Source organism: Saccopteryx leptura, chromosome 3 (assembly GCF_036850995.1).
Source record: "Saccopteryx leptura isolate mSacLep1 chromosome 3, mSacLep1_pri_phased_curated, whole genome shotgun sequence".
Lineage (NCBI taxonomy): Eukaryota > Metazoa > Chordata > Mammalia > Chiroptera > Emballonuridae > Saccopteryx > Saccopteryx leptura.
Window position 1 is genome coordinate 284380130 of NC_089505.1, and position 72089 is coordinate 284452218.

A 72089-nucleotide genomic window follows, 5' to 3' on the forward strand; every position below is an offset into this window, starting at 1 on the left:
AGGGTGGCAAATGGAAGAGAAAGAAGCGCGTCTGGGTATTCAGCGCACAGCGGCATCTCCAATGGCACCACCATGTGGAACCCGACTCACTGGCTGCAGGAGTTGGGAGAGGGCGTCTCGCAGGTGAAGCCCTAGACGTTAGACTGAACCTGCCTAGCTCCAGGGGTCCCGGGGAGGAGAGACTCGGGCGCACCGACACGCGCACTACTCCCGGTCTCAACCCATGCTTCCAAACCCACGCTCAGCGATGCGACTCTTTCTCAAAGGCAGGAAGTCCAGGGGCGCGCCCAGGGGATCTGGAGAAAAACCTTGGAGGAATTAGGATTGGGGAAACTGGTACACACTAGGGGCATGGTGGTGCAGAGGGGGCACTGATGCTGACAGGGGTGAAGGCGCACAGCGCCCCAACTCAGAGGATGTGACAGACGCGGGAAGTACCTAGATAAGGGGCCAAGTGTGGAAGGAACGAGGTAGGGTTGGGTGGGAGCCAGGGGGAGTGAAGGAGCGCAGGGAACCAGAGGGTCAGGAGATCCTGGCGAGGGCTGGTTCCAGGGTAGGGGCAGCGTGGCTACCGGCGGAGAGTGTGTGCGGGCGCGGGAGACCGTTCCCAGTGAAATCTTTCCTGTGGTTTTCTCTCATTTCCTAGTCCCAGAAGTTGCAGCCTCAGAGGTTGATGGTGAGGAACAAGCTTTCCCAGGGCAGGCGAAGAAGAGTGGCTGTGTGGGCGGAGGTGCGGATCTGGGATAGGCAAAGGCTCGGGGGCCGCAAAACAACTTTTTAGCCCCATGAAAGCCTTCGTCTTTCTTCCCAGCCTGGCTGCCTCGCGAAGCGCCAGCCTCCCGAAAGGGGCATTTCTGATGGGCAGAGACAGGGCTGGCCGCGCCCAGGTGGGAGGCAGGATGGAGGGCGGGAGCCAACGCTGAAGGGGCGGACACGAAGTGGTGTCTCACGCTCCATAAAGGGGCAGCGGGGGCCGCGCTCTCCTCCGCACCGGCAGTGGCCACTGGAGGGGAGCACGGCGCGATGCCTGTTCACTGCCAGCAGAACCCCGTGCTAGCGGGTAGCGCCGCTTTGGCCATCCTGGGAGCACTGTTACTCTACTTCGGAGAGCCCTCCGGCTATGGGAAGCATGCAGGGAGCCTGACCACGGTTACCCACCTGTCCGCCCGCACCGCCTGGTTCCTGCAGGAGCTGCCCTCCTTCGCGGTACCAGTGGTGATGCTCCTCTGGCAGCCTGGTGCTCTCTTTGGCCCCCCTGCGACGGTGCTTCTGGGTCTCTTTTGCGCACATTACTTCCACAGGTAGAGTTTTCCCACTGCGGGCGCGGCGTGCGGTATACTGCCAGCCTCCCGGCGTCTAGGAGCGCTGCGCGCAGGGCGCACGGAGGAGCGCGGAGGGGCGGCGCAGGCGGTTGCCAGGAGCGCAGAGCCGGGCTCCCGGGATGCACCTGTATGGGTCCGGGCTGCGAGCCCGTCCTCTGGCTGCTCCGGGGGAAGAAGTTGAGCGGGGCGGTAGGGGAGCCGGAAAACAGGCTGGGCCGAGCTGCTGACCGGGATGTTTCCTCTCCAACTCCACGAAGTTCAGCGCCCCCAGGGACATCTAATCCCTTACCCCTTCTGTTTCTTTTTTACCTTTCCTTTTTAGGGTAGGGGCGGGCTGGTTCTTGCGAGAATCTAAGTGTTGACACTTCCCTAAGAAAACAGCTCAGAGGGTCTGAGGAGGGAGGTGGGAAGAGCCCCATTCGGACTTTAGTTGTGGGAAAGAGAATTGATGGGAACCCATTGGCCTGAATGAGAGCCCCACTTCTCAGGCTCTACCCAAAAGGGACTGCCCTCACCAACTAATCTACCTTTCCAGTTCCCCTGGGACATAAGTATGAAGGGGTGGAAATTAACTTGGAGCTCAAATGTTCTTCTAAATTAAGAATCCCAAGTTCAGAACAACTTTGCCTTCTGGTTTGAGAAGGAAAGACAGGAAAGAAACCGAAGGCTTTTAAGATCGGAATGACAGCTAACCTCCAAAAAAGACACAAGGGAAGAGGAGAAGACTCGATTAAGTTACCTACTATGCCCAATCACTTAGCATCTATTGTCTTGTCTCATTTAACCCTATTGCAACCTTGTGAGATACACATTTATAGACAAAGAAAGTGAATGAAGATGATACAGCTTGCGACCAACTAGATTCAAATCTAAGCCTTAACAACGCCGTGGTTCAAGACCTTTCCATCATGATAAGCAGGCAGACACTCTTTATAAGGAGAAAACAGTCCCTGGACAGGGAATTGTTGCCAAACCAGGTCAAGCGCTTGAATAGAAGCACAGCCTTATATTTTAGTAGAGAATATCTAGGCTCCAAAGATCAAGGAAATCTAGATTAGAAATTCAGGCTAAAGAATATCTCTGGAAACTGAAGGCACGATCCTCTCTCTCTCACATGGCAACAGTGATGCCCCATTTCAGGAGGAGGAAATGGAGAAAACCTGTTTTTCCTTATAATCCTTTCTTATCCTCTGGATCTTTTTTATTGGTTAATATTTAATATTTATGAATCTTAACTGAATTCTCACTCTTTTAAAAAGGAGTATCGGCAAGCAGTAAGAACCACAGTTTCACAAATGAGTGTCCTTTCCACAAATATTTACTGAAAGCCTATTGTGGACAAAGTGAGGGCTAGTTATTACTTCTTTATTTTATTCAGTTTTAGATATTTTATTTTGCACAGAAAGAAGGATGTTGGGTGTAGGAGATAAGATTTCACTTATCTACCTTTTGATTTCACTGTTTTTGGAACAAACATTTGACAGAAAAACATGATTCTATCAGACAACCACTTTTTATCTTCAGGTTTACTAACTGTCTTTTAGCACCATATAAAGTATTTTTATGAGATCGTTTCTTCTTAGAGTAATGATGAGTGCTCTCTGATGATCTTATTAACATAATTTTTAGACTTGTTTTTTAAACCAAAAGGCACTTTGTCTAATAAATTATGGCTGGCACATTAACAAAAACCAAAGAATACCCATAAAATGAATATCAACATATTCTTCATGTTTCAAAGGAGACTTTAAATTATTAATAAAGGATCTGGGTATCGATTTTGCCTGAGGGGAAATTGTCCCCTGAAAGACAACCCTGAATTAGTTGTCCCTGACGCATGAAGATGTGATATTTGCTAATCTTTCCCCTTGTGTGAACTCTTTCTTTGAAGCCAGTGTAGTATTGGATCTGTTGTCATTTTGAATGTTTACAAGGTATTCTGCTCTTTGCTAACCACTCCACATATATTATCTTCTAATCCTCATGTTAACCCATCTAGGTAGGCAGCCAATGTCACCCCCATTTTGCAGGTGGGAAACTGAGGCAAGCAAAGGTCCAACAGTTAACTTGGGAACCAGGTTCAGACCCAGAGTGTGTGAATCCAGAATTCAGGATCTAAGCTACCATAATAAACTATTTTATATGTGTACTTGCTCCCTTGTCCTTACCTTTTAAAAACTATATTGAGGCTTGATTTTTTTTAAATTCTAAAAATAATGAATGTTCACTAATGAAAAAAAATTGGAAATATAGAAAGTAGAAAAACACCCATAATTGCAACATCTAGGTATATCAATCATTAGTTCTGAAGCATTTTCACCAAAGCTTTTCTTTTCTTTTTCTTTTTTAAAATATATTTTCAATTATAGTTGGCATACAATATTATTGTATGTTAGTTTCAGGTGTACATAGTGATTAGACATTTATATCTGACAAAGTGATCATCATCCTGATCAGTCTAGTACCCATACATAGTTAACAACAGTATTTACTTTATTCCCTATGTTGTACTTTATATCCCTGTGACTGTTTTTATTTTCACTTTTATTTTTATTTTATTTTTTGTATTTTTCTGAAGTGAGAATCAGGGAGGCAGAGAGACAGACTCCCGCATATGCCTGACTGGGATCCACCAGTCAAGGCCACTAGGGGGCGATGCTCTGCCCATCCAGGGTGTTGCTCTGTTGCAACTGGAGCCATTCTAGCACCTGAAGCGAAGGCCATGAAGCCATCCTCAGTGCCCGGGCCGACTTTGCTCCAATGGGTTGTGGGAGGGGAAGAGAGAGAGAGAGAGAGAGAGAGGGAGAAAGTGAAGGGGGAAGGGTGGAGAAGCAGATTGGTGCTTCTCTGGTGTGCCCTGTCCAAGAATCGAACCTGGGACTTCCATACACTGGGCCGACACTCTACCACTGAGCCAACTGGCCAGGGCCTGTGACTATTTTTATAACTGGCAATTTGCACTTCTTAATCTCTTTCACCTTTAAAATTTTAAAATTTATTTTATTTTTCAATTACAGTTGACATTAAATATTATATAATTTTCAGATGTACAGCATTGTGGTTAGACATGTATATAACTTACAAAGTGATCCCCCATAAGTTTAGTAAACACCTGGCACATAGTTATGAAAATATTATTGACTATATTCCCTATGCTGTACTTCACATTCTCATGACTATTTTGTAGCTACCAATTTGTATTTCTTAATCCCTTCACCTTTTTCACCCACCTCCCTACCCTCTTTCCATCTGGCCACTATCAGTTTGTTCTCTGTATTGAGGAACTTGCTTTTGTTTTGTTTGTTTGCTTTTTGGATTCCAGATATAAGTGAAATCATATGATACTTGTTATTCTCAGTCTGATTTATTTAACTTAGCATAATATACTCTAGGTCCATTTATGTTGTTATAAATGGTAAGATTAAATTCTCCTTTTGTGGCTGAATAACATTTCATTGTATATATGTATCACGTCTTCTTTATCCATTTACTTATTGATGGACACTTAGGTTGCTTCCATATCTTGGCTATTGTAATGATGCTGCAATGAACATAGGGGTGCACATATCTTTTTAAATTAGTGTTTTGGATTTCTTCAAATAAAGAAGTGGAATTGTTGGGTCATATGGTAGTTCTACTTTTAAGTTTTTGAGGAATCTCCACACTGTTTTCCATAGTAGCTGCATCAATTTATCAACCAGCCAACAGCCCATGAGTGTTCCATTTTCTCCACATCATTGCCATATTGATTTACTGATGATAACCATTCCAACAGGTATGAGGTTATATCTCATGGTGGTTTTAATTTTAGTTTCCCTGATGTTTAGTGATGTTGAGCATCTTTTCATATGTCTATTGGCCATTTGGATGTCCTCTTTGGAGAACTATTTAGGTCTAATACACATTTTTATTTTATTTTTTCCTAGGAGATAAGCTTTTTTTTTTTTTTTGATAAGGCTCTTTTTTGATTTAAAGATTTTTGGCAGAAAAATTTCTGTACCTGTGTCTTCTTAGTCATGAGCTCACCATCAGAGACACAGCTTACAACTGCTTTTAATCAGCAGCTGCCCAAGGTGACCCTAATTTTCTGGTCTTTGGTCCTTACTTTCTGTGCTGGAGCCTAATAAAGGTAACTAAAAATACTAATTGCAATAAATATATATATTTTTTTACATTGATGTTCACACTTTAAAATTTTTATTTTTAGAAATGAAATATAATGGGGTGACAGTGATCATTAAGGTTTCAGGGAAACATTTCTAGATAGCATATGAACTGTTCATTGTGCTCATCATCCAATGTCAAATCATATTCCATCACCGTGTATTTGTCCCTCTTTACTCCCCTGCTCCCATCCCACCTCTCTTTAATCTATGTCCATGAGCCTCAGTTTTATATCCCACCTATGTACTACACATTTTAAAATTGGGTTGTTTGTCTTTTTGTTGTTTAGTTGTATGAGTTCCTTGTATGTTTTGGATATTAATCCTTCGTCAGATGTATTACTGGTGCATATCTTCTCCCATTCAGTAAGTTGTCTTTTTGTTTTGTTGATGGTTTCCTATCCTGTGCAAAAACATTTTAGTTTGATATAGTACCATTATTTATTTTTTCTTTAGTTCTTCTTGCCCAAGAAGACATATAAAAATATATCTAAGAGCAATGTCAAAGAGTTTATGGCCTAAATTTTCTTCTAGGATTTTTTAAAAAAATATTTAATTAATTAATTAATTAATTTATTTTAGAGGCATGAGAGAGAGAGAGAGAGAGAGAGAGAGAGAGAGAGAGAGAGAGAAGGGAGGAGCAGGATGCTTCAACTCCCATATGTGCCTTGACCAGGCAATCCCAGGGTTTTGAACTGGCAACCTCAGAGTTCCAGGTTGATGCTTTATCCACTGCGCCACCACAGGTCAGGCCCTCTTCTAGGATTTTTTATGTTTTCTGGCTTTATGTTTAAGTCTTTAAGCCATTTTAAGTTTAGTTTTGTATATGACATTAGAAAGTGGCCTGATTTTATTTTTTTGCATGCATCTGTTCAGTTTTCCCACTACCATTTATTGAAGAGGCTGTCTTTATCCCAATATATGTTCTTGTCTCCTTTGTCACATATTAGTTGGCCATATATATGTGGGTTTATTCATGGGCTTTCTATTCTGTTTCATTGGTCTATGTGTCATTTTTATGCCAGTACCATGATGTCTTATTACTATAGCTTCATAGTTTTATATCAGGTAGCATTATACCACCAAATTTCTTCTTCTTTCTTAAGATTGCTTTGGCTATTTGGTGTCTTTTGAGGTTTCATATACAATTTAGGATTATTTGTTCTACTAATGTGAAAAATGCCATTGGTGTTTTAATAGGGATTATATTGGGTTTGACAAAGGAAATAGACATACAAGCCCAAAAAGCACTGAGAGTCTAAAGCAAGATGGATCCAAAAAGGCCCACACCAAGACGTGTCTACACCATACTTAAAATGACAAAGGTTAAAGACAAAGAGTGAATCTTAAAAATAGCAGAAGAAAAGCAGTTAGTCTGTACCAGGAAGCACCCCTAAGATGTTCATTTGTTTTCTTTACAGAAACTTTGAAGGCCAGAAAGGTTTGTCACAAAATATTCAAAGTGATTAAAATCAAGGACCGACAAACAAGATTAGTCTACCCAGCAAAGCTCTCATTTAGAATGGAAGGAGCACCAAAGAGCTTCCCAGATAGGAAAAAGCTAACAGAGTTCATCGCCACTAAACCAGAATTACAAAAATATCTTAAAAATAGATTTCTTTAATACTAAGACAAAAATAAAAATATGAATAATAAAATGGCAATAACTACATGCCTATCAATAATTACTTTAATTTTAAATGTATTAAATGCTCTAATCAAAAGATATAGGGTGGCTGAATGGGTAAGAAAAGAAGACCCATACATATACTGCCTACGAGAGACCTACTTCAGATCTAAAGATACACACAGTCTGAAAGTAAAAGGATGAAGAAAGATATTTTATGTAAATAAAATGAAAAAGAAAAGCTGGGAAAGAGAAAAGCTGGGATAACAACACTTAGACAAAATAGACTTTAAAACAAAGCCAATAATAAGAGACAAAGAAGGACATATTATATACAATAACCAAGATATGGAAGAAACCTCAGTGTCCATCTATAGACGATTGGATAAAGATGTGGCACACATATACAATGGAATATTACCATGCCATAAAAAGAGGAAATCTTACCACTTGTAACAATTTAGATGGACCCAGAAGTAGTATTCTGAGTGAAATAAGTCATAGAAAGACAAATACCACATGACCTTACTTATTATGTGGAATGTAAAAAACAAAATAAATGAACAATCAAAACAGAAACTGGTAGAATAAGTTGATGGTTGCCAAATGTGGGGGTGGTTAGGGAGCTGGGTGAAAAAAGTGTAGGGATTAAGAAGTACAAATTGACTTTTATTTTTTCAGTTAGAACATTGTAATTTACTAAGATTTAAAGGAATCTATCGTTTTTAAGAGCTCATCTTAAGGGTTGTAGATTTTTTAAATTTTTTTATTAATTTTAATGGGGTGACATCAATAAATCAGGGTACATATGTTCAAAGAAAACATGTCCAGGTTATCTTGTCATTCAATTATGTTGCATACCCATCACCCAAAGTCAGATTGTCCTCCAACACATTCTATCTAGTTTTCTTTGTGCCCCCTCTTCCCTCCCCCTCTCCCCCCCCATAACCACCACACTCTTGTCCATGTCTCTTAGTCTCGTTTTTATGTCCCACCTATGTATGGAATAATGCAGTTCTTGTTTTTTTCTGATTTACTTAATTCACTCCATATAATGTTATCAAGATCCCACCATTTTGTTGTAAATGATCCAATGCCATCATTTCTTATGGCTGAGTAGTATTCCATAGTGTATATGTGCCACATCTTCTTTATCCAGTCATCTCAAATTGACTTTTTAAAACAGTTGTAAGATGTAAAGTACGGCATGGGGAATATAGTCAATAATATTATAATAACCGTGTGGTGCTCAGTGCATTCTAGGCTTATCAGGGTGATCACTTTGTAAGTTATATACATGTCTAACCACTATGCTGCACATCTGAAACTTACTGACTGTCAAGTGTAATTTAAATTTAAGATTAAATTAAATTAAAAAGAGATCAGGTAGGTGTCTTGGTCTCCTGATAGCTTTTGTCTTTCTTGGGCAAAACCCCCACTGGTTTCACAGCCAGAAACTCCTTGGCACTGGTGCTCAGGGCTTGGGAGCCCAGTGTGGGGCTGGTACCCCTTGCTCTTCAGGGGGGACCTTTGCAGCCAAGATAACCCTCCTGATTCTTGATTGTGACACCATGGGGATGGGACCTGCCTGTTCCATGACTCTGCCCCTACTACCAGTCTCACTGTACTTCTTTATATTTAGTTACAGGACTTGTTTAGTTAGTCTTCAGGTGGCTCTCAGCGATTGGATGTTCTAGACTTTAGTTGTAACTTTGATGTGCTTGTTGAAGGAGGCAAGCACAGAGTTTACCTACTCCGCCATCTTGACTAGAAGTCAAGGCTTTTACTTCCCTTAGTAGATTTTTACACTAGTTATATTTATACTTGCTATGTTGAGTGTGTGTGTGTGTGTGTGTATACACACATACACACACACACACACACACACTATGTTTCCCCATGTATAAGACACACCTTTTTTGGAAAAACTTGGGGTCTAAAAACTGGATGTGTCTTATACAGTGGTTGTACAATAGAAGTGTGTGGCATTTCAAATGCCATGGATGGAACTGAGGACAAGGCAATATATGAAGACAGTGATTTGTCATCAGACACAGATAAGGACAAGCTAATGGATGGGAATTTTGACAGTAATGAGGAGTTGTATGAATTTTATGATTAATAAAACTGGAATTCAATAACTTTACACATTTTTTTTTCAAATTTCAGGTCCCAAAATTAAGGTGCATCTTATACATGGGGAAATATGGTATGGGCTTTTCTTCTGCCTGATTAACTAAAATTTTATCTTTCACACATTATAGAGTCTTTGTAAATATTATCTAAATGGCTGCTTGTGATTTCACCTCATGTAAAAATGACAATTTGCCTACCCATTAACTTATAGTTGGGCATTAATTTCCCCCATCTTTGATGTGGGTGGGGAGGAGGAGCTAGTTAAGTAAAGCTGTGATGCACATTCTTGCACCTACATTATTTTCAGAATTTAGGACTATATTCTTAGTCAACATTCCCAGAAGTGGTTCAAAGTCCACGAGCACTTTTGCTTTGAGGCTTTTGGAGTCATGTGGCTTGATAATGAGGGTACATTAAGGAAAAAGCACCAGGCTGCCGTGGCTTTATCCTGTCCTGTGCATAGTTATGACACAGAATAAAATGGAAGGACAATGGCTCAGGAAGAAGGCTGACTCAGGTTTGGCTTAGACTCTTTGCAAAATCCTCCCCCCCCCCCCAGGACTATTCAGAACAGCAATATATCCAGCTGCATAGAAGTTAAAACTCTTTGCATTTTATACAAGAGTGACACACTAGAATTTAAGTTCCAGAGGAGAAAAGGATTTTTGTCTCCTTTTTCTTATGGCTGTGTCCTCAGTGTACAGAAATGTGCTCATACCATAATTGGTACTAAAATTTGTTGAATGCGTGAATGACCTCTACTCTTGACATCGGTACAGGCAGTTAGAAGTGTGGGAGAGTTAGTAGAGCTAGTGATTACTTAGAAACCATTATTGCTGAGATTGCATAAGCTAGGTCAACTTGGATAATCCCCCTCCCTTCGGAATCTATTGTTGTGGATGTTTGGATGGTTTAATCACATGAAAATGACTGCTGCATAAGCGTGTTGCCTAATCCCACTGCCAAAATTGTTTGACGTTAAAGTTATCTCACCTCTCGTTGACCTTGACTACAGCCCTGGAATGATCTTTTGCCTAACACTCTTTGATTGTCTTCATTTTCCCAAGCAGCCTTTGGTGTCCCATGCAATGGTTATCACATCATGTATGCCTGCAGCCACTGATGTCATGTTCAAGCCTTGGACGAGACCTTAGTGTTTGGATGACCGGGGAAAAAAAAGTCTCGTTGCACAAAAAGTTGACTGTACTGTGGAAACTTTCTGGGCAGTGTGATCTTCCATAATGCACATCTAGAGGGAGAATACACACCTAAGAGTCTGAATTTAGAGTGATCTTTCCTAGTGTTTAGATGCTGAGACAAACGACATTCTTTAACCCTTTGAGTAGTGAGTTGTTAACCCTTTGAGTGAGGACATACGTGAACGTTCGTACTATTCAAAGGGTTAATTACCCCCCCCCCCCAACCCCCATGGTGGCTTCAATAAGATGCCTTTTGCTTTACTGGTCCATTAATTCCAGTAGCATGAATTCTTCTTCATCCTTCAAGACACAATTCAGATACCACTTCCTCCAAGAAGTCTTCCCTGAGTCCCTTCTTCTCTGTATACCCAGGTCTGATGCTTTCCTTGGGCTTTCCTAGCAGCCAGTGTGCTCTTCCATAAGGCACTTCACACACCGGGTCATAATCATCCGCTTTAAGGAAATTTCATCCTCATCTGTCCAGCCTCCTTGTTTTACAGATGCAAAGCACTAAGAGGTTTAGTCAGTTAGGGGTGAAGAGGGGACTGGAACTTGAGGCTTGTGATGTGCCCTGCAAGTATTTCTCTAATCTCTGAAGAGGTACAGATGTCTCAAATATTCAGAAGTAATCAAACATCACAAAGGAAATTACTCATTGGTTGAGCATCAGAATGACGGTTAATGCCTATATTGGATATCATCTAGACAAATTTTTCTCTTACAGATTGAGAAGGAAGGAAGGGCCAGGCAGGAAAAGCCATATTTTTGTGGTCACTTAATCATGTGTTACAGACATTCATGAGGCAAAATTTGGATCAATAAAGATGAACTAAAAGGTTCTTTAGAATAGTGTGTGTGTGGGAAGGTTAGTCAGCAAACTTTTGTAAAAAGCCAAATTGTAACCATTTTAGGCTTTGCAGTCATATAGTTTCCATCACAACTACTAAAATCAGCTGTTACAGCATGAAATCAAACAGACGATATATAAACAAATGAGTAGTTGTGTTCCAATAAAACTTTGTTTACAAGAACAGGCAGTGGGCTCTATTTGCCCTCTCAGCCCTTCCTTAAGAAAACCGTAAAAGACAGCTTTATATTCAGTGTTCTGCTAATTCGATAATAAAATTGTTATATTCTATAGCAAAGCAGTGAATACTTCTATAGCAAAGTATGTTTTAGAAAACATCTGCTACATTCAGGTAGGAATTCAGAAATAAACATAATTTTCTTAGAGTTCATGGGTTCCAAGTCCTTCATTTGAACCTTGTGGGAAATAGTAAGAGTCTAGGAGTTTACATCGTAAATGGGATGACATCATAAGCACATCTGAAAAATATAGAGCTATGTTTGCCAAAAAATGTAAACAAACTTTAGAGATCTTGACGATTTTACTCTTATCACATTGAAGAAATGATCAACTTTCCCCCATTCTTTCTCTAACTTAATGTCACTTAAAAAGAACAGACAAGCCCTGGCCGGTTGGCTCAGCGGTAGAGCGTCGGCCTAGCGTGCGGAGGACCCGGGTTCGATTCCCGGCCAGGGCACACAGGAGAAGCGTCCATTTGCTTCTCCACCCCTCCGCCGCGCTTTCCTCTCTGTCTCTCTCTTCCCCTCCCGCAGCCAAGGCTCCATTGGAGCAAAGATGGCCCGGGCGCTGGGGATGGCTCTGTGGCCTCTGCCTCAGGCGCTAGAGTGGCTCTGGTCGCAACATGGCGACGCCCAGGATGGGCAGAGCATCGCCCCCTGGTGGGCAGAGCGTCGCCCCTGGTGGGCGTGCCGGGTGGATCCCGGTCGGGCGCATGCGGGAGTCTGTCTGACTGTCTCTCCCTGTTTCCAGCTTCAGAAAAATGAAAAAAAAAAAAAAAAAAAAAAAAAAAAAAGAACAGACAAGATAAGGAAACACTGATTCAAATTGGCAAAGTGATGTGTACAAAGTCACATGTTAAGAAAGGGACAGAATTCATAGCGGCTTTCCATATGATCAGAACTGTGCTAGGTCCTATGAGAGACACCAAAGAAGTGCGATACCTGGTGCTTGGACTCCAGGAGGAAGGCAGGAAAGAATCACTCTTGTGTGTCTATCACTCTGTATGGTGTGGAATTTGGATGGCAGCAATATCAGTCTGAGAAGCCAGAACAGGTAGGAAAAAGCAAACTGAAGGAGAGACAGACATACTGGGGACGCAGTCATGCCACTGAACACGCTGAGGTCTCTAGCATGTGTTCGGGTGTGAATGTGCATGGAGTAGAGCGCATGGGATAGAGGGGCTCTTATAAACAGCATCCCACTTCTCCACCAAGTTCAGAATCAACTGAAAGCCAGGGAGAATGTGGATTACACATAGGATGATGTGGGCCTCTTAACACGGTAGCTCAGAAATACTCATCAACAGGCCATGGCTGAACAAGCCCAGGCTTTCCCCAGTGCAACCTGTTTTGAAAAGACAACAGGATGAGAGAAGGGCGGAGCTGTACCTCTGAGAGGTCACGCTTTCACATTTGCCAATCAGCTCATTCACTTCTCCTTTCCTGGGGAGGAATGGGTGAGGGACAGTGGGAAGTCCAAGAAGGATGCTTTAATGAAGAGCCCTCAACAAGCAGGAGGGGGAGCATGGGTGCATTCTCTTGTTAGATAGAATATGAAAGTTGTCTACATATTGATTTCTGCCAGAGCCTGGCCGCTTGGTTCTGGCAAGTCCCCATTCTGTTCTTTGACTCTCTGCCATGTATGGCACTGGGGACATCAAAGTCTGGACTCAAGTTGTTTAAAAAGTGGCTCTGCACAACCCAGGAGCCTTTCATGAGTCAGCTCAGCATAGGAGCTCTAAATTTTAAAACCCTGGGAACTGGGGCCAGCAGTGCAATTTGCCTTACATTTGGTTATGGAAAGGGGGATAAGGGAAGAGGAAACCAATATTTATTGAACTCTGAGTGTTCCAGGAATTATGTTACATGTTTTGCATTGGTTATTTCATTTTGTCCTCGAGACAATCACCATTATTAATCCTGTTTCACAAGTGACTGCACTCTGTCTGATTGCCGTGTTGGTGGGAGTGAGAGGGAGTGATGGCTAGGCCCTTGAGCTGGTCCTCCAACGGTGGTCTGTCCCCAGCTGTGTGGGTGAGAGTGTGACGTTTGGTCAAGAAAGGGACCTGTTTGATGACCCACGACTGAAAAGGGCTCTCCATGTACTTTGTTTTTGAATACCTCTCCTCTTTTTAATTTCCAAGTATCTTTTGTATTTACACCATAATATCCAGGTTTACTATCTTAGCCTTAAATCAGGCTTTGGGACACTTTTAAACTTCTTCCATTACACTTGCTTCATGTTGTCAAGGCTGACCCTAGAAGTTACTGCGAAGAAAATACGACAATTTGCTTTTGACATTTCCCCCATCTGGCTATGAAACATCCCAGGACCCATTTCTTTGTATTATATAATCTCTGCTTTTATCTCCTGCCTCTACCTGCCCTCTTTCAACAGTAGTACATTGTCTCACTTCAGTGTCTCAGTGAATGTTCTTTATTTGCCCAAAGTTACATATCTGATAAATACATCTAAATACTAGAGAACTGAGTCCTTTGTTTTCTTATTATTGAGTTTTGAAAGTTCTTTATATATTCTGGATACAAACACATCTTTTACCAAATATATGCTTTGTAAATATAAATATTTTCATCTAGCCTGTGTGGCTTGTCTTTTTCATTTTCCTAACAGTGTCTTTTGAAAAGCAGAAGTTTTAAATTTTGATACAGTTCAATTTTGCTTTTTGCTTTTGTGCTTGTGGTATCACATCTAAGAAATTTTTACCTAGTCTGAGATCACAAGGGTTTTATCTTTGGTGTCCTTATAGAAGATTTATAGTTTTAAGTTTCACATTTATGTCTATAATCCACTTTGAGTTAATTTTTATATAGGATTAGAAGTATGAATCAGAGTTCTTTTCTTTTGCATTTAAATATTCAACTTCTAGTAATATTAGTTGAAAATTCTCTTTCTCTGATAAGTTTCTCCTGTACATCATGATATGAACAAATATTTTACCAAAACCCCCCCACAAAAACAAAACATATGAATGGCAAATAAGAACATGAAAAGATGCTCAACATCATTAGTCAGTAGAGAAAGGCAAATAAAACCACAATCGGATAGAATTATGCAGCCACTAGAATGGCTAAAATTAAAAAGACTGACCGTACCAAGTAGTGGTGAGAAGGTGGGACAACTGGAACTCTTATACAGTACATTGTTGATGGGAATGTAAAATGGCAACCATTTTGGGAAATATTTTGACAGTCTCTTAAAAATCTATATATATATTTTATATAAAGCTACCATATGATCTATCCATTGCTAGATATTGTCCCCCCCCAAAATAAAAGCACATATTTATTCAAAGATTTGTATACAAATGTTTGTAGCAGCTTTTTGTAGTAGCCAAAAAACTGGAAACAACCCAAATGTCCATCAACAGGTGAATTAGTAAACAAACTATGGTATAACCATGTATTAGAATACTACTCAGCAATAAAAATGAATGGACTGTTGATCTGTGCAACAACATAGATGAAAGGAAAAATAATTATTCTGACTGAAAGGAGCCAAGCTCAAAGAGTGTATGCTTTATGTTTCCATTATATAAAATTCAAACTAATTGATAGTACAAAAATTACATTAGTGATTTCTTGGGGACGAAGAAAGGGACAAAAGAGTGGGATAACAAAGGCTACAGGCAAACTCTTGGTGGTGATGGATATGTATTTTGATATATAATGGTTTCAAAATTTGTCAAATTTTATACTGTAAATATGTGTAATTGATTGTTAATTATACCTCTAGAAAGATTTTAAAATATCGTAGTTAGGCCTGTGAGAAAATTGTATGTATGTGTGGCCCTATGTCACTGAGAATTGTTCAAACTTTCAGTTCAACAATCGCTGAAAATGTCACATATTTTTGGTCCAGAAATTTCACATGGTCCAAAAATATTTAGCATATAACTGATATGATTATCATGTATACTTAAAAAATATTAGCCTCTTAAACTATATCTAAGATGGAAATAAGCATATAGTCATTTGGTAAAAAAAAACAAAACCCACAGCACATCAAGTATATACTTTCAATAAATTTACATAGGCATGTATGAATTAATATTGATGATAGTTGGAATATAAAATCCTTTACCCCCCCCTTTACATTTTTGTTGACACAAATTATCTCAAGGCTGGGTTCAATTCCAAACTGCAGTAGCTGTTGTTTTCTCTCTTAAAAATGTTTTTGTTTTATTTTATTCCTATTTTATTTTTTTAATTTTTGACAGAGACAGAGAGAGAATCAGCGAGAGGGATAGACTGGAACAGACAGACAGGAAGGGAGAGAGATGAGACGCATCAATTCTTCGTTGTGGCACCTTAGTTGTTCATTGATTGCTTTCTCATATGTGCCTTGACTGAGGGGCTACAGCAAACTGAGTAACCCCTTGCTCAAGCCAGCGACATTGGGCTCAAGCCTGCGAGCCTTGTTCAAACCAGATGAGCCCGCGCACAAGCTGGCGATCTCAGGGTTTCAAACCTGGGTCTTCGGTGTCCTAGTCCGATGCTCTATCCACTGCGTCACCACCTGGTCAGGCAAAAAAATGTTTTTGTTTTAAACTCTTTTAAACTTTATGTCAGTGGTCCCAAACCTTTTTTGGGCCATGGACCGCTTTAATGTCAGAAAATATTTTCATGGACCGGCCTTTAGGGCGGGACAGATAAATGTATCACGTGACCAAGACAAGCGTCAAGAGTGAGTCTTAGACGGATGTAACAGAGGGAATCTGGTCATTTTTTAAAAATAAAACATCATTCAGACTTAAATATAAATAAAATGGAAATAATGTAAGTTATTTATTCTTTCTCTGCAGACCAGTACCAAATGGCCCAGGGTTTGGAGACCACTGCTTTATGTGATATTTAACTGTATGGTGTCTTCTCTGAAAGAGGGTTGCAATTTCCTGCTTCTGTTAGTCTGTCTGTTAGTCATCTTATTCATAGTTTTGTATCTACTTGTATTTTTGTTTCAGGTAGAATAACCTCTTTCAGTATTACCTGTAATGGAGGTTTTGTAGTGGTAAATTCCCTCAGCCTCTGTATGTCTGAAAAGTCTTTATTTCTTCTTCATATCAAAAAGATAACTTTGATGGATATATTATTCTTGCCTGGTAACTTATCTCTTTTTGATAGCTTGAATATTTGATTTCACTCTCTCCTAGCTTATAGAGTTTCTGCTGAAAAATCTGATGATAACCTAATGGAATTTTTTTATAGGCCACCTTCTTTTTTTCCCATGCTGCCTTGAGAATTCTTTCTTTGTCATTAGTTTTTGACAATTTTAATGTAATGTGCCTTGGAAAAGATCTTTATGTTGAGATAATTACATATCTGTTTGCTTTTTGGATTTGAGGATTCAGCCCTTTCCATAGGTTTGGGAACTTCTCTTGACTATTTGCTGGAGTAGGCTCTCTGTTCCCTTCTCCTAGTATACCCATTATTCTTATATTGCTCTTTCTTCCATCATTGTTATTTCTAGATTTCTATCTTTGATATCACTAATTCTTTTCTCCATGTGGTCAACTCTATTTCCTAAGTTAGCTAATTCATATTTCATCTCTTTTACTTAGTTCTTCAGCTCCAGATTTATATTTGGTTCTCTTTTAGAGTTTCAATCTTTTTGATAAAGTACTTCTTTAATTTATTGATTTTATTTCTGAGTTCATTAAACTGCCCATCTGCCCCCTCCCCACCCCAGAACTGCAGTCTTGAATTCTCTGCCATTTAAGTCACACATTTCCACATATTTAAGTTTATTTTCTGGAGAGTTCTTGTTTTCTTTCTGAGCTGTCTCAGAATAACTATTATCATGGTTATTCCTGGTGTTTGATGTATTCTTACTTTGATTAGACATTTATGGCATCAATTTTCAACAAGTTGCTGCAAGAGACATACTGGTGTGCCACAAGAATTTTTAAAACATGCAATACCTTACTATTTAGTCAGGATCACCAACCTTTTTTTCCTTAGAGTGTCAAATAAAAAAAATGACAACAGCCAAGGCAACAATAGCTGTCCAGTGTGAATGAATGAAAATTATACTTTTGTATATTTTTCAGATTTTTTTTTTGTCAGATCGGCAAAACTTATAGCATGTGTTTTGGTGTGCTTCAGAATTTTAGTAATTAGTTTATGTGTGTCATGAGATAAGAAAGGTTGAAACTTGATAATTTATGGAAATGAAATCTACTTTTTTTCTTTAAGAGTGGCACTCTCTACTTAGGAGGTTGATATGAAGTTTTTCTTTTGTTTTCCAGTAGGTGGCACTGAAGCATAAATTAAAAAAAAATTTTTTTTATTCCTCTGACTTATTGGATCTGCATGGTGGTGGGAAATGCCCTGTTTTTCCTGGAGAGGTTGGCATCTGCACTGTGACTAGGTTGCCTGGGTCCAAGGCATCACCTCTGTTGGGGAATGTGGTGCGCAATGGAATTTTGAGCCTGTGAAATCCCAGGGCTGTCCCTTGCAACCAGACACTGCTGGCAGTGCTGGGCTCAGCCATGACAGATCTGGGCAGGGTGAGTTGGGAGAAACCAGTCAGTGTGTTTGTGGCTTTGTTTTCCTCTCCATAATGGCAACTGTCAGACTTTAGCTGCCTCACATCTATATCTCCACCCTGTCACTGAGATTAGGCACAATGTGTGCCTGCCACTCAGAAAAAAATGCTTCCACTTCTCCAGTTCTCAGTGCTGCAGATAATGTCTTCTGTAGCCTGGCAGTCACTGCTACAGCTTCATCTGGGGTCTACTCCTAAATCTGGGAGGGTAGGGGAAGTGGCCAGGCTCCATGGCTTTGTTTTTTGTCTGGCCACAGTGGCTGCCAGACAGTTGCAGCTGTAACTTTGTACTCTGTCTTCTCCCTGGTTATTGGGCTCAGCTGCAGCAAATACTGACCACTCAGTCTGGAACGCTTGAGTCTGTATCTCTCTGCTCCTCACGACTGGAGGGAGTGCCGGCGGCAACCTGATTCTTCCTCTCTCTTGAGACCTGCAGTGAGCTCTTGGCTGCATCCATGATGCCCATCTCTGCTCCTCTCCTTTCCCTCCTCCTCTGGTTGTTCAGACTCTCACACCTTCAGATGTTTCAGTGTGTGAACCTCTGTGTGGAGCAGGGGATACTTTGTTAAATTACAGCTGTTCAATTTGTTGTAACTTCAAAGGCTGAGACCAGGGGAACCTCACATGCTGCCATTTTTCTGCCCTGTATATGTGTCTTTTTGTCTCTAATTACTTTTAATATAAATATTTTTCCCTTATTACTGATTTTGAGCAATTTGATTATTCTTTGGTGTATTTTTTTTCATATTTCTTGTGCTGGGATTCTTTAAACTTCTTAAATATATGGGTTTAAAATTTTAATCAAATTTGGGACTATTTTTGTACATTAATCTTGATTCCCTCTACTCCCCAGCACACCCACCTCCCCTCCCTTCTTCTATTGTTTAGGGACTTCAATTACATACCTGAGGCCTCTGTTTATATGAAGCTATCCTGTAGCTCGTGGATCTCTCCATTTCTTTCTTTTTTTTTCCCTGAGGTTTTTTTGATGTTCTCTTTTTTTAATTTATAAAACTAAATTTGTTAGGGTGACAATGAGCAATAAGAGTACATAGGCACACAACACAATCAACAGTTCAAATGTTATAGAAATGTTTACCTGAAATCCAATGTATTCTTCATTTCTTTAGATCTTTTCTTTCTGTGTGTCTCATTTTAGAAAACTTCTATTGCTATGTCTTCAAGTTCATAATCCTTTCTTCTACAATATTGTATCTATTGCTAATCCTATTTGGAGTATTTTCTTCTCAGGCATTGTAGTTTTTCTCTCTAGAAGTTTGATTTTTGTTTTTTTTTTGCTATCTGCCATGTTTCTACTTAATTTTATGAATGTTAATTTTATGGAAGGCAGTTATAATAGCTGTTTTCATGTCATTGTCTGCTAGTTCTAATATCTGTGTTATTTCTGTGTCACTTTTGATTGATTATTCTTCTCACTATGTGAAGTCTTTTCCTGCTTCTTTGTATATCTGATTGAATGGTTAGACACTGTACCTTATTGGGTGTAATTGCATTCTTTTTTTTTAATGAGCATTTCTTTCTTTTTAAAATTTTAATTTATTGTGTTTACAAAAATTCTAGTGTCCCCCCAAATGCATCCTCCCTCCCCCGTGTTCCCCACAACACCCCCCTTTCCCCACTCCCTGCAACGCCCTCCCCCTTTCACTCCAGGATTAGCTTTTCTGCTCTCTATAATGTGTTATGTGTGTATAATTTCACCAATCTCTTTCTCTTTTCTGATCCCATACAATCATCCTATTTGTATTATAAATATTCTTGAGCTTTGTTTTGGAATACAGTTAAGTTACTTGGAAATAATTTGATCCTTTCAAGTCTTGATCAGATTTGCTAGGTGGTTTCAGAAGAGTGCTAGTGCTAAGGCTAATTAATCTCCTCCTTTACAGGAAAAACTTTCTAAATTCTCTACCCAATACTTCAAGTATTATGACTTTTCCTATCTATCTGGTGGGAATGGGCTGTATTCCTGGCCATTTGTATACATTGGTCACTGTTTTTCTTAGTGCTATTGGGGGGAACCTTTTCTTACACAAGAACACTAATTAATACTTTGCTGAATACTTGAGGAGGACCCTCTGTAGATCTCTGTGTATCTCCCTAGTCTTCAGTACTTTGTCCTGAGAAGTCTACATTTTTGATCTTCTGGAGTCTCAGTTCCATTTTCTTTTCTTAAGAAATCTTCTAGCTTCTCTCTGGAATCCCCTTCCAAAGGGAAATTCTCTCAAAACATTAAGCTAGGTCATTCATAAGGTTCACATTAAAAAAAAAAGCCTATCAGGGATTCTTGTCTTTTATAACTTTATATCTAGTTTTTTGTGAATCATTATTTCATAGAATTTGTCTTCTTGTTTTGTATTTTTCAGCCCAGAAGGTAAATCCAATTATTCTGTCTTTACTGGAAGCAGAAGTCCCTGGTTTGTATCTCTCTGTTCCTCAGGGTTGCAGGGAGTACAGGCATTTTAGCATTTAGCTTTGCTAATTTGACCATCTGTAAAACTGGTTGACTTGTTGGCTTCTAGTAACCTCTGCTTGTACTCAATGTTATGACTAAGGCCATTGGTTTGTGTTGCTAAACTTTCCATCAGTTTATCCAGAGTGTCACTGTCTTAGTCAGCCCAGATTGTTATAACAAAATACCATAAACTTAGTAGCTTATCAACACTAGAAATTTATTTTCCAGGCTTATGGAAGCTGGAAGTTTGAAATTACGGTGCCAGCAAGGTCTGATTTTGTCAAGGTACCTCTTCTGGGTTGCAGATGGCTGACTTTTTGTTGTATCCTCACATGGTGAAAAAAGAGTGAGTTAGCTCTCTGGCCTCTTCTTATCAGAGCACTGATTTCCATTCATGAAGGTTCCAGCATCATGACCTAATTACCTCCAAAGGTAATTACACAAACATTCAGACCATAATTGTCTCCTTCATTTCATTGTAACCTATTGCTTTTTCCATTCTCAGGCTTAATGTGCAATGACCTTTTGATCCCACATTACACATTTCTAACTTTGTGGAGAGCTAAGCATGACAGGAAAATGGTGGTTTTCTTTACTTGGGTCCTGTGGCTCCATGTAGCTATGGCTGGCAGGGTGGCTCTAAGGTTATACAGTAGGGATAGAGTGTAGGAGATATCAGTAGATGCTTCTGAAGGATAGGTTTGAGATTTCTACATAGTAAATTCTGCCACAGAGACCTCAGAAAATGCTTTTTCTTTTTCTTTTGTCTAAATGAACAATGAACTGCAGATGTAGAAGGGAGATCTGATAAACAGGTTTCACCGTGAATATTGTACCTTTTGATTAGGGTTACTGAGTCCCAGGACAATATTTAAATGAGGATTGAAAGTCCTTAAACGTTCTCAGAATGATGGCAACATCTAGGACTTATTGCTATATAGCTGTACAAAGCTGTTTGTTTCTAAAAAAAATCAGAAGGCCTGTAAACCTGGGCTATAGTATAAAACCAAACAACTGGAATTAGAAAACCATGACTATATTTTTTGCAAATAATAAAAAATAAGGGAGACAAAATTGCATTTTAGTGAAATGATGTCTTTGTGTTCAGCAGTGAATGTGCCTCGTCCTTAGTCTACCTTAGTAGGTTTGTTGAACTTTGCATTTCAAGATGAAAACCACCCCATGTTACCATTATAATTTATTAATTTGGTCATGACCAGTTAGCATGAGTGGCTGAGCAAATGTGTCTACACAATGCTAAAACCCATGCCATAGTTATCAACTTAAAGGAAAAGAAAAGATAAACTAGTTAGTCAAATAAGTTGGTATTATTCAGACCAAGAGGCTGAACCAAGCCTCTTTGTTTATTCAGATTTTGATCTCCTGGGGATTGAATGAGTGAATGAATGAATGAATAAGGTCAGTGATCAGTAGCATGTTTCTTGCAGGCATTTGTATCTCAATGATGATTACATTTCCATTACTCAGAGAAATCCTCAAACTTTTTTAAAACTTTGGTAACTCATTAGGTATTCATAATCAACTTTCCTTTTGAGCTGGAGACTGGAAGAAAGAAGAAAAATGAGCAATTGAGCTGTTCCAGAGTCTTCCAGTACTACCAGGACACAAATATAAAGACTTAAAAACATATAAACAGAAAACTTAAAAATGGTATACCATATTTTAGGTCTTCATGAACTAACCATCTCAATTTTTTCATAGTTTAAATAAGTCTATTGAGGCACTGGCCAGGTGGCTCAGTGAATAGAGCATCTTCCCAGCACACTAAGGTCACGGGTTTGATCCCTGGTCAGGGCACATACAAAAAGCAACCAATAAGTGCATAACTAAATGCAACAATAAAGTGAACAAGTTGATACTTCTCTCTCTCTCTCTCCCATCCTCTCTTTTTCTCTCTTAAATCAATGGAAAAATTTTAAAAAAAATCTCTACTAAATTATAACCAGATGACATCTTCAGGGGTTGACAGTGGGACCTGGCTGTCCTCACTTCCAGGACATCAGAACAAAATGGGAAGAAGTCCCAGAAGCTTTGGGGGAAACGTTACACTGAACTTTTCCCATGGAACTGCCTTTGATAGAAAATGGTTAACCACTCTATTGCAGAGGGAAAAAAATGTAGTTTTATTGAATTGAACTTTTCTTCTACTAGATTTGGCAATCTAATTTCTTTATGTGGACACAGAATTTGGAAGAGCCAAAATATCTGGTCAATGCCAATTTAAACAAATTAGTTAAATCTGCCATTGGAGGGTATTATGTTAGTGGTTTTAAATCCTGACTGCACATTTAAACCATCTTGGGAAATGTTCAAATGCTACTAATGCTCTATGTCCTATGCCTAAGATTCTGATGACCCTGTCTGCCATGTGCTTCTCTCCTTTTAGTGTTCCTAACGCCCCTCAGGTGATTTCATTATGCAACCGGTAAGAACCTCTGATGTAGACAAGTGCATATGCAATGGATGCTTTCTTTTTCTTTTTTAAACACAGTGACTGTAGGAGAGCAAAATGCTCAATAACATTAACAAAATGCTCAATAACAGGTGAAGCTGGTTCCAGCTTGAATCCCAGCTCTGATATTTCGTAGCTGTATGACCTTAGGCCAGTGGTTCTCAAACTTTTTGAAGTTGGGGCGCATTTAAAATCCTACAAATAATTGTAGGTGCATTATATACAAATTTCTGAGAAATATGTTATAATAATTAAGTCAAATATTAAAGAAAAATATAAAGTCCAAGCGTGCTTTTATGGTAATTAAATGAAATAAATATGACAAAAATTTATTTATTCTGACATTAAAAAATATATTTATGTTACATACATTTTTTGAGGTATGCTTTTTAGAATTTGTAAAAAAGGGGTTAAAAAATTAAAAAATGACATAAAAGGTTTTTTTTATATATAGATACATTTTTAGTAAGATTTAGTAAATTCGGCAGGTCCTGGTATGAATGTATTAAGTTTTTTCATTCTTGCATTTATGAGAAACATGAGTTCGATATGTCTTAGTGATTTCTTCAATGTTTGGGCATATTTTTGAAAGGCAAACTCTCATTTCCTTGTCAATACATTGAAGAATTCCTCTCCTTTTACTCTTAATTGTGTTGAGTGTAGAAAATCCCCACCATACATATCATCTGAACTTTAACCAAACAAAGAATAGAAGGAACTTGCCTCCAGTCTTTCCAGGGAACATGGAGGGTAATGTAAGTAATCCAGCACCACAGCTTAACAGCCTTTTGCAAAAACCTAATCAAGCAAGTGAGGTGGGGGGTTGGGCAGACTGTCAACTGTCAGTTTACAGCTAATTCCCCACACCTCTGTCCCCCCAAAATCTAAACTCGAAAAACCCTTTTGGTTTTTTGGTCCCCAACAGGCACATATTTCTCTGGAATACCATAGGGCACACCTGGAAATCTTCTAGGGTGCACACTTTGAGAACCACTGCCTTAGGCTGGTAATCTCACTGTGCCTCGGTTTTCTTGTTTACAAAATGGGGATGATTAGCATACTAATCTCCTAGGGTTATTATAAACATTAAATGATTTAATACATGCAAAATACTTAGAACATAGTAGGCACTGTAAAAATATTAGCTGCTTGTGGTCCTTTGCCAGTGTTTCCTCTACTGGATATCTGAACTGAAATTAATTTCAACGGCCAATTATTACTCTGACAAGGTGTTTTAGTTCCCTGTGGCTGCTCTAACAGCACCACAACCTACGTGGCTGAAAACAACAGAAACTTTTCTCTCACCATTCTGGAGGCCAGAGTCTGAAATCAGGGTGTCAGAAGTCTGTGCTCCCTTTGGAAGCTCTAAAGGAAAATCCATTCCTTGTCCATCAGCGTCTTACGGCGGTTAGCATTCCTGCCTTGTGGTTGCCTCTCTGTGCTGTCTTCCCATTGCTTTACTCTGTGGGCCTTTCTTCTCTTTTCCTGCCCCTTTCTTGTATAAGGGTACTTGTGATTGCTCTAGGTCTACCCAGATTATCCAGGATACTCTCCTCTCAAGATCCTTGATTTAATCACATCTTTTCCCATATAAGATAATATTCACTTTTTTTTGTCAGAATAAAGAATATTACTTTATTCTGACAAAATAAAAAACATGCCCACTCCACGTTTTGTCTGAGGCATGTTTTGTCTGAGGGCCACCATTCAACCCACTGCATGAGGTCATAATACAATGTAAGTGGATGGGAGGCAGCACTGATTCGTTCTGTGCATTTGGCCAGTGCATCCCACTCTCTAATACATCCAAAACCATTATTTACAATGACAAGTATGATCTGAGTTATGGACAGGTGAATGTTCATTGTCAGTGTTTGTTATTTTTTGGGAAGAACGCAGGGAAGTGGGCCATGGCCCCAGAGGACTGGTTGGCCTCGAGCGCTTTGGCATACGGAGAGGCTCCAACAAGGAAAGACATCTTGGTGGGTTCTTCTCCAAAGGGAAAAATTGGGGGAAACACTATTTTATGATCAAATGCAACTTCAAATCCTCACCAATTCTAGCTTTAAATGCAAAAGTTTAGTGCTTATTTCAAAAGCGAACAGTGGGATGGTGCATTCATCATGACTCTCAGTTCCAAGTGACCGGAAAGTCAATCAGATAGGCTTAAGTAAAACCTGAACTTAAAAACTCTCATAACTGGAAACTTCCAACTTCAGGTCCAGATGAGTGCGCTGGTTGCAAAGATACCATCAGGATCTGGTTTCTCTGGCTTTTGGCTCTACGTCTTTTACTGACTCTATTCTCAGAAAGGCTGTTCCTTGGTAGTGGCTGGACAACCATAGAATCTAAGAGCTTACAGCCTCTCGTATCCAAGGCATGTGGAAAAGAATAGTTCTATGAGAAATGTAGACAAAACCTTAGTGGGGTTTGTTGGGTTGCATGCCCATCCTTGAAACAACCACTGTTGTGATTGGCTAAGGAGACTGGAGAGAATGAACCCTCTCATGGGCTAAGACTGGGGAAGGAGGTGAGCCCTGGAAGGAAGAACGACTGTTAGGTGGCACATATAACAAATGACTACTATAAATGCAACAAGATCTGACAATTAGACTAAAATTATTGATATACTAAAGCAGGGGTCCCCAAACTTTTTACACAGGGGGCCAGTTCATTGTCCCTCAGACCACTGGAGGGCCGGACTATAAAAAAAACTATGAACAAATCCCTATGCACACTGCACATATCTTATTTTAAAGTAAAAAAACAAAATGGGAACAAATACAATATTGAAAATAAAGAATAAGTAAATTTAAATCAACAAACTGACCAGTATTTCAATGGGAACTATGCTCTTCTCACTGACCACCAATGAAAGAGGTGCCTCTTCTGGAAGTGCGGTGGGGGCCGGATAAATGGCCTCAGGGGGCTGCATGTGGCCCGCGGGCCGTAGTTTGGGGACCCCTGTACTAAAGGTTAGGTCTTTTATTTCTTTTGGTCTGTTTTTCCATATCAAATTTCTTTTCCCTGCTTCCTGTGGATTGCTTGAATTTAAAACAATTCCAATTTGATTTATCTATGGTATTTATTATTTAAAAATATATGATACATTTCCAGCTTTACTGATATATAACTGACATGTAACATTGTATAATTTTAACATGTACAATGTGATTATTTGATATAAGTATATATTGTGGAATAATATATAAGATTAATGAACACTAAGGTTAATGAACATATCCATCACCTCACATAGTTGTCATTTTTTGGTTATGTGGTGGGAACTTTTCAGAACAACTCTTTTTTTTTCAACCATTATTTTATTTTAATTGTATAGTTTATTGATTTTAATTTATTGTGTTTACATAGATTCAAGTGTCCCACTAAATACATCCTGCCCTCGTGCTCCTCTCAACATCTCCCTTGCCCCCCTCCCTCCAAAGCCCTCCCCTCTTCCATCCGGGATTTGCTTTTCTGCTCTCTACAATGCTGTGTTATGTGTATAAAATTTCACCAATCTCTTTCCCTTCTCTGATCCCATCCTCTCATCCCCTTTCCCTCTGTCTGCTTTCCCTCTGGTCCCTTTGATCCTGCCTCTGCCTCTGTTCTGTTCCTCAGTTCACATTGTTCATTGGATTCCTCAAATAAGTGAGGTCATATGATATTTTTTGTTCTCTGCCTGGCTTATTTCACTTAACATAATAGTTTCCAGGTTCATCCATGTTGTCGCAAAAGGTAAGATTTCCTTCTTTTTCATGGCCCCATAGTATTCCATTGTGTATATGTACCACTGCTTTTTTTTTTTTTTTTTTTTTTTTTGTATTTTTCTGAAGTTGGAAACGGGGAGGCAGTCAGAGACTCCCGCATGCGCCTGACCGGGATCCACCCGGCATGCCCACCAGGGGGCGATGCTCTGTCCATCTTGGGGCGTCGCTCTGCCGCAATCAGAGCCATTCTAGCGCCTGAGGCAGAGGCCACAGAGCCATCCTCAGCACCCGGGCAAACTTTGCTCCAGTGGAGCCTTGGCTGCGGGAGGGGAAGAAAGAGACAGAGAGGAAGGAGAGGGGGAGGGGTGGAGAAGCAGATGGGCACCTCTGGGAATCGAGTGTGTGCCCTGGCCGGGAATCAATCCCGGGACTCCTGCACGCCAGGCCGACTCTCTACCACTGAGCCAACCGGCCAGGGCTATGTACCACTGCTTTTTAATCCACTTGTCCACTGACGGACACTTGGGCTGTTTCCAGATCTTGGCTATTGTAAACAATGATGCCATAAACATGGGGGTGCATTTCTTCTTTTGAATCAGTGATTTGGAGTTCTTAGAATATATTCCTAAAAGGGGGATGGCTGGGTCAAAAGGAAGATCCATTTTTAATTTTTTGAGGAATCTCCATACTGTTTTCCACAGTGGCTGCACCAGTCTGCATTCCCACCAGCAGTGCAGGAGGGTTCCCTTTTCTCCACATCCTAGCCAGCACCTATCATGTGTTGTTTTGTTAATGAGTGCCATTCTGACTGGTGTAAGGTGGTATCTCATTGTGGCTTTAATTTGCACTTCTGTAATGATTAGTGATGTTGAACATTTTTTCATCTGCCTATTGGCCATCAGTATGTCCTCTTTGGAGAAGTGTTTATTCATTTCTTTTGCCCATTTTTTATTGGATTGTTTGTCTTCCTGATGTTGAGTTTTACAAGTTCTTTATAAATTTTGGTTTTTAACCCCTTATCAGATGTATTGTTGAGTATGTTCTCCCATTGTGTGATTTGTCTTTTTATTTTGTTCATATTATCTTTAGCTGTGCAAAAGCTTTTTAGTTTGATATAGTTCCATTTGTTCATCCTGTCCTTTATTTCACTTGCCTTTGGAGGTAAATCAGCAAATATATTGCTGCGAGAGATGTTGGAGAGCTTACTGCCTATGTTTTCTTCTAAAATGCTTAAGATTTGATAACTTACATTTAAGTCTTTTATCCATTTTGAGTTTTGAATAGTGTAAATTGGTGGTCTAGTTTCATTTTTTTGCAGGTAGCTGTCCAATTTTCCCAACACCCTTTGTTAAAGAGACTGTAAGAACAACTTTTTTAGCATTGTTCAAGCTAAATAATAATAACATAGTTAACAATATAATATTGCTAACTATAGTCACCATGCCCTACATGAGATACCCAGAACTTTTTTATCTTAGAACTGGAAGTTTGTACCCTCTAGGTGACTCCCTTCACCTATTTCCCTGCCCTCACTCATCCCTAACCCTGGCAAGCACCACTCTTCTCTCTGTTTCTATGAGTTCAGTTTCTTCGGGTCCCCATATGAGTATTTGTCTCTTTCTCTCTGGCTGATTTCACTTGACAGAATGCCCTCAAGCTTCATCCATGTTGTCACAAATGGCAGGATTTCCATTTACTTTGCCCATTCATCTCTCAGTGGAAACATAAATTCTTTCCATGTTTCGGCTATTGTAAATAATGCTGCAATGAACATAGGGGTGCATATATCTTTTTTGATATCCTGTTCTCATTTTCTTTGAATGTATACCCCGAAGTGTGAATGCTAGATCTTGCAGTAATTCTCTTTTTATTTTTTTAAATTTATTGATTTTAGAGAGAGAGGAGGGTGTGTGTGTGGGGTGATGAGAAGGGCTTGCTTCACTCTAGCTGTTCATTGGTTGTTTGTTGTAGGTAGGTGCCTTGACCAGGCAAGCCCAGGGTTTTAAACCGGTGACCTCAGTGTTCCAGTTTGGCACTCTATCCACTGTGCCATCACAGGCCAGGATTTTTAAATTTTTTGAGGAACTCAATAGTGTTTTCCATAGTGGCTGTGCCAATTAACATTCTCATCAATAGTGCACAAGGGTTCCCTTTGCTTCACCTCATTGTCAGCACCTGCTATTACCTGTCTTTTTGATAATGGCCATTCAGACAGGTATGAGGTGATATCTCATTGTGATTTTCATTTGCATTTCCTTGAAGACCAATGATGCTGAGCACCTTTTTGTGTACCTCTTGGCCATTTGGTTATCTTCTAGAAAAATCTATTCAGTTCCTCTGCCCATTTTTAATTGGATTGTTATTATTATTTTTTGCTATTGAGTTATATGAGTTTCTTATCTTTTTGGATATTAACCCTTTATCAGATGTATAATTTGCAAACTTTTTTTCCATTTTGTAGGTTGCCTTTTCACTTTATTGATTTTTTCTTTTGCTATACCGATGTTTCTAGTTTGATGTAGTCCTACTTGCTGATTTTTCCTTTTGTTGCTTGAGCATTTGGTATCATATCCAAAAAATGATTGCCAAAACCAGTGTCAGGGAATTTTCTCCTTGTGTGTTCTTCTAGGAGTTTTAAAGTACTGATTCTTACATTTAAGTCTTTAGTCCATTTTGAGTTAAATTTTACGAGTGATATAAGACAGGGATCCAATTTCATTCTTTTGGATGTGGATATCCAGTTTTTTTAAACCATTTATTGAAGAGACTATCTTTTCCCCATTGAGTATTATTGGCTCCCTTATCTAATATTAGTTGACTGCCTATGTGTGGGTTTATTTCTGGTTCTTGAGTCTGTTTCTTTGGATTATATGTCTGTTTTTATGTCAGTACCGTACTGTTTTTACTACTATGGCTTTGTAATTTAGTCTAAAATAAGGAAGTGTGATGCCTCTAACTTTGTTCTTCTTTTTCAGAATTACTTTGGATCTTCAGGGTATTTTGTGGTTTTATACAAATTTGGGATTTTTTTTTTTATCTCTATGAAAAAGGCCATTGGAAATTTGATAGCAATTGGATTGAATTTATAGATGACTTTGGATAGTTTAGGCATTTTAATATCAATTCTGATCCATGAACATGAGATAACTTTCCACTTGTTTACATCTTCTTCAATTTTTTTCATCAATGTCTTATAGTTTTCAGCATACAGCTCTTTCACCTCCTTGTTTACATTTATTTACATATTTTATTGTTTCTGATGCTATTGTAATGTGATTGTTTTATTTTTCAGCTAGTTCATTGTTAGTGCATAAAACACAACTGACTTTTGTGTGTTCATCCTATATTACTGAATTCATTTACAGTTCTCATTAATTAGGCCCCATATCAATATTTGCTGGTGTGTGTGTGTGTGGTGTGGGAACACAGTTTTTTTTTTCTGTGGTGTTTGGCTGTCGTAGAGCAACTATTTTCTTAAAAGCTCCATATTGTTGGATTGCTCCTCTTCCTGGTCACTTGGATAGAAAGAGTAAGCTTCTGTTGGGGCTTTTGTGTGTGCCCATTGGCACTGAGTGGTTGCCAGGTTTCTCAGCTCTAACTCTAAGTCTAGATTATATAAGGCAAAAAGAAAACCCAGAACACCGAATGCTAAATTATTCTTTAAATCTGAAGATCTCTAGCCTGTGTGACTTCTCTTCTCCACCCTTTAGAGTCCTCTTATGCTTGTTGTATATATGATGTGTGGGGAATTAGTTGTGTTTAGCAGTGGGAATCCAGGAAAGTACATTTACTTCACTTTCTAGAAGCAGAAGTTATGATGCATTTGATATGCATGGGATGTTATTTAAAGATTTGTGTGCATATGATAAATATATAATGTTTAAAGCTTATGATAGGCTCTTTCATTGATTCAGCATGAATCACTGAAATAGTGCCACTAGGCCAGGCACTATTCAAGGCACTGCAGGTATAGTTTGAACAGAATAGATAACGTTCTTCTCCTTATACAGAGCATACATTCTTATGAGAAGAGACAATTAGCAAACAAAATGCAATGTGTTAACATTGTGAAAAGTGCTATAGGAACAAGGAAAGCAGGTTTTGGAGGACAGTGAGTGCTAGTGGCATTGCAGGATTGGTATTTTATATAGGTCAGCAGAAATAATGTTTGAACAGAGACGTGAAAAAGGTGAGGGAATGTGGATATGTGGGGAAGAGCTCCCCAGGTAAGAGACAAAGGTCTGAGCTGGCACATGCCAGTCCTGTTCAGGTAACAGCAGGGAGGCCAGGGAGGCTAGAGTGGGATGGGCAAGGCAGAAAGTTGAGATGAAGTCAGAGATGTGGTGGGGAGGCAAACTGTGTAGAGCCTTGAAGACAATCATAAGGATTTGGGCTTTTCCTTTGTAATGAGGGTTTTTTTTCAGAGGCAAACAGTGTGATTCAGCTTACAGTTTCCCTCTGTCTGCTCTGTGGAGGATAGGCTACAAGGAAGGAAAGACAGGTCAAGTGAGGAGGCTTTTGCAAATATCCAAGGAAGGTTAATGATGGCTGGAGCTCAGATAGAGTTGCTGAGATGTGGCCAAATTCTGGAATATTTTGAAGGTAGAGCTGACAAGCTTTGCTAGATTTTATTATGTGGAGGATGTATGTGTATGAGAAATAAAGAGAGATGGGGGGTGTCAATGATGGTTTAAGGCCCTAGGTCTCAGCAATCAGAAGAATGAAAGTGCCGTTTTCTAAGATGGGGCAGGCACAGGGAAGTACAGGTTTGGGGGAAGGGCAGAGAATTAGGGGTTTGAAATGAAATGTATAAGGTTTGAGATATTCTTCAAAGAGGGTATCTAGTAGGAAGTTGGTCATATGAGTTGGGTTTAAAGACTGTAGTCATAATGTTCGGAGACATAAATTTGGGAGTGGTCACTCTATAGATGATATTTAAAAATATGAGACTAGAGGTGATTACATATACAGTGGTTATAAATAAAGAAAGAATGAGTCCTGGGCCCTGGGGCACTCCAATATTTAATAGTCAAGGGGGTGACTACTAGAGAAACCAGCAAAAGAAAATGAAGATAAATCAGGAATGTAGGAGAAAAATCAAGGGGAAGTGGTGTGCTGGAAGCTGAACGAAGAAAGTGTTTCCAGAAAGATGGAGTAAAATGTGGCAGTCTCTGGTGGTCTCGCCAAGATGAGTTTCTGTATGGGTGAGGAAAGGCAGAAAGAAGAGCAGAGACGGAGAATGTTGACAACTCTTTGAAGGAGTTTTGCTATAAAGGAAAACAGAAAAAAGGGGTGGTGGCTGAAGGGGGAGATGGGGCTGAGAAAGGAGTTATTACATACATAATATATATATATATATATATATATATATATATATATATATGCCATGTATTTAGATATAGAACTTGAATTTATTTTGATTGACAGTGAAGTCTAAAATTTCATATAGTGAGAAGTCTTCAATTGGCTTGATAATCTTAGGAATAGCATTTCTATTTGAGAAGGACTTAGCTAAATATGAGTTAGTCTGTGCCAGATGTGTAATTTTAAAGGTTGTTACTTTGATTTAAATTGGATTTGCAATTTCAGTTAACCCTTTCCAATAAGAATCCCCCCAAATGATTATTTACTTAGCAGTGATAGAAAATTTTATATTTACAGAGTACTTATCAGTCTCTACATCAGAGCAAACACAAAAGAATGAAAATTTACCTTAGAGGTGTAAGAGGAAATTAAAGTGAAGTGGTCTCAAGTCAGGGAAACTGAGTCTCAGGCCATATATGTGGGCCATGGGATCTGACGGTGAAACTCGCCGGCAATCCTCCAAAGCACTAATTTCAGCGTCTTGAGCTACTTGACACTTTCCCCCTTCCTTGTCCTTGTTTTTATTGCTTTCTTCATTGAAACATGTTTTTTGAACTGCTTCCAGCTTCCCAACATCAAAATCATCCTGATCGGAAGACCTGTATTTGTTCTCCAGGACTCCTGGCTTTCCGGAGCCTTTTGTCTGTGCTGTGTGCTCACAAACCTCCTCTCCTTTTTCTGCTGGGAGATCCAGCTAGGCTACATTTCCCAGGCTCCCCCGCGGTTGGGTGGGGCCAAAGCAAAGAGGGTGGGAGTAATATACGCCACTTCTAGCTGCAGCTGGCCCTTAAGGTAACCCTTGTCCTCCATGCTCTCTATCTTCCTGGGTCTGCGGCCGGAGGAGGAGGATGCTCTGGACTGTGGAGCATCACCGAACAGGCTGGCACTGTGGTCTGAACAAGAAATGAGCTTTTGTTATGTGGAAACTCTGAGACTTCGGAATTGTTTATTATAGTAGTGAGGTTGTCCTGATTAATACCCATTCCTTTGGTTGCAGTGTGGTTAGTATTGACTTTGCATTCAGACTTAAAAGGTCCAGAGAATAGGGGTGGGGAGGATATATGGTTAAATTTGAAAGCATGACTGCATACACTATGTCCTGTGTTTTTGAATGGCAAGGCCTTCGTCTTTGGGCCTATTTGGGGGCATTGTTGGCATGAATAGGACCACACTGGGAGGCAAACGACTCTTTTTAGATATCCTTACTGTAGTCTTCTACTATACTTTCCATCTGAGCTCTCTCATGGGGTATAAGTGAAAGGAGAAACAAATTTTTAGCAACTATATTCAGCAATTTTTATTTTTTATTATACCCTTCTAGTTGGTTTGAAGTAGTATATCACTGTAGTTTTGATTGACATGTCCCTAACAATGTTGAGCATCTTTTCCTGGGCTTATTGGACATTTGTTTATCTCTTCTGGAGTAATATCTATGCAAGTCCATTGCTCTTTTAATTGGGTAGTTTGCTTCTTTGTTGTTGAGTTGTAGGAGTTCCTTATATATCTAGATATTAAATTGTTATCACAAATCATTTGGAAATATTCTCTCCCATTCTGTAGATTATTTACTTTTTCATTATTCTATAATATGCCCCACCTGTTATCCATCGCATCAGGTCACTTTGCTGTTAAGACATTAAAAAAGTAGCCCCCCTCCCTAGAAACTGTGAGCACTGGGTAAGTTTGAGGTGGGGTAAAGACAAGCCTCATGAGTGGCGCCTGCCGGGGAACCAGCAGACAGGTAAAGGAATGGCTTCTCTTTGGGAATGAGGCTTTGGAAGGGCACCAGCCCAGTTTCGATCCCCCCAGTTCTGGGAATGTGGCCTGTTACTTTTCAAGGCTGTGCAGAGCTGGATGGTGGGAGATGGGACCGGGTAATTTAAAATGCCACAAAACTTGTCGCCCTCACCAAGGTCTAGCCATTTCTTGCCTACATGCTCCCCAGGTTGCTGCAAGCCTTTTATTCATACCCAGAGTTCTGAATATAGTGTTGTCAGATTTTTCTTTGCTTTTATGAAGGGGTGACCTCTTGGAGGTCATCCTTCTGTCATTTTGTTCTCTTAACTAACTTTAAAATTAAGAATAATTCTGAAATTTGGGAGGGGGTGCTCCACAAGTTGGTTTTAAGTTCACACGAACAAAGAAACAGAAAAGAGTAAATGGAAAAATCCTAAAAAAATGTTATGATGTAATACCAGTTTCACTCAGTATTAAGACATATTTGAAAGTATAATTATTGAAACAGTGTAGTTTCAGCAATAGAGAGATCAATGGAACAGAATCAAGAGTCCAGGAGAAGACCAATATATGTGGTAGTTTAATGTAGAACACCAAAGGCAATGCATGTCACCGAGAAAAAGATATTTAGTAAATTTACTTGCATTAGGAAAAAAATAAATTGGATTCTTATTCAACTTCTTACATAAACATAAAAAAATCATTAAAATAATGGAAAAATGTGGGAGTTATAACCAAATTATATCTGAGTGGGTATACTCTAGAAACAACTCAAATATCCATCCAAGTAAAACAGATTAACACATATGGTATATTCTTACATGGGAATAATATATAGCAATAAAAATAAATGAAGTATAGCTATTCATAACCCTATGTTTGAATCTCAGAAGCATAATGATGAGTTAAAGAAATAAGACAAAAAATAGGCTAGGATTCAGAGTATGGTTCAATTCATATGAAATTAAAATGAGCAAAATAAACTACTTTTTTAGTGATGCATACAAATGTGGTAAAATTATGCAGAGGCAAAAGGAAATGATTATTATAAAAATCAGAATGGTAGTTACCTCTGGGGTGATGGTGGTACTATGAACAGGAACCCATAGAGATTTTCTGGGTAAAGACAATGTTCTGTTTCCCTACTTAGAGATTATATGGGTATTTATTTGATAGTTATTCATTAAATTGTTTATATAGGTTTAAGAACTTTCCTGTTATATTGTACCACAGAAAAAAAAATTATGAAGAAGATGGAATTTGAGATATAGAATTCAGCATATACCTTGGGCAATATTTTTCTAAGCCCTTCTTCCTGGATTCCTCTAGATTTTTAATTCCTACCATTTAGAGAAGTTTCTACTTTCTCAAGGGATTCTGCAGCCACTTTGTAGGGAATGCTGCAATATCAATAATTAAATCATAAAGGAAAGACATTACGGAAAGCCATATGGTCACGTGGCTGCTATTAAAATGCCATTCTGCTGTGGGATGGGATAAGCCAGGCTTGACCTTTCTTCCTGCATGATCTGGGTTTCCCTTCTTGATTTATACAGAAAGCATCAGTATCCAATCCTAGGCTCCTAAGATTGAATTCACTAATTACTGGGTGGGCATGACATTTACCTTTCAAGACTATTGTAAGAATAAAGTAAGATAATAAACGAAGACTACAATGAATTTTGATGAAACATGACAAATAATATCATCAACACTTGTTTTAGAGCTGGCTAATGGTATTTCATTGCACCAATATAAGGGGAAGTGGCTTCTAAAAATGGGGTTTGATGTGATTATCTGTTTGAAACCTTTTCCTCTCATTGCTGTTTATATTTTTAACAATGGATCTTGACTTTCTCCCTCATATATCCTAGGACATTTGTTTACTCATTCTTCACTAGAGGAAGGCCTTTTCCAATTGTGTTACTTTTCAAGGGCTTTGTCTTCTGCATGGGAAATGGATTCCTGCAAGGCTACTATCTGATTTACTGCGCTGAATACCCTGTGGAGTGGTATACAGACATACGGTTTATCCTGGGTAAGCAAATCTGACCACTCTCCACCCAGCACTGCTCCTCATGGTCTAAATCACCATCACCTCTTCCCACCCTGTTACGGTAACCTCAGTGATTCCCTTCTCCCCTTCCGTCCCCCCTACCCCAGCCTCTCTCTATTCTGCAGCCTGAGAGAGCTTTGAAAGACATCATGCCCTTCCTCATCTCAAACTCCCCCAGTGGATTTCAGGATACAATGCAAATTCCTTACCACTTCTGAGGAAACCCACATGTCCTTGGTTCAGCCCAATTTCCCCACCTCACTTCCTGTCTCATCCACCTCGGTTACAGTGCAGTGGCCTGCGTGGCCATCCTCTGGGGCCTTAATTGGCCAGCTTGTCTGCTTCCCAGCTCTTTTGTGCAGACTACTCTCTCTGCCAGGGATGCTCTGATCCTATATATCCACGCAGCTAGGTCCCTCACTTTATTTAGGTCTTTACTAAGTCCCGCCTCCTCGAACAGACTTTTCTGGACTGCCTATCTAACATCCTAGAAAACGCTGATCGTTGAATTTGTTTCATTATCTGTCAGAGGAACCAAGCCCAGGAAGGTTCGACTGTTTGTATCATATTTTGGCTCAGAACAAAACTCTCGAGATTACCCTCAGTTCCTCTCTTTATATCACAGATCACATTCTGTCCATCAGCTTAGTGCTGCTGCCTTTAGCTCCAAAACACTTGCCAATGGGGCTCATTTCTCCTCCATTGCACTAAGTTCATCCTAGTCCAAGCCACACTGACCTCTTGCCTGGACGGCCACGGTGACCTTCAGACTGAACTGGCCTTCAGTAACCCTTTCTCCACATGGCAGCCAGAGCGAACACTTGAAAAAACAAGCAGCCAGAGGATTAGCTGTGCGAATGCGGCTACATGTGCATAGCGGCGTGTGCCGTGTGCCGGAGGCGCGGGCACAAAGGAAAACAAACAAAACCAAGGAAGAGCTTTGTGTGCTCCTGTGCAGGCCCCCCGGCCCCCCCTTTTTTGACCATATACTAATACCATTTTTAGAATTTGAAATTAAATGCCCTTCTTTTACTTTTTAGAAAGAAAGAAAACCACAGCAACTTAGTTTGTGAGAAAAACACCAAAATGAAGATACATTTTCCACCTTCCTCTCTCTTCTTTGCCTAGGCGTCCTTTTATTTATCTTGGGAATGGGGATCAACATCCACAGCGACTACATCTTGCGCCGGCTCCGGAAGCCTGGAGAAGTCATCTATAAGATCCCGGAAGGTAATGTCACCCTGCTGCCCAGGGTCCCACTCCTCCCGGGGAGCCAGTCCCGGGGGCTACACTACACTGTGAGTAACAAATGGAGAGGGTGCGGGGAGGGCAGAAATGGCATAATATATCCCGGTTTGGGGACCGTCTGGGGATTTCTCCTCCACACCCCACCCCACCCCACCCCATGACACATTTGTGCTTCTGATCTGAACACTGAAGTTAAGGAGAGATACAAAGTTTCTCAGCAGATGCAAGATCACATCGCCCTGAAGATGGGAGTGGGGTGGGGGGAGTGGGGTGTGAGACTTGAGATGGGGTGGAAGTCAGCTGCCACCTCTTTGAAGTCAGTGAGATGATCACATGCTATATGAGGGTTCTCAGAGAAACAGAACCAATAAGATACAGGTATAAATATAGATATGCAGTGTTCGTTATAAGGAATGGGCTCACATAACTGCAGGGATCAAGAAGCCCCATGATCTGCCATCTGCAAGCTGGAGGCCCGGAAGGGCAGGTGGTATGTGTTCCAGTTGGAGTGCAGGAGCAGACCGATGTCCCAGCTCGAAGGCAGTCGGGCAGAGAGAGGGAATTCTTCCTTTCTCTGCCTTTGTGTTCTGGTCAGGCCGTCAATGGACTGGACAAGGCCAGTGCACCTTGGGAAGAACAATCAGCTTTACTCAGTCTATCAATTCAAATACTAATCTTATCCAGAAACACCCTCCGGGACACACCCAGAAATAGCATTTTACCAGCCATCTGGGCAGTCCATGGCCCATTCAAATTGACACAAAAAATTAACCACTGTATATACACAGAGTGTCGATATTTCCTAGGTTAGCAAATAGAGCCGAATCATGCGTGACCAGCAAATTTTCCCTCTCCAGTAAGTCTCACTAGATTTATCTAATGAATAGTCAGGGGTAGTGCTTGCATATTTCCTGCCACTTGTATATTCTCAAAGGTGTAGAGAACCATATTTACTTAATCAAAAATTAGGATGAGATATCTTACCAGTGCATTTTCAGAGATAAATCCTTACTGCTCCAAGAAACTAGGGCATGAGCTGACAAATATAAGCAGGTGTGGAAGTGAGTCAGTTCAAGTAATCCTTCAATATTTTTAAATAGTTATTCATGCAGGTTAATGGCTCCCATCACTTTTCATGTTACTAGAACCCTTAAGATTAAAAATTTTCCTAAATCATAACATGGTGTTAGTGCAGATTAATAATCGTTGATTAAGAAAATAATGGTAAAACTATTATAAATTCAATAGCATATTTAAATGAATATGTGTTGCTAATATCTTTTTTTGTGTGTGACAGAGACAGAGAGAAGGGCAGATAAGGAAGGGAGAGAGATGAGAAGCATTAATTCTTCATTGTGGCTCCTCAGTTGTTTATTGATTGCTTTTTCATATGTGCCTTGACCAAGAGGCTACAGCAGACTGAGTGACCCCTTGCTCAAACCAGCGACTTTGGGCTCAAGCTGGTGAGCCTTGCCCAAACCAGATGAGCCCGCGCTCAAGCTGGCGACCTCGGAGTTTCGAACCTGGGTCCTCCGCATCCCAGTCCGATGCTCTATCCACTGCGCCACAGCCTGGTCAGGCCTAGTTGCTAACATCTTAACAGTATCTATATCAAACAGCAATAATACAATAGGTTGATATGTACCATTTGCTATATTCATAGACAATTTATAGACTCTGCAATAGGTGAGTGGTTCCTCCCGAAGTCTGGGGAGTCACAGGTTGGAAACCGCGAATGCATTGTCATCCTGAAGGAAGGTAAATCTTCACTCAGTAACTAGACACAAAATATCAGAGAAAGCTCTTAAAAGCTACATTGCCAGGGTTAGTTTCCAACTCTTGGGTTCTATCAGAGAATGATTTAAAAACAAAATCTTCTTTATGTAACTATGGAAAGAAAATATTTGTTGTAGGTAAAACTTTGCCAGTGTAGTGCGGGGCAGCAATTTCGAGGGCAGATAACATCTACTACGATTAGAAATGCTGTGGCTGCCTGACCTGTCGTGGCGCAGTGGATAAAGTGTCGATCTGCAACGCTGAGGTCGCCAGTTCAAAACCCCGGGCTTGCCTGGTCAAGGCACATATGGGAGTTGATGCTTCCTGCTCCTTCCCTCTTCTCTCTCTCAAAATGAATAATAATAAAAAAAAGAAATGCTGTGGCTTCTAATATAGGTCTGGTGTCAGAATACATGGTTGGATAGAAAGTAAACTTAGAAAATCTATTGCAGCCGACTTCGCTCACCTCCGGCAGGTCAAACACCTGCAGCTCTTGCTTCCTCCTTTAAACTCGAACAGAGTGTGCTGCTTTGGAAGGGCAAGTGCCAGACGAGAATCGAATTCCTGATCACATCAATAGTACTATTTTCACCCGGTTTGTCATTTTACCCTGTGTGACTGTGAATGTGAAATGTGCTGAGCAGTCCGGGGAAAGGTGAGAAGGTGAAAGGTGGCCTGGAAACCTTACTTAATAGAATGAAAAGCTAGACTTCCTGCCCCTCATCCTGTCCTGTAGACAGCCCGGGGTCCCGCAGTTGTTAGAGATCTGGATGGAACCCATCAAGCAGGTGGGACCACTCCTCACTGTTTCAGGATGCTCTAAAACTAAGCTACAGGCTGTTTCTTTGTTTTCCTTTCTCCCCAAGTGAATTCCACCAGATGGTAATGACTGTGTAGAGCAGGGGTCCCCAAACTACAGCCCACGGGCTGCATGTGGCCCCCTGAGGCCATTTATCCGTCCCTGCTGCACTTCCGGAAGGGGCACCTCTTTCATTGGTGGTCAGTGAGAGGAGTACTGTATGTGTCGGCCCTCCAACAGTCTGAGGGACAGTGAACTGGCCCCCTGTGTAAAAAGTTTGGGGACCCCTGGTGTAGAGTCTCCAGCCCACATTTGTTCTCACTACCCCATCTGTATTGTGAGCAAAGCAGAGGGGTTTAATGTCACAGTGATCCAGTGTTGATGATTGGCTTCTGGGTTCTGCACACAGGTGGCTTGTTCACGTACGTTTCTGGAGCCAATTTCCTTGGTGAGATCATCGAATGGATCGGCTATGCCCTGGCCACCTGGTCCCTCCCAGCTCTTGCATTTGCCTTCTTCTCCTTTTGTTTCCTTGGGCTGCGAGCTTTTCACCACCACAGGTAAACTTTCCAATCCAGGTGGCAGTATCCACACAGCTTTCCACTCCAACAGGCTTTTAGCACAGCGAGTCAGATGTAGAAACCTAAGACGTTTATTTTTATAAGGTAAGGTTGATGCTGTAATCTGTACTGGAGGATTCTGACTTCATGGGCTTCCACTGAAGTTAGAACTTAGCTGGATGACAATAGCAGTAACAACCTCTTTTTTCTATGAGCAAAAGTGAACCCGTGTCAACAAAGGCACTCCAGGTGGCTTGGGAAGCCACCCTGCCGTCTTGTTGAAGAAGGCTTCCCAGAGAAGTGACTGACATCCACACGAGTTAGTCAGCTCCGGCTCTGTGCCCTACTAGTAGGCTTGGCTGGCCATGGCTACTGTTTGGTAGAGTCAGGCGGTACGAGAAGTAACTTCCATGGCCATGCTTTAATTCAATTCACTTCCACCACATTTTTCAAAGTGTGCTCCGTGGGTGGGCGCATGCTCAGCACTTTCTAAAGCGTCACGGGTCATTCTGAGGTATATGGCCAGGAAAGAGAACCACTGGGGAAGAGCATTAGCCCCGAGCCTAGTGTGGCTGCCATTTTAAATTCTAGGTTTGGTGCTAACAGTTCAGGTTATCACAGAGCCCTGGAAACTCCAGGATCCTTTCCGGAATCAGTGTAATACCAGGGCTTATTTAGTTAGTGCCCTCCTTCCCTATTCCTACCCTCCATGAATCACAGCCAAGGTCATTGCTGACTTCCTGGGAAGGTAGATACGCAATTACTCATGTGGTGCAGTTTCAGGACCGTCTGGTCCCCTGGGAAATGTCAGGAAGTTGCTGGGGCTTAGAACCTTTCCTCTCTAAGTCTAGTCTAAAGCTTTCCTAACTCCCACCTCCCTCCCTGTCCCAGCGCCTGGGATGGGGTGGGGGCAAGAGAGTGAACTAAAAGGCTTGCTGGCAGGGAAAGGGTGATATACTAAGTTGTGGTCAGGCTTTAAACGTGAATTTCAGAACCTTTCTCTAAAATGGCTTTTATAGTTGGAGGAAAGAGAAGGCCTATAATTATTGGGGGTGTGGGGTGTGGAATAGTCAGAGGGCACAGAAATGGACTTGGAACCAGGACCTGGGGCACCCCTTAAGCTCTGCCTAGGTGTTTTAGTCCAGCTACTGATTCATCTCATGGTCCTGAGGGTTGCACTAAGGATGGGATCTTCCCCCCAGAGTGCAGTTTGTGCAGGCGCCTGCCGGGAGTGATGAAACAACAGCTCTTCTCATGACCTATTCTTTTTTTTTTTTTTTTTAATAAATAAATTTTTATTTTAATGGGGTGACATCAATAAATCAGGGTACATATATTCAAAGAAAACATTTCCAGGTTATCTAGTCATTTAGTTCTGTTGCATACCCATCACCCAAAGAGAGATCGTCCTCCATCACCCTCTATCCAGTTTTCTTTGTACCCCTCCCCCTCCCCCTCTCCCTCCTTCCCTCCCCCCACCCCCCGTAACCACCACACTCCTGTCCATGTCTCTTAGTCTCGCTTTTATGTCCCACCAATGTATGGAATCCTGCAGTTCTTGTTTTTTTCTGATTCACTAATTTCACTCTGCATAATGTTATCAAGATTTCCACCATTCTGCTGTAGGTGATCCGATGTCATCATTTCTTCTAGTTGAATAGTATACCATGGTGTATATGTGCCCCATCTTCTTTATCCAGTCTTCTATTTTTTTTTATAGTGATTAAAAGCCTTTAAGCAAACTCTTGGCCAATACAGCAAGAGTCCATAAAAGAGTAGTGTCCTTAACATGTTCACCAAGTCCAAGTTGGCCCCATCATCATGCCAAATCCCTGAATCATGACCTATTCTTGCCACTGCCTAGCTTGGGGGTGGGGCTCCGGAGGGCAGCAGAGGGTCTCCAGCTTGTGAGAGTCAGTGCAGCTGTTCTCCCACTTCAGGCAGGGGCTATTGCCCACCAGGGGCTGGGGGAGGGGAGTGTGGAGGAGAGGGGATGGGCCAGCAGTTGGAGGGGCCCTGAGAAGCTTGGACTGAGCTGGGCTTGGTCTGTGAAGGGGCAGCCATTGTACCTGAGGGTTCCAGCTGGTGCAGCAACAAAATTCAAAATGAATCCTTATCCTTGTGTGTCAGCACCTTCGGAGGGAGAGGAAGAGAGCGTCTTTTTATAGGGGTGACTGGGCTCTGTGAGAGGCAGCTCACCACATCTCTCTCAACATAGCTCCCAAACCCAGCCGCCTCTTGTAGAGAATTATTACTATTTGTCTTTCTGATCAAACTAAGGTGTTTTTTTTTAACAGAATGTGTCATTGTGGTTATAACTTGAGAGCTACCAGCTTCAACTAGTTAAGAGGACAACCCGGTTACTTAAGGAGAAAGCCTTTTTAACAAGATGTATTATTCTCCCCAGGCTGCCAAAAGAGATGACCACAAACTGAATAGCTTTATTCTCTTAGACTTTATTGCTTTATAGTTACCAGGAGCGAATATATTCTACCATTCAATGGATTGTCTTTTCATTTTGTTGCTGGTTTTCTTTGCTGTACAAAGCTTTTTAGTTTAATGTAGTCCCATCTGTTTTTCTTTTGTTTCCCTTGCCTGAGGAGATATATCAGAAAAAAATATTACTAAGAGAAATGTCTGAGATTTTACTTCCTATGTTTTGGAGTTTTATGGGTTTGAGTCTTACATTTAAGTATTTAATCCATTTTGAGTTTGTTCTTATACATGGTGTAAGAAGGTGGTCCAGTTTCATTTTTTGTGTGTGTATCTGTCCAATTTTCCCAACACCATTTATTGAATAGACTGTCTTCATCCCATTGTATGTTATTGCCTCCTTTGTCAAATATTAATTGACCATATAGGCATGGGTTTATTTCTGGGCCCTTTATTCTGTCCTATATGCCTGTTGTTATGCCAGTACCATGCTGTTTTGATTACTATGGCCTTGTATGGTTTTATATCAAGTAGTGTGACTCAATTTTGGTGGTAAAAGACCTGTACTGAGAAAATTATGAGACACAGAAAGAAGAAATGGAAGAAGATACAATTAAATGGAAGCATATACCATGCTCATGGATAGGAAGAATTAACATTGTTAAAATGTCCATACTATCCAAAGCAATCTGTAGATTCAGTGCAATTCCTATCAAAATACCAATGCTGTATTTCATAAAACTAGAACAAATAATCTAAAAATGTATATGGAATCATAAAAGACCCTGACTAGCCTACAGGAATCTTGAGAAAGGAGAACAAAGTTGGAGGAACCATGCCACCTGATCTCTCCCTGGTCTGGAGACAGAAGTCTGAAATCAAGGTGTGCGCAGGGCCATGCATGCTTCTCTCTGATGGTCTGGGGAAGAATCCTTCTTTGCCTTTTCCTAGCTTTCGGTGGAGGCCAGCAATCCTTGGTGTTCCATGACTGACAGCTGCATCACTCAAATCTCCGCTCTGTGTTCACATGGCCTTCTCCCCTACATGTCTCTGTCTCTATGTCTCTTCTCCCCTTCTTATGAGACATCAGTCATATTGGATTAAGGGTTCACCCTGCTCCATTATGACCTCATTTTAATTTAATAAGTTATATTTGTAATGGCCCTGTTTCCAAAGTAAGGTCACATTCTCACATACTAGGAGTTCAGCATATATTTTGTGATGACACAATTCAACCCATAACACAAAGTAATATTTTCTTGAAGGTATATATCCCTGGTATCCCTGGGAACATTTTTCTGGCATTAACTTTACCCACAGCCTTTTGGGTCTCTATTTCCCTACATTTCTCAGGTGAATCCATGGAGCACATCTTTCTGGTCCTTACATTCTTTTTTTATTGTGATAAAATATACATGACAACATTTACTGTTTTCAGTACACAATTCAGTGGAATTAGGTACAGTCATAATCTCGTGCAACCATCACTGCTGCCCTCTGGTTGTTGACATTTTCCAACATTTGTAAGAGTAGGATGCAGGAAGGAGAAAGAAGATGGACAAATGTCCAGTGGGAAGAATCGGGCCCTGAATAAGTATAGGTTGATTTACAAGAAGGATTTCAGGCACAGCAAACCTTAACCGTTGACCATTGCTTGATTATAATAATTTGTTTCTTGTCTTTTAGGTTCTACCTCAAGATCTTTGAGGACTACCCCAAAATTCGGAAAGTCCTCATTCCATTTATCTTTTAAAGAAACCAACTAAACAAAGGAACAAAGCTCCCAAAATGCTGTTGAAAATCACCAAGCTGCATAACCTGTAACCTTTAAAGTTCACATATATATGCTATAATAGTTTGTGTATACACAATAGTAGGCCTTTTGTGTTCTTCCAGCTGGTCTGGAGCATCTGTCTGATACCCACTTAGTCTGTACTCTCACCTACCCAGGGGTCTCTATCTTTGAAGCTTCTACAAGGCCCTTAGCTATTCCTCCTAGAAAGTGCAGAGCTTCTCCACATATTTTTATTCATGTGATCTAAGTACATGTAGCTTTATACATGCTCTATATCAATGTAAGAGAGCGCCATAGTCAAGAAAGTTGGGTTGAGGGCAGTGTTTATAGAACTAATTAAAAGATACATATTCTATACCCATACAAAGAGTAGCAGAGATTTAAATTCTGAAATTGCACAGCCCCACAGAGCAAATCTGTGAAATGAAAACTCAGTCACATCTTCCTTTTCCTTAGTTAATTATGAAAAATAGGAAATGATTAGGTAGACTTTGAACAGAGGAAGCCCTCTCTTCAGATTGCTGAAAATGCAACCATCCATTGACCCCATTTCAAATTTGTGCGTTGTCTCAGTGCCTCTGTCTTCCTGAAGATTTCATAACCTCTGCTGGGGATAGCATAGCCTCACCCAGAGAACTGCTATGGGTTTTACTGAAGCTTCTAAAGGTCTCAAAGAAAACGGCATGACAGTGCATAGCTACAGAGGGAGGAAAGAAGTGTTTTAGAGTGGCTACTGTGAACTCTTTTATCCTAGGAAACTGGTGGAAATACCCAAATAATGAGCAAACATCAGATAAGGAGATGATGACAGTCAGATGCTGCTTGGCCCAATGAGGTGTCTACAGTGACAGTGAAGCTGATCAGAAGAACCCAGCAACTTTCCTCTCCTGGAATCTTCACCACTGTTCCCAGGATCTGATCAGGAAGGTGTGTCCTGAACATCAGTCCTCAAAGGGCCCAGAACAGAAGCTGAACGCTGTAACCAGAGGGAGGAATCTGGACAGAAAACCTGTTTCTTGGGGCTCAGACAGTGATTCACTCAGTTTGATTCTCTCTCTCTGTTTTTACATTCAATGTTTCCAAATTTTAAAAATGAGGTTTCTATTTTCTAGTTTTCTTTAAAAAGTTGCAAGATCTGGGCTCACAAAGCCTGCTAAAACCTGGGACTGATCAGCTGGTCTGCACTAGAGTTTGCAACCCCTGTGGAGGGGCCCACCCTGGCCCGGTGCTGAGACATTGTGCTCTGGGAGGAAGGGGCTGAACGCTTGTAATCAGAATGTATAAGCTACTTGTCTCCTTGACCTATCTTTGTAACAAGCATTGGTGACAATGAGCAACCTCTTTTGAGAAATGAGCACCAGTATTATATCAGACGCAGTGCTAAGTGCAGAAATTCCCCTTGCAAGACACACAAGGAACTCTGAAAAGATCTGAGGATGATGTAGATTACTGAAAAACGCAAATCATAATCAAATGTATAAGTGTTTTTGCTGTTCATTTAATACCTCCTGAATCATGGATGTTAACTAACTTTCCTTGAATTAAAAGACCCCTGGACTCATTAAGATTTCTATAAGGTTTTGGGCTGTGGTTTTTTTGTTTTCTTTTCTCATATGTTTTTTTTTTTTTTTAGTGTTGCCTTTTCTCTCTTTGTTCTGCCAACTTGAAATTAGGGTCTTGGAACTGAAACTAAAAAAGAAGAAGGACTTACAGAGCTTCTCCACCACCGTTCAGAGCTCCACTCCAAGGAGGTGCACTAAAGGTGCAGGGAAATGTGCTAAGGTTGGACGCCACCCCTAATGCTCAGGGGGACACAGGAGCGGAGACACACTCCTTGAAATGTTTTTTAAAATATAGCTGGGGCTCTGTGACTTCCATTTCTCACCATGACACTGAAAACTGCCTTTCTTAGACCCTTCATTTGATAAAATGAAGGTGTGGTAGAGATCTCAGTGTAGTAGAGATACAATAGATAGTTGTGTTCAGTTTGGAAAAGGTTTTAAGTCATAAATCACCCTTATCCTCAATATAATAAGCCACATTAGCTCCACTGTATTCTGAAGAAGAAAAGACCATTAATGAGAAATTTGCAATTAAACAGTGATTTTGGTGGTTTAAGCCCTTTCAGGAACAAACAAATAAAACTATGATTTACTGCCCTGTAGTTGTGCAATGGCCTCCCTGACTTTCTGTGGGACCTGTGGCATCTCACCAAGAAGCAAGGGGGAAAGCTCTTGGCACATGAAGGGAGGGACTCATGAAGAGTCATTTCCTTTCTTGCCTGGACTTTTAATTCTCTAAAGGGCTGTGAGCTGAGATCCAGGCATGGCAGATAAGCAGGGTAACACTAAATGTAAAGCAAAACCTTCTAGAGGAAGCTGTTGATTGTTTTATAGCCTCTGCACTATGCCATGATAAAAGAAGAGGCATGGCGCCAGACGGTAATGTGGGTGGGTGCTCGGGAGATTTAATAGCCATTGAGTGCGTTTAATATCTAAGAAAGGGATTTTCTCTTTCTCTTTATAAGTCTGCTGAGCTGTGACCTTGAAAGGTTCTATATTTTTTGTATTGTTTCTCATTTCTTCCCACCAACCACAGCCTGGGATTTGTATGAATGAAATATGTTGTTGGGGAAGGTTAAAATATGTACTAAGCTGTGTTGGTTCCTTTCGTCCCAACCTTCTTAGGTTCAGGGTTTGGCTGTGCTCAGCATAGTCGGGGCCTAGGTGAAGGATACCTGATATCCTCTCCCACCTGGCAGGCTGGCTGAGAGGAGGAGAACGGAGGGAGGGAGCAGAAGGAGGGGGGACTTATGTGGGAGTGGAGAGATGGGGTGGGGGAGAGTTGACAAGGAGGAGAAGCAGAGGGCCTTGGGAGGCAGGGCCCCTCCTGACACAGGGCGCTCATACCCTTCTCCACGTGTGCAGGCTGTGCAAGTCCGATCACTTCATCATCCAAAGGAAGGTAGTCCCCCAGAGTGAGAGAATAAGCTCTTCTTGTTTTCCATAAGGGAAGCGCCGAGTTTTTGAAACACAAGCCAGATGGCTGTGCCTTGCAATAAATAACTTAATTGTATTTATGTCCTCTCACCTCATAAAGATGGTTTTAAGTCTCTGCATCAGTGACACATGTGAGAAAGAGTTGAAGGAATTGTTCTGAGAAGCGTGTGCAGAGTTCAAGTTCCGTGAGGTCAATGCGGGATGAGAGCACCCAGAGGAAGAAGCATCTGCCAGGGTTTCCCTGTGGTCTGTGCTCGCTTTTACTCCAGAGGCTCCGCGGTACCAAGTCTTCCTCACAGGGATGTAGCTTTTTTCAGCACTGACTAGAAAGCAAATACATACTGTAAGATCAGTTACATTCAATTAATGAATTCATTAGTACATTAATTCCTTTAGTTAATTAATTCATTAAAAATAAGATTCTTCCACTATATAGAGAGGTATAAGCTTGAATATAAAATGTGTTAAGTTAAAGATGCATATTGTATAAATTCTAGAGCAACAGCTTAAAAAAAGATATAAATAATAAACTAATAGTGGAAAAGAAAAGGAATCATAAAAAACTACTCAACCCCCAAATAATTAAGGGAAAGAAGAAGAAATGAGCAAAGAGAGGAGAGGGAAACAGAGAATAGTGAAATATATAGTAAATGTAAATTCAACCATATCAATAATTACGTGACCTGTAAGTGGTATAAGCATGCCAATGAAAAGGCAGAAATTCTCAGACTGTATAAAAACGCAAGATCCAACTTTATGCTATATACGAAAAACATGCTATAAATACAAAAACTCAGATGAAAAGTAAGTGGATGTTTTCATATCATATAAAAACATTAGTTAAAAGAATCTGGAATGGCTGTATTTGTATCAAAGTAGATTTTAGATCAAGAACTATAAGTGATAAAGAGAGACGTTGCATCATGATGAAGAAGCCAGTTCTCAAGAAGATAATCCTAAATTTGTATGTACCAAATAACAGACTTTCAAAATATATAAGGCAAACATTTATATGTCTAACAGGAGAAATAATATTCATAATTGTAGTTCAATTTCAGTGCTCCTCTCTGTGAATGTTCCCCATACACTTTCAAATAACCTATATGTCTAAGAAGAAATCACAAGATGAATTAGAAAATATTTTGAGTCAAAGGAAAATAAAAAGCATGAGGTATCAAAACAATTTGTGACTTTGGATGTCCACAACTAATCATGATGTAGTAATTAGGACTATGTTTACAACTAAGGTACCAGAAAAATATATGAAACAATGTTCATATGTTAAATAACAGATGGTGCATGAAAGTAGTTTCTGTGCAAAGGGAAATAACCTGAGCTGACAATTTCCTCAATGTATTAAATAGAGAATGTTTCCAAGCCACAGCACAGGGAAGGAAACCCAAACAGAGCCAGCTGATGGTCTCCCTGAGTTGATAAAACAAAGGTGAGGATTTGAGAACACCAAGAAAGCTAGAATGCTGAGAATCTGGACAAGCTGGGGAAGGGTTTGGAGAGGCATTTACTTAAACTGGGTCCTTATTATGTCCATTATAAAACTAGAGATAAAATTCAAAGATGAATAAGACTCCCAATATATCAAAATAAAAATTTAGGATAGAAAATTTTAAAAGATGAAAACAAGCTCTGAATCCTTCTGTACAGTAGTCCTTTGGCCTCTGGGGACTCTGTCTAATCCTTCTCTGGTCTTCTCAATTCAGCTGATGCCTACTCTTCCACAAATGAAGCATTCCTTTTCCCAGATTGCAGGTGCTAGGAATACTCTAACCCCCCCCCCCCACACACACACACACTTGGCTACTAGCAGAATTATTAGCAGAGCATAATGTGGCTGGAATGCCATCACACTTTGTAAATAGTTCTAATGCACTCTCTTCTCCATTCTAAGAGTCTTAGAAATATGTTAAGTAAAAGCAGATATGTTCTGTCCTGTATCAGTTTACTGATTATTTTTTAGCCTGTAAGAATGGTAGGAAAAACCTAGACGCTTGGTTATCTCTGAAGACAAGTCATATCAAACTTTTCATCCATTAAGCAAACCTGTATTGAGATAATCGCCTAGCCACATGCAGGAGAATGGACAGGAGCCCCTATCTCACACAATAAACAAAGGTTAACTCAAAGTGAACCATAAAGCTATATATAAGAGCTGAAAAGATAAAACTCCTAAAAGCAAACAGAGAAATAAGTATGTGTGATGTTGGCTTAGACAAAGATTTAAGTTATGACAGCAAAAGCACAGCAATAAAAGAGGATTGGCAGGTTGGACTTTATCAAAATGGAAAACTTTGTATTTCAAAAGACACCAGTGAAAAGGTAAAATGACAACCCATGGACTGTGAGAAAAATATTTACAAATCATATATCTGATAAGGGACTTATATCCGGAATATGAAAAGAACTCTTACAACTTAATAATAAAAAGACAAATAACCCAGTTTAAAAACGGACAAAGAATTTGAATAGACATTTCTTCAAATAATATATACACAAATGTCCAATAAGGATATAAAAAAGATGCTCAACATCATTAATCATTAAGGAAATGCATATCAAAACCTCAATGAGGTGCCACTTGGCCAACCAGAACGGCTATAATAAAAGACAGGCGATAACAAGGGTCAGTGAGGATGTGAAACAATCAGAACTCTCATGCATTGCTGGTGGGAACATAAAATGGTGCGGCATCTTTGGAAAACAGTTTGGCAGTTTCTGAAAATGTCAACTATAGGGTTACCCTCTAATCTGGCAATTCTACTTCTATGTATCTATCTGCTTTTAGTTGGGTTAAAGCACCAAGTGACCCGAAATAACAATTAAATATCTCTTGGCAGGGATTAGTTTGTCTGCTAGAGCCCGTCATAAGGCAGAGAGCACACTAAAGGTACGAAAGCAGAGGTGAGAGACTGAGCAGTGCCTGGAGTGCCCTCTGGTGGGAACTGCTTGAATGTGCAGAAGGGGTGGTGGAAACCAGCGTTGGGATGAGAGAGAACTTGGCACCGCAGGGACTGGGGAGAGAGGCCAAAAAGGAAATAAAAAGTAAACTTCAAGGGAGAAAGATTTCATTAATCTTAAGGAAGACAACAAATCTGCCTGTGAGTTCCCCATAACTGGAATGTTCCAGAAGAGTGCAAGATGATTTGTTGGGAACTGTCAGGTTGAATGTTTTTAAACAGCATTACAAAGAAATTAAAGAAGAAACAGTCTTCTATCTATATCCCTATACTGTATTTACTCTGAGTTTTCTGTGGTATCATTTACCTTTAGCCTAAAGAACTCACAGTAACATATCTTATAGTGCAAGTATGGTGGCAGTGAATCCCTCAGCTTTCCATTATTTGAGAAGATCTTTCTTGAAAGATATTTTTGCAAGATACAAAATTACAGGGTTTTTTTTTTTTTGGGGGGGGGGGTCAGTGTTTTAAAGCTGTTTCATTGTATGCCTACCTCCTTGGTTTTGGAGGATAAAATGTGACCATTCAAATTGTTGTTGAACCTAGTAAGTCGTTTTCTCAGAAATGAGGATCTTGTCATTTTCTCTTTGTCTTCGGGTTTCAACTGTTTGAGCATGGTGTTTCTAGGAATAGTTCTCTTCAAATTTGTTCTGTTTCTTGCTTATGGAACCATGAAATCTGTAAATTTGGGGCCATTATTTTTTCAAACACTTTTTCTGCCTTCTTTTCTTTCCTTCTTCCTTCTCTAACTACATTTCATGTGTGTAAGACCTTGTGAAATAGTTTCACATATGCACAAGGCTATGGTCACTTTTTTCTTGTTCAGATTGTATACTTTTACTGATCCATCTTCAAGTTACTGCATTCAGAGGAAAGCCGCAAAAAATAGAAACTCACTGTGTTGTTCCATTGTGTCCCTTGCTGCTAATTTTTCTCCTTCAAAAAAAAAATCCTACTTTTGTTTTCTGTAGAGTCTCAGGTAGTTGTTTTTGTAGTTTGTCTATATATTATAACTCTTATTGGTAGCAAGATGAGGTTTTTGTTTTTTACTTTTAAAAATATTTATTTAGCCTGATGGAGCAATCATTTATATTTTACATTTTATTTTTTTATTTTTAAAGTTGAATTTGTTGAGATGACATTAGTTCACAAAACCATACAGGTTTCAATTGTACAACTCAATAAAACATCATCTGCCCACTGCATCATGCGCCTGCCACCACAAAGCCTCTGTCTGTTTCCATGTGCCCCTCCCCTTAGCCCACCTCCACCAAGCCCCGCCCCCTTTCCTTCTGGCTATCACTACACTATTGTCTGTGTCTTTGTGTTATATATATATGTTTTTTGGTTAATCCCTTTACCTTCTTTCATCCAGTCCCTGAGCCCCCTCCCCTCTGACAGCTGTCAGTCTGTTCCATGTGACCCTGCTTCTTTTTCTATTTTGTCCATCAGTTCATTTTGTTCAGTAGATTCCACAGATAAGTGAGATCATATGGTATTTGCCTTCCTCTGATTGACTTCTATCACTTAGCATAATAATCTCCAGGTTCATCCATGCTGTTGCAGAAGGTAAGATTTCTTTTTTACGGTCACATAGTATTCCATTGTGTAAATGTACCACTGCTTTTTTATCCACTCATCTACTGATGGGCACTTGGGCTGTTTCCGGATTGTGGCTATTGTAAATAATGCTGCAATGAACATGGGGGTGTATATAGTCTTTTGAATTAGTGATTCAGGAAGATCAGGTTTTTAGGTGTTCATTTCCCAACATGGTAAGCAGAAACTAAGGGTATTATTTTACTTTGAAGTCAGTACAGATTTTATTTAATCTCTTACTATTTACACAGTCATATTCACAGAAAGTTCTTAACACATTAATGAGCACAATGAGTTAAAGTTTGTAAAGCAAATTAAAGAAAGGTTAAAAAATTTTCATAATAGCCTGACCAGGCAGTGGCACAGTGGATAGAGCGTCAGACTGGGATGCAGAGGTCCCAGGTTTGAAACCCCGAGGTGGCTGACTTGAGCACGAGCTCATCTGGCTTGAGCACAGCTCACCAGCTTGAGCCCAAGGCCGCTGGCTTGAGCAAGGGGTCACTTGCTCTGCTGTAGACCCCGGTCAAGGCACAAATGAGAAAGCAATCAATGAACAACTAAGGTGCTGCAATGAAGAAATGATGCTTCTTATCTCTCTTCCTCCCTGTCTGTCTGTCCCTATCTGTCCTTCTCTCTGTCCCTCTCTCTGTCACAAATAGAAAACCAAAAAAACAACTGTTCATAATATTATGCTTATTAATGAAGACAATAACATACATTTACAACATTTTTCATTGATTTAGTCTCAGTTAACTAGAACAATCTTGCTGACTTTCAATACCTTGGTTTCTTAGTAAAAAAAAAAAAAAAAAAGACTTTATTAGCCTGTCCTGAAAGATACTCTACAGTGATGTGAGATGTTGGTTGTGTGGTTAAATGCATTTGGGATCTGTAGGATCAAACAAAGTTGAATAGGGTTCTTCTCTGCAGTATTTTTCAAAACTTGTAATATGCTAATATGAGTTATAAATTTCCAAAAAGAGGACAAAATCAATATTACGGTACTTTTTTTTTTTGCTTTTGTCTCAGGCTTTAATGTGGTTCATCATACCACTGTAATTGATCTTATTTAAAACTCTGATATTTTGTTCCTCATTGTTTTTTACACTAATTTGTTTTTTAAGTTCTGCATCAGAATATTATTCATCTTGATTACTGAGTTTTTTGGTGCCCCTGAAATTTTGTGAGAGCCTCCTTTTCCTCACTCCAGTCTCCGGAACCGGTAGGGTTACAAATAAAGTTTTGTATCTCCTGAAGCATAAAATCAAACAAACTCATCAACTTATAGGACCTTTATGGCTTTAGCTCTTATCTATATGAATGTCTATCTCCTCTCTTTCTCTACTTGACTTCCTTATTGTCGCAGAAATATTCTACATGGACTCCCCCCCTTCAAGCTTTGTTCATTTTCCACCCAAAACAGGACTGGCTTCCCCTCCCATTTCTTCTCTTCAGTGAATCCAAATTCTCCTTCAGTGTCCTGCTCAAGTCTCACTTGCTTGTTACAAGTGTCCCTGACCTCTGGAGGGAGGCCAGATGGGCTCCCTTGCTGCTTTGCTGTTCATGCAATTCCCCGAGGTCCCAGACAGCATGTCCTGAATTACGTGCTCCCTAAAATAGTTTCTTGATCATGTTATGGGTTTATGTCTTGTCCCCACTGTGGTCCAGGGACCATGTCTCACATTTCTGTATCTTCTTATTTTATTTAATTAAAAAAATTTTTGTTTTTAGTGAGAGAAATAGGGACAGACAAGGACAGACATAGGGAGGGAGAGAGATGAGAGGCATTAACTCATTGTAGCGGCACTTTAGTTGTTCATTGATTATCCTCATATGTGCCTTGACCTGGGGGACTATAGCAGAGTGAGTGACCCCTTGCTCAAGCCTGTGATCTTGGGCTTCAAGCCAGCGACCATGGGATCATGTCTATGACTCCTCGTTCAAGCCAGCGACACCACGCTCTAGCTGATGAGCCTGCATCAAGTTGGCAACCTTGTGGTTTTGAACCAGGGTCCTTAGCATCCCAGCTTGATGCTCTATACACTGCTTCTATCTTTTTAGCACAAAACATTGTGTGAAGTCATGCAGGGCTCAGTAACTGCTATTGATTTGATAGGTTGCTTCACAATTCCCTCAATTCACTTCTGTTCCCTTGATTCTTTGCTCTTCTCTTTTCCTTATCCACAAACCCATGAAGATCCAAGGTTCACTTGGTTTCAGATTAAGCCTATATTCATCCCTTTTGAACTTGACTCTAAATTCTAGGTGTCAACACGAGACAAAGTTTGGAAGGACTTCTCCTAAGACCCTGGTCTTTGGCCCCTGGAATGTGGCTCTTCCACACAATACCATGTGCGGGTGCTACCTCGATAAGGAATGTACCTACCTATATAGTTTAAGTTAAAAAAATTTGGCTCTCAAAAGAAATTTCAATCATTGTACTGTTGATATTTGGCTCTGTTGACTAATGAGTTTGCTGACCACTGCTCCTAAGATATATAAGTTCATGAACACTTTCCTGAAAATACGACTCAACTCACCATGTATAGATCTAATGTGTGGGGGAGACTGACTCTCAATCTGCCTCCCACAGGTGTAAACAGCAGAACTTTCCTTCCGGCAAAAGTAGGTATCTGATCAAGGAGATACCTGATGGAACAGTGGGTAGGGAGGTATGTGTTCTCACAACACGTGTCTTTATTCTATAAGCATCAGTTGTTTCATCCTCTTCGCTGAGAACCTAAAACCATGCTCGCCTTTCTGCTCCTTACACTTATTTCTGTACGGAGTAACTTGCTGCCTTATCTGCTTAGAATATTGTAACCAGAAGGGAATAATGACTAAAAGGCTCTTTACAGTTTACTGAAGGTTTTTCCCAGCAAACAAACATCTGAAGTTTAGATGGGGAGCAAAGGGCTCTGGAACCAAGAGTTCTAATAAAGGGATATCTGCTGTGATTCCTCTTGGGCATCTTTTTTATTAGGTTGGTCTTCCATGCCAGAAACAAAGCCCATGTTTTGTACAAAGAAAATCAGAATCAGTTGGACAACTCATCGATTTTCTGAGTCTTTCTGTCGATGGTCCATTGTATTAATGAGTGCCTTACTCTCCTGCAGCCTGGAATAGTCTAATGCTAGTTTGCTAACTAACTGATCCTTTTGAGGGGGCAAGAGGCTGTCAAAGCTGATGATTCCTAGGATGGGGAGGAGAATAAACACCTTTGGGGAAGTTTGGATTGCTATTAGATGCTTGTCATGCTGTTTTTGTCCTCATGATGCCTGTATTGTAAAAGTAAAACAGGTCTGGGGACTGCAGATTCCTATGTCAGCTGCTTGTTCTCCTGAGCTGACCTTTGGCAAGCTCCTGGGGTCCTACAGGATTAGTCACCAGGGCCAGCACAGGCTCCCCAGGGAGGAAAAACTCCGGGCAAAAACATGGCCTTATTGCGTTTTTCCCCTTAAATACTTGGTAAGCTGGCTGGCCGGCAGACTTCAGACTGGGCTAATGTTGACACCAAAAGCAGAGGGGCCATTTGATCCCTCTGCTCTGGGCCACTCCGTTCTCAGCCTCCCAGGTGAAGAGGGATGAAGAGAGGTAAAATCAAGGGAATGGGTATCAGAGATTAAAGGAGGAAGGGATTTCCTGCTAAGGTTGGGCTCAGAAGTCACCTAAGTCAATATATACGTGACCCTTGCTATGGTATCCAAAGCTTCCCAGCTGGTCAGGGGACAGAATAGGGGGTTTCTAAACAAGAGGAAACACCAAAATGATATTACAAACCACCCCAAAACAACTCACGGACAATAACTGCTGAAGCCCGAGAGAAATCAGTAGAAATACAGGGCTAGTGTCCTATGCTCTTATATATATACATAGAAGAAGAATTTCTTGATAATAAGGTAGCTATATTTTATCATCAGTTTTCTCAAATGCTCATATTTAAAAAAATAAAAGTATAATAAACCAAACTGTCTTAAGAAGAAAGAAGATTGAATAAATGAATAATAATAAACTCTAGGAGTAGGTAAAGCTGTTAAAACTGAGACTCAATGATTAAAAAGGTTACAGTGTTTGTAATAACTAGAGTCTATATATACACTAGTAGTGATCCTTATTTAAATGAGTTGCTCATTAAAAATTGCCCCACTCACAAAAGGGAAGACCTCCAGGTAGGTTTTCAGGGGACAGCTGATTTCCACCTCGGGACCTGGATGTAAAGTGGGAAGCTGCACAGCTCAGTTAATTAACGGAGAGCAGAGCAACTTTGACATCAAAACTATAGTCAGTTTATAAATATAGATACGAAAATCTCAAATAAAATGTTTGAGAAGTGTTTTTAGAAAGTCACACAGGTAGAAGAGGTGAGCTATAGAAGAAATGGGCTCAGGAAACAAGCAACAGAGGATCATTGGAGCTTACGGGAGGGAAGGAAGGAGGGAGGGAGGGAGGGAGGGATAGAGAGAGGGAGAGAGAGAGAGAGAGGCCAGGAAAGCGCACCTGGGGGAGGGGTGGGGAAAGATAGATATCTGCTCCTTACCCTAGAGAGAGAGCTGTCCCTGCTCTTCTGCCTGGAGGGTATTTATCTGCAGGTCTCAGGAGAGGATCCCAATAGAATATTTAGCAGCTTTTCAGGTGTGTCCTTTTAGGGATTTTAGGGAATCTCCACTGATTGGGCGGCAATTCATCAGTGCAGCTGGTCCTGAAGTCAGCTGTGGTATTGCGTGTCTGGTTTTGCTGCTTTTCTGGGCCTGGAGCTGAACCTGAGACCCTGATGTTATCCCTAGTGGTGAGTGCTTAAGGGAGCGGTTGCACAAGGACCCACATGGGAGTCGAACAAAGCTACTCTTTGGCCCCTTGCTCCTCCTCTAAGGGGGACTACTGCATGACTAGCCACACGCGGAGGAAGGAAAGTTAAAGGGAAAGTCTGAACCCAATGACCAGTGATACGCTAGTGGAGAAAAGATTACCCGGGGAATGAGATCCTTGTTTCCCTGTTGCTAGGCACCGGGGGCTTTCCACTCTGGAGACTTTCCGTGCCTGGCCTATCGCTCTTGCTCTGCTCACGTCTGTCTAACTGCCTACCATGTAACCTGAACTCATTATCCTCCTGTTCTACCCTGTCTTCCCGTGGTCACCATGTCCATGACCGATCTGGGACCTCAACTAACAGTTACTCCCTTTAACCCAGATGCGTGCCATCCAGTCTGCTGTTACTTTGCCGTGGTCCACACTACTGCCTATTTTTCTCCAACAATATATCTGGCACGATTTGCTTTATTTATTTATTCATTTATGTATGTATGCATTTATTTATTTATATATTAACCTGCATGGACTTTGTCACAAGGGGTGTCATAAATTTGTCTGGAAACATGCTGGGGATTTAAAAAATGTGGCAGAGTTATTCATTACAAATGCAAAAAATACACATACGATTGCAATAGTATAGAAAATGTGGGCTTTAGAAGGCTTCAGCTCACCCTTGAAGTAAAGGAAAATGAGGGAAGACAGGCTCCTGCGAGGAGAGACAGGTTCGTTTCAGTTTCTGTGTTGGCCACTCTCTTCCCCCGCGGTTGTTAATGATAAACATGGCAGGTCAGCTGCCTGATTAGTCTGTGCTTGTAGGGCACTTAGAGCACATCTGGTTCAAGGACCATACTGAGACCCCACCCAAGCTAATGAATAAACTAACGAACAAAATAGAAGCAGACTCATAGATACAGAGACCAGATGGACAGCTGTAAGAGGGGAGGAGGTTTGGGCATCTGGGTGAAAAAGGTGAAAAGATTAAGCAAAGAAATAAAACCAGACTGACGCAGACAACAGCACGGAGATCACCAGAGGGAAAGGGGGTGGGGGAGGTAGAAGAGGGTAGAGACGGAAGAAATGGTGATGGACAGAGACTGGACTCGAGGCGCTGAACACACGATACAGCGTGCAGATGATGTGTTATAGAATTGTACACCTGAGACCTATATAATTTTATGCACCACTGTCATCCCAATAAATTCAATTAAGAAACAAGAAAGAAAATGAAGTCTAGTCTCCTACGAGTGACGACAGGTTCCTTCCGGTATCTGTGGAGGCTGCTCTTTGCCCTGTGGTTGTTCACTGTAAACACGCCAAGTCAGCTGCCTGATTAGTCTGTGCTTGTTCAGCACGTGGAAGGAGCACTCAGAGCACGTTTGGTTCAAGGACCAGCGCGAACTCCACCCAAGCTCAGTGATCAAGTCATATACTCGAGTTTGCTCAATAAGTTCTGCTCTCTTGATTGGACCTGTTTATTTGCATCAGGTGTCTTATCGCTGGTTAAATGCCTCCAGGTCATTAGTTTAATTAGGAGCTATGTGTCACTTTTTTACACCACAGACTTCCTCCAGTGGGTGGAGTCCAACCCCCAGAAGCTAGACCAGGCGTGGCTAACAGTTTTTGCCCCCGGGGCCAGATTAGAAAGGAAACTTTTTTCACAGGCCAGATGAAATATTAAAATTAAAAAATGTTAAATACAAAAATGATTCATTTAAGTAAACAAAATTTTATTATGTAATTTGTTTATGAATAAATGTAAGTAATTCCGTACAACAAATTAACAAAAAAACTAATGTGACATGTTGAGGCGCTTTGCATCACCTATTATTTTTTTAACATCTGGCTCTACTTGTAGTAGCTATTCTTAACGCAGCCTCCAAATGTAAATCATTCAGTCTTGATCTTGTACTTTTATTTAGATTCATTAAAAACAAAGTTTGTTCACAAATATATGTTGAGCTGAAGATGACCGAAGATACCGTAGTTTATGTATAACGATTTAAAAGTACCACTTATTTCATTTCCACAGTGTGTCGTGTGGAGAATATTAAAAATTTAATCGCAGGCCGCATAAAGCATAAACTCGTTATGAGGGCTGAATCCGGCCCGCGGGCCATATGTTGGCCATGCCTGAGTCAGACGGTCACCTTTCCTGGAGACAGCTCCTTCCTGAGCTGTTGTGCCTCCAGTAAGGGATGGTGTTAGGCTGTGCAAACACCTGGTCAAGGTTTGGTAGCCTCAGCTCCATGCAATAGGGCTGAGCCTGAGCAACTGCGTCTTTTTAAACAAACCAGAAAACGATGTTTTTGAAATCTCCACACATATACCCGAAACTAATATTATATCGTATGTCAACTGTAGCTGCACAATAAAATATTATTTTTAGAGAAACAAGAAATAGAGAACTCCAAACAAAACGTTATTGTATTATTAGATCAGGGATAAATCACACATGGGGACAGGTTATAAACAAAGAAAATGGCTACTAAGTGATACACGGTCTGTTTAATCCGTTTCAGGTCTCTGATAACATCTTTGTGGGTGTGATCAGGTTCTGTTAAACCCAGGCCACTGTCGCCTTGTCTTGTCAGCAGTTTGCAGGTTGTATTTGTGAGCATATTTTTCTACATATAAAGACCTTCAGAAACCTAATTATTTCAGGGGTCTTCTCTTCTTTACGAAAGTTTATGCAATGCTCTCCCTTTACTCTCATAAAATAGGTTTTTTTTAAAAAGGTCAACCTATATTATTTTTTCCACTACACTAAGCTATATGGTATGAATAAAAATATGGTGGGAGCCAAATGCACTCATATTTCAACAAAATAGAATTTCTCTGTAGGCACTGAGATTTAAGTATCCTACCAAATGAAATCAGTTCCATTCTGAGTTACCCTTCCCGAGCCACCATGTTTCTAAGATCTTATTACTTTTGACAACAGAAAGAAACCTGGTTACTCTTGAAGCAGTTCAGGCTGGACAGGAAGGGAAGTAAAACCTGGTCTCCTCAACTCGGGCAAAGCTAAGTAATTTGTCTCGCATGGCACGATTTGCTGCTTTAACCTAAGAAAGTCTTACTTCTTGTTATTGAAAGTAGAGTTTGAAAGTGTCACAATAACTTGACCACCTGCTTCAATTTCCATTCGATCTTGGCAGGTCTCCTTTGGCTGATTGTGTACGAAGTCGAATCTTGATCCAAGAAGAAAGCAGAATGAAAAATGAAGGAAGGGAAAGTAAGTAGATGTTGGGAGAAGAGAGTAGAAAAGGAAACATTTATTGAAAACTGACTATAGCCAGGCATTTTGTTTATTTTATCCCATTTAATATCATAAAACCCTGATAAGTAGGTATTGCATTCATACTATTGATGGAGGAAAGATATGAGACTTTGAGAGACTGGCTAACTCCCAACCCCGCGTTCTTTCTATTACTACCTGGAGAATGAGGAAAAGTGAGAAGAAACAAGTGTGAAGGATATGACCCACTCCCTTCAGGGATTTGTTGAGAAACTTACACAAGGGAGGTGAGGATGACAGGCTAAGAAGTGTTATTTTAAAAGGATGAGCATCAAATACAAGGCAAGGAGGTTTGGCAAACCTCCTGAAGGCGTAGGCTTATGTTATGGAGTGTTTGGAAGGATTCTGTGGTTTAGCCTGATGTGCATGGTGAGTGGTGGAGTATGTTCTATCCATTAAGGAGCAGGAAGTGGACAGATGCCAGACATGATCTGACTTAAGTGTTAAAAGAATGACTCTGCCTGCTTTGTAGGTAACAGACAAGAAGGGCTTAAATATAGAACTAAGTAAACCAGCAAGAGGACTGTGGCAGTGATGAGATAGGGTGGTGGCAAGAAGCAGAATGGCAGTGATGGAGAGAGTGACAAGTGCTTGGATTTACATTATATTTTGAAGGTAGAGCTGATGTTATGGCTGATGGATTGGAGATAATCTGTGAGACAAAGAGAGAAGTCAAGGATAATGCCAAGATTTTTAAACATCTTTTTGGCCTGAGCAATTGATTAACATTGTGATGGGGTGGGGGAATTAAGTCAAATTTGGGATATAATAACTTTGATATATCTGTTAGTCATTCAAGTGAAATTTTTGGAAAGACAGTTGGATATACCAGTCTGAAGATACTATACATGAGTTGGATATCAGGGCTGGAGGTATATACAGAAATGCATGGCATTTAAATCCATGGGATTGGGTGAGATCACTGTGGGAGTGAGCGCAGACAGGGAAGAGAGGTCCGTGGATCAAGGGCCACTCTGACTCTTGTGTTAAGAATAACCACAGAGCCATCTTGGAGCCATCAACAGTGTCTCTCTTACACCCCGCATTTAAATCATTAACAAATCCTTCTTCTAACCATTTCCATGGCTATCACCTCAACCTCAGCTGCCAGGATCCCTCCCTCTGATGACTGTAATAGTTCAAGAACTTTCTTAGGGCAGCCCAAGCAGACTAATGCAGATGGTAGTGACTTCTAGTCGTGCCTGATCTCTGGCTTTCAGCACCTCTCTCTCCTTCTCCCCACTTGGGCCCTGCAGTTCCTTTTAACACTTTTAAACAATATCTCCTGTATTAAATCCCTTTGTGTTGAAAATACCTAAGGTGATTTCTATTTTTCTGACTAAATCCTGACTGATACAGTAATTGCTGCTGAGAATGAGGGCACTTCATGTTGGATCAAACTGTATTTACTGACATAGGTGCTGCCGGGGTCCAGCCCCGGGGGGGATCCAGGGGTCCCACAGGAGGAGACGGCGTTGGCGAAAATGGAGTGAGAGAGCCGAATTCTTTTCTTTCTCTTTATTCTCTGGTTAGCATTTACTGCCAGGCATCTCTGCTCAATGCTAGTATAGCTCCCTTTTTATACACACACACTGAGTTACAATTACATGATGTTAATCATTGCTTCTGTTTCACTATGTTTACATGTTTCCGGATAACAGTTAATTTATATCTATAAATTACAAACCAGGTAGCAAATCATTCAAAGTACAAAATAACTTGAATAGTGATAACAACATCGGTAAAAGCTTTTAAGGTATTAGTACTAATAGTTAACTAACTTTACTGCTGTTGTGAGTTAAGGGGCAGAGGGAGATTAGCAGACGAGATTATTAAGGACTAACAATGGACCACCATTTGCTCAGGTAAATGGCTTTGAGTTTAAGCAGTGTCCTACTTTTTTTCACAAGATTCTAAAAGGCTTGCCTATAAAGAAATTGACATAACATTAAGAATAGCTTTCACCCAAAGATATATAGAGTGCACTTGCAAGATAGCCTAGTAGCAACATAAGACATTAACTGTTATTACTTCTATGGATTCCCCTACATTTTTCTCATTATTAAAGAATTTTGGAAAGTATGTAAATCTTATGAGAACATCTCATTGAGAAAGCCTAGCAATTGCCTTTAGTCAAAAGACAATTTTCTTAGTAAAACATTCTTTTCTTGCTGACTGCGCTCTCATCCTAGGCCACACAATGGGCCATTCTACTATACCTTACCTAAGATACTATTGTCTAGTCAAATATTACTTATTTATTATATTTAAACACTAGTTAAGTTCTAACTCTATTCTTCTCAGAGTGTACCACTATCTGCAGATTAAATAAGCAAGAAGAAAGGAATGTTTCTCTACTCTATCACATGAAAAGGCTAGGGAGGAAAAATGTTGAATTAAGTGAAGGCCGAAAGGTGCTGGGTGCACAGCCACTGTCTCCTACCCATTCACAAGTCACAATCTATTCTTTCTAACATGATTAAGAAGGAATTCTCCTACAGACTTAACCCTTTAGGAGGGATATCATAGCCAGCCTCTTATGTCTATGAGCCCAGTTCAAGGGGCTTACAGGCTTTTCTGTGGAACTCACATCCTCTGTCTCATTTCCAAAGAAGTCACTACGAATCTACAGGGAAAGCACGGTACTATTATCCCTGTGCCATAATTAATAGCACACACCCAGAAAAGGGGGGATATAAGGCCAGATTAATTAAAAAAGTCAAAGGGGGAAGTATCATTGTGCCTTTCCTTTGTGGTGACTTTGTCACCCCACAGCCATTGGTCTTTACTGCAGTGACTTTGTCACCCTGCAGCCATTGGTCTTTTCTGCTGTGACTTTGTCAATCAGCAGTTTTTGATCTTCTTCTGCTGTGACCTTGTCAGCCAGCAGTTGTGGGTCTTCTTCTGCTGTGACCTTGTCAGCCAGCAGTTGTGGGTCTTCTTCTGCTGTGACCTTGTCAGCCAGCAGTTGTGGGTCTTCTTCTGCTGTGACCTTGTCAGCCAGCAGTTGTTGATCAGCTCCCGACAGGGTGCAACTGCCAAAGATTTTGAAAGCTCTGTGTTGCTTTGAGCAGCTGCCGTGGTTACTGTCAGTTTACTTGTTCAGTTGACTGAAACCTGACTCGGCAGTGGCCTAATTCAATGAGGTTGAGGTACCTCACCTCTTTAGTATAATGGAAAGAATGGAATCCAAAGGTTTAGGGAGTGGAAGGTTGAAATGCATATTTCAGGTGTGGCCCTCCCACATTGTATGATGTCCCCAGACCCAAAGAATTGATAAATACGTTGATGAAGGAAGCATTATAATTCCATCATGTTTTCTACTGTCTGACTCTCATGCTAGCTGGGGATGAAAGTGATAGATGCCACTCTGCACTACATCCCCAGAGGGGCTAAGACAACATGGGACCAGTTACTGAATCGGTCAGAAGGGGTAGAACAGCAATCCAGATGTGATGACCCACTGAGGCTATTTGATCAGTGTCCTTAGGACTGATAGATGATCAGCCAACTAAAGCAATAAATATAATAAAAAAATTGTGTGATCTGGACAATAGTCCCCGCACTTATGTCACCACCGTGTAATTGTGTCCTCTCACCCTAGTACCAGGCTCAAGCCAGTTCAGTGGCTTAGAGCCTGTTATTTATTTGTTTGTTTATTTTGGTTAATTGATTTTGCTCTTTGGATTCCACTCAAAGTAAAATCATATGGTATTTGTCTTTCTCTGTCTGATTTATTTCACTTAGCATAATAATTTCTAGGTCCAACTATGCTGTTGCAAACAATAAGATTTCATTCTTTTTATGACCAAATAATATTCCATTGTATATATGTACCACAGCTTTTTGAAATCTATTTATCTGTTGATGGGCATTTGGGTGGCTTCCATATCTTGGCTATTGTAAATGATGCTGCAATGAACATAGGAGTGCATATAGTTTTTCAAATTAGTGTGTTAGGTTTCTTCAGGTATATACCCAGGTATATCGGACTCACTGGGGCATAAGGCAGTTCCATTTTTAATTTTTTGAGGAATCTCCATACTGTTTTCCCACAGTGGCTGTACCAGTCCGCATTTTCATCAACAGTGCAGGAGTATTCTTTTTCCTTCACATCCTTGCCAACAGTTGCTGTGTGTTGATTTATTGATAGCCATTCTGACAGGTGTGAGGTGATACCTCATTGTGGTTTTAATTTGCATTTCTCTGATGATTAGTTACATTAAGTATCTTTTCATATGTTTATTGGCCATTTGTATGTCTTCTTTGGAGAAGTGTCTATTCAGGGCTTTTGTCCATTTTTTATTTGGATGTGTGTTGAGTTGTATGAGTTTTTAAAATAAATTTTGAATAGTAACCCCTTATCAGATGTATCATTGGCAAATACATTCTCAAATTCAGTGGGTCATTTTTAAATTTTATTGGTTTCCTTTGCTGTGCAAAACTTTTTTAGTTTAATATAGGTCCATTTGTTTGTTTTTTTCTTTTGTTTCTCTTGGCTGATGAGATATATCAGAAAAAAATATTACTAAGAGAGATATTTGAGATTTTACTGCCTGCATTTTCTTCTAGGATTTTATGGTATTAAAACTTAAATTTAGATTTTTAATCCATTTTGAATTTATTCTTGTATATGGTATAAGACAGTGGTCTAGTTTCACTTTTTGTATGTTATCTGCCAATTTTCCCAACACCATTTATATTTTTAAAAATTTTAAAGTTTTTTAAAATTGATTTTTTAAATTTAATTAATTGTGTTTACATGGATTCTAGTGTTGCCCCGAATGCATCACCCCTCCCCCTTATTCCCCTCAATATCTCCTTTGCCCCCCTCCCTACAGCACCCTCCTCCCTTCCCTTCAGGTTTATCCCATCCTATCATCCCCTTTCCCTCTGTCCTCTCTTCCTCTGTTCCCTTTGATCCCTCCTCTGTCTCATTCCGTTCCTCAGTTCTCATTGTTCCTTGGGTTCCTCAAATGAGTGAGGTCATATGATATTTTTCTTTCTCTGCCTGGCTTATTTCACTTAACATAATAGTTTCCAAGTCTATCCATGTTGTTGCAAAAGGTAAGATTTCCTTCTTTTTCATAGCTCCATAGTATTCCATAGTATATATGTACCACAGCTTTTTAATCTACTCGTCCACTGATGGACACTTGGGCTGTTTCCAAATCTTTGCTATTGTGAACAATGCTGCCATAAATATGGGGGTGCATTTCTTCTTTTCAGTCAGTCATATGGTGTTCTTGGGATATATTCCTAACAGTGGGATGGCTGGGTCAAAAGGCAGATCCATTTTTAATTTTTTGAGGAATCTCCATACTGTTTTCCACAGTGGCTGCACCAGTCTGCATTCCCACCAGCAGTGCAGGAGAGTTCCCCTTTCTCCACATCCTCGCCAGCACCTATCATGTGTTGTTTTGTTAATGAGCACCATTCTGACTGGTGTGAGGTGGTATCTCACTGTGTTTTTAATTTGCATTTCTCTAATGATTAGTGATGTTGAACATTTTTTCATCTGCCTATTGGCCATCTGTATGTCCTCTTTGAAGAAGTATCTATTCATTTCTTTTGCCCATTTTTTTTATTGGATTGTTTGTCTTCCTGGTATTGAGTTTTACAAGTTCTTTATAAATTTTGGTTATGAACCCCTTATCAGACATACTGTCAAATATGTTTTCCCATTGTATGGTTTGTCTTTTTATTTTGTTCATATTGTCTTTAGCTGTACCAAAAGCTTTTTAGTTTGATATAGTCCCATTTGTTTATCCTACCTTTTATTTCACTTGCCCATGGAGATAAATCAGCAAATATATTGCTGCAAGACATGTCGGAGAGCTTACTGCCTATGTTTTCTTCTAAGATGCTTATGGTTTCACGGCCTACATTTAAGTCTTTTATCCATTTTGAGTTTATTTTTGTGAATAGTGTAAGTTGGTGGTCTAGTTTCATTTTTTCTCAGGTAGCTGTCCAATTTTCCCAACACCATTTGTTAAAGAGACTGTCTTTACTCCATTGTATGCTCTTACTTCCTTTGTCAAATATCATAAAGATGGGGTTTATTTCTGGGTTCTCTGTTCTGTTACATTGATCTGTATGCCTGTTCTTATTCCAATACCAAGCTGTTTTGAGTACAATGGCCTTGTAATATAACTTGATATCAGGAAGTATGATACCTCCCACTTTGTTCTTCTTTTTCAAGATTGCTGTGGCTATTTGTGTTCTTTTTTTTGTTCCACAGAAATTTTTGGAATATATGTTCTATATATTTGAATATGTCATTGGTATTTTAATTGGTATTGCATTGGATTTATAGATTGCTTTTGGTAATATAGACATTTTAATGATGTTTATACTTCTTAACCATGAACACAATATATGCTTCCACTTGTTTGTATCCTCCTTAATTTCTTTTATTAATGTTTTATAATTTTCTGAGTACAAGTCTTTAATCTCCTTGGTTAAATTTACTACTAGGTACTTTATTTTCTTTGTTGCAATAGTGAAGGAGATTGTTTCCTTAATTTCTCTTTCAGACATTTCATTGTTGGTGTATAAAAATGCCTCTGATTTCTGTGTATTAATTTTATACCCTGCCACTTTGTTGAATTCATTTACAAGTCGAGTAGTTTTTAGACTGAAACTTTAGGATTTTCTATATACAGTATCATATCATCTGCATAATGAAAGTTTTACTTCTTCTTTTCCAATTTGGAGGCCTTTTATTTTTTCTTCTTGTCTGATTGCTGTGGCTCAGACTTCCAGTACTATGTAGAATAAGAGTGGTAAAAGGGGGCACCCCTGCTTTGTTCCTATTCTTAAGGGGATTGCTTTTCATTTTTGCCCATTGAGTATGATGTTGGCAGTGGGTTTGTCATAGATGGCCTTTATCATGTTGAGGTATGTTCCCTGTATTCCTACTTTTCTGAGAGTTTTGATCATAAATGAGCACTGGATTTTATCAAATGCTTTTTCTGAATCTACTGAAATTACCATGTAGTTTTTCTCCTTCCTTTTGTTTCTGTGATGAATCACATTGATTGATTTACAAATATTGTACTATCCTTGCCTCCCCAGAATGAATCCCATTTGATCATGATGTATAATTTTTTCCATATATTGTTGGATCCGGTTTGCCAATATTTTGTTGAGGATTTTAGCATCTAAGTTCATCAGGGATATTGGCCTATAATTGTCTTTCTTTGTGTTGTCTTTGCCTGGTTTTGGAATCAGAATTATGCTCGCCTCATAAAAGGAGCTTGGAAGTCTTCCTTCCTCTTGAATTTTTTGAAATAGCTTGAAAAGGATAGGAGTTAGTTCTTCTTTGAATATTTGGTAGAATTGCCCTGTGAAGCCATCTGGCCCAGGGCTTTTGTTTGTTGGGAGTTTTTTGATAACTGTTTCTATCTCATTTGTTGTAATCAGTCTGTTTAGGTTTTCTGATTCTTTCAGATTGATTTTTGAAAGATTATATGTTTCAAGGAATTTGTCCATTTCACCTAGGTTGTCTAATTTTTTGGCATACAGTTCTTCATAATATTTTCTTATAATATTTTGTATTTCTGTTGTGTTGGTTCTTATTTCTCCACTCTCAATTCTAATTTTATTTATTTGGGTCCTCTCTCTTTTTTTCTTGGTGAGTCTGGTTAAGGGTTCATCGATCTTGTTTACCCTTTCAAAGAACCAGCTCTTGGTTTCACTAATCCTCTGTATTGTTTCTTTAGCCTCTATGTCATTTATTTCTACTTTGATATTTATTATTTCCTTCCTTCTACTACCTCTGGGTTTTACTTGCTGTTCTTTTTCTAGTTCTTTTAGATGCAGGGTTAAGTTGTTTATTTGAGCTTTTTCTAGCTTCTTAAAATGTGCCTGTAGTGCTATGAACTTCCCTATCAGTACTGCTTTTGCTGTGTCCCATAAGTTTTGAGTTGTTCTATGCTCATTATCATTCATTTCTAGGAATTTTTTTATTTCTTCTTTGGTCTCATTGTTAATCCATTCATTATTTAATAACATGCTATTTAGTTTCCATGTGTTTGAGAATTTTTTAGTTTTTCTGTTGTGGTTGATTTCTAGTTTCATGTCATTGTGGTCAGAGAAAGTGCTTGACATAATTTTAATCTTAAATTTGTTGAGACCACTTTTGTGCCCTAACATGTGGTCTATCCTAGAGAATGTACTATGAGTGCTTGAAAAGAAAGTATATTTGCTTTAGGGTGAAAGGTTCTGAAGATATGTATTAAATCCAGTTGATCTATTGTGTCCTTTAAGTCTGCTGTATCTTTGTTAATTTTCTTTCTTGAGGATCTATGTAGTGATGTTAGTGGGGTATTGAAATCCCCTACTATTATAGTATTGCTGTTGATCTCGCCCTTTATATCCATCAAAGTCTGCTTTATATATTTAAGTGCTCCTATATTAGATGCATAGATATTTATAATGGTTATATCTTCCTGTTGGATTGCTCCCTTTATCATTATGTAGTGACCTTCTTTATCTCTTACTATAGCCTTTGTTTTAAAGTCCATTTTGTCTGATATAAGTATTACTACCCCTGCTTTTCTTTCATTTCCATTTGCATGAAATATTTTTTCCCATCCTTTTACCTTCAGTCTATGTGTATCTTTGGTTTTGAGGTGTGTCTCTTGTAGACAGTATATATATGGGTCCTGTTTTTTTTTTATCAGCTACCCTATATCTTTTGGTTGGATCATTTAATCCATTTACATTTAAGGTTATTATTGATATGTAGTTGTTTATTGCCATTTTATTCTTTAAATCTTTATTCCTCTTTTACTATATATTTTTCCCTTTCTGTTCTGTTTACAACAGACCTCTTAACATTTCTTGCAGCATTGGTTTGGTTGTAATGAATTCGTTGAGCTTTTTTTTCCCCTCTGGGAAGCTTTTTATTTCTCCTTCAATTTTAAATGATAGACTTGCTGGATAAAGAATTCTTGATTGTAGGCTCTTGTTCTGCATTACTTTGAATATTTCTTGCCATTCCCTTCTGGCCTCAAGTGTTTCTGTTGAGAAGTCGGATGTCATCCTTTTGGGGGCTCCTTTGTAGGTGATAACCTTTTTTTCTCTAGCAGATTTTAATATTTTCTCTTTATCTCTTAGCTTTAATATTTTAATTATGATGTGTCTTGGTGTAGATTTCTTTGGAAATGGAGTTCTCTGTGCTTCTTGAACTTGTGTGACTTTTTTCATGATCAATTTAGAAAAGTTTTCAGCTCTGATTTCATTGAACAAGGTCTCCATCCCTTGTTCTTTCTCTTCTTCTTTAGGAATCCCTATGATGTGGATGTTGTTTCTCTTTAGGTTGTCATAGAGCTCTCTTAGAGTTTCCTCAGATTTTTTCAGCCTCTTTTCTTTTTACTGCTCCACTTCTGTGTTTTCATTTATCTTGTCTTCTAAATCGTTGATTCGATCCTCTGCTTCATCCAGCCTGCTATTAATTGCTTCTAGTGTAGTCTTCATTTCTGATATTATATTTGTCATTTCCGACTGGTTCTTCTTTATTATTTCAATGTCCTTTTTGATGCTTGTAATTTCTTTATTTATGTGCTCATTTTGTCCATCCATTGTTGTTCTAAGATCTTTCAGCATTCTAATAATCCTTATTTTAAACTCTGCATTGGTAGTTTGGTTATTTCCATGTCACTCAGTTCATTTTCTGGAGGTTTCTCTTGTTGATTCATTTATTGTAGATTGTATTTCTCTGTCTTCCATTTTGTCTGTGTGTTTGGGTGTGTTGTTTGTAGAGCTGGTTGAGTCTAGGGTTGGTGTTGTCTGCCTCCAATTTTCAGTTGTGTTATTTCTAGGTCTTCTTGGGTTGGCATCAGCTGTTGTTTGTAATCCACTCTCGGATTTGGCTTTTTTAGTAGAGCCGCTTTGAAGTCTTGATTTGTTTGTTTTCTTCTCAGTTTTCTTAACTCAGTGGTAGTTTTATTTACTGATCTCAGCAGGGGACTTATTTGAAAGTGTATCCAGGAATGCCATGGGTGTAACTTGAGACTCTGAAGGCCTGATTTGCCAGCTACTCTCTGGGGGTGGGATGCTTTCTCTGCTTCAGTAGGGTGAGGTGTATCTCAGATCTCCATAGAGACCTGAGTTACTGCCCCTCCTCCCCACTTCCTGTTTTCAGCTGTGTCTTGTTGAGCTGATTGGAGCTGGAGAGATTTCTGGTGATGGATCACCTGGAACCACTTTAGGCCTGTGCTGTGTGGAAAGATCAACCCCTCCCCCAGCTATAGCCACTTCTGTACTGGATGAGTCAGCTTCTCAGGTCATCCTGTGCATTCCTGTGCCCATCACTGTCTGTCTCTCTCTCTCCCCACTTTCCATTTGGAAGACAAGCCAGCCCTCTCAGCACACCTCATTCCCAGGTCCCCAGGCAAGTGGCTGTGAGCAATATTATCTGCTCTTCTCCTTGGAATGAGAGCCCTTCTGGGCTCTCAGCCTCACCCTCCCTTTGTTCCTGTAAGCAGGGGAGACCCACCATGCCTTGGTGCTTCCTACCAGGCTCGGTGTGGCTTCTTCTTTGCTCCTTGGTTTTTGAAAGCTGTTTTTGTAGTCCAGAGTTGGTTTTTCACAATGATTGTTCCTAAATTAATTTGTAATCCAGTTTCGTGGTGTGAACTGGAAGTCTGTACATCTGCCTACTCCGCTACCATCTTGGTATCCTAAAATTGATTTTAGAAAGAAAGGGAGTGAGATCGTTGTTGCTTCACTTTAGTTGTTCATTGACTGTGTCTTGTATGTGCCTTGACCAGGCAAGCCTGGTGTTTTGAGCTGGCAACCTCAGCATCCAGATTGACACTCTATCCACTGCACCACCACAGGTCAAGCCCCCAGCACCATTTATTAAATAGACTGTCTTTACCCCATTGTATGTTGTTGCCTCCTTTGTCAAATACTAATTGACCATATAGGCATGGGTTTATTTCTGGGTTCCCTATTTTGTCCCATTGATCTATATGTCTGTTGTTATGTCAGTACCATGCTGTTTTGATTACTATGGCCTTGTAGTATAGTTCAGTGTTTTTCAATCACCAGCCTGCAGACTGTTCCACCAGAAATTTTATGCCAGTTCATGAAAGAGTTAACCACCCTGATGTTGTATGAAGATTATAGAGCCAATGATCTTAGTCAAATTTACTTATGCTCAGGATGATTTCTGCCTTAGTTAATTCTTCCCCAAAATAATTCTATTTTCACCAGTCCCCAATTGTAAAAAGGTTGAAAACCACTGGTATAGTTTGATATCAGGTAGCAGGATACCTCCAAATTTGTCCTTTCTGAAGATTGCTGTGGCTATTTAGGTCTCTTCTAGTTCTATATAAATTTTTGGATTATTTGTTCTAGTTCTGTAAAATATGATGTTGATATTTTGATAGGAATTGCATTGAATTTATAGATTGCTTTGGGTAGTGTGGACATTTTAATTCTTCCTATGTATGAGTATGCTTTCTTTTATTTGTATCTTCTTTAATTTTGTTCTTTGGTATCTTACAATTTTCTGACTACAGGTCTTCTACCTCTTTAGTTAAATTTATTTTTTTTGATGCAATATAAATTGGATTTCTTTCTTAGTTTCCCTTTCTGGTAGTTCATTATTGGTATATAACAATGCAACTAATTTGTGGAGATTTATTTTGTATCCTGCTGCTGTACTGAATTTATTTATAATTTCCAGGCATTTTTGTTGGAATTTTTAGAGTTATCTATATGCAGAATCATGTCATCTGCTAATAATGACAGTTTTACTTTATCTGTTCTGATTTGGATAACTTTTATTTCTTCTTGTCTGATTGTTGTGGCTAGGACTTCCAGTACTATGTGAATAAGAGTGGTGAAAGTGGACATCCCTCTATTTTTCCTGATCTTAAGA

General features: G+C 39.9%; 1 protein-coding gene and 1 long non-coding RNA gene across 2 annotated transcripts; one reads left to right on the forward strand and one right to left on the reverse strand.

Moving 5' to 3' along the window:
• Positions 1–985: 985 nt before the first annotated feature.
• On the forward strand, positions 986–46095 carry SRD5A2 (steroid 5 alpha-reductase 2). Its single transcript, XM_066378553.1, has 5 exons — positions 986–1301; positions 35727–35890; positions 37037–37138; positions 40141–40291; positions 44411–46095. Exons 1-5 carry the CDS (start codon positions 1024–1026, stop codon positions 44475–44477), a joined length of 762 nt encoding a protein of 253 aa, XP_066234650.1. The 5' UTR covers positions 986–1023; the 3' UTR covers positions 44478–46095.
• LOC136401007 (uncharacterized) lies at positions 45851–57657 on the reverse strand. The gene is made up of 4 exons (XR_010750444.1): positions 57570–57657; positions 57416–57464; positions 47610–47841; positions 45851–45968 (listed from the first exon to the last, which is right to left on the reverse strand). It is a non-coding gene; the product is annotated as an uncharacterized lncRNA (long non-coding RNA).
• Between the last annotated feature and the right edge of the window lie 14432 nt (positions 57658–72089).

Bases quoted from the DNA above. Each gene is read 5' to 3' on its own strand.
- SRD5A2 (XM_066378553.1), top strand. From the start codon at position 1,024: ATGCCTGTTCACTGCCAGCAGAACCCCGTGCTAGCGGGTAGCGCCGCT. The intron at 37,139-40,140 runs GTAATGTCACCC...TTCTGCACACAG, and splicing joins CATCTATAAGATCCCGGAAG to GTGGCTTGTTCACGTACGTT. The intron at 40,292-44,410 runs GTAAACTTTCCA...CTTGTCTTTTAG, and splicing joins CGAGCTTTTCACCACCACAG to GTTCTACCTCAAGATCTTTG.